This window comes from Pinus tabuliformis, chromosome 3_1 (assembly GCF_031772625.1).
Source record: "Pinus tabuliformis cultivar Carrire ecotype Pingquan chromosome 3_1, CPIR1, whole genome shotgun sequence".
Taxonomy (NCBI): Eukaryota; Viridiplantae; Streptophyta; class Pinopsida; order Pinales; family Pinaceae; genus Pinus; species Pinus tabuliformis.
Window position 1 is genome coordinate 968,722,384 of NC_142301.1, and position 72,089 is coordinate 968,794,472.

General features: G+C 38.2%; 1 protein-coding gene, 2 long non-coding RNA genes and 1 pseudogene across 3 annotated transcripts; all 4 read left to right on the forward strand.

The window, feature by feature from the left end:
* The first annotated feature begins 30,751 nt into the window (after positions 1 to 30,751).
* Positions 30,752 to 32,475, forward strand: LOC149191049 (uncharacterized). Its single transcript, XR_016256568.1, has 2 exons — positions 30,752 to 31,137; positions 31,764 to 32,475. It is a non-coding gene; the product is annotated as an uncharacterized LOC149191049 (long non-coding RNA).
* Positions 32,476 to 33,210: 735 nt separating this feature from the next.
* On the forward strand, positions 33,211 to 33,948 carry LOC149191050 (uncharacterized). Its single transcript, XR_016256570.1, has 2 exons — positions 33,211 to 33,695; positions 33,823 to 33,948. It is a non-coding gene; the product is annotated as an uncharacterized LOC149191050 (long non-coding RNA).
* Positions 33,949 to 42,560: 8,612 nt separating this feature from the next.
* Positions 42,561 to 44,656, forward strand: LOC149191051 (putative disease resistance protein At4g27220; annotated as a pseudogene).
* A 104-nt stretch (positions 44,657 to 44,760) lies between these two features.
* LOC149191052 (protein RECOGNITION OF PERONOSPORA PARASITICA 7-like) lies at positions 44,761 to 46,158 on the forward strand. The gene has a single exon (XM_089410649.1). It carries the CDS (start codon positions 44,761 to 44,763, stop codon positions 46,156 to 46,158), a length of 1,398 nt encoding a protein of 465 aa, XP_089266775.1.
* The last annotated feature ends 25,931 nt before the right edge of the window (positions 46,159 to 72,089 follow it).

A 72,089-nucleotide genomic window follows, 5' to 3' on the forward strand; every position in this document is an offset into this window, starting at 1 on the left:
TCTCCACCCATATATCTCAATGTATTTTCTCTTTCCTCCCTCTCTTTCCCCCTCAAAATCCATCTCTCTCCCCCTCCCTCTCTCCTCCTGTCTTTCCCCTCCTCTCTCTCTTCCTTCCTCTCTCTCTGTATCTCTCCCACCTCTATGTCTCTCTCCCCCACTCTATTCCCCCTCCATATCACTCTCTCTCTTAAATATGATCCCATTGTATTGTATTTAAGAAAGTATCTAAAAATAAATATAAATAAAAACATAGTTGGTTGTAAAAGATTAAACCTATATTTTGGATCAATCATGTCAAAGAAAATACAATAATAAAAAACTTAAAAGAATCATGCACTATCTTTTCTCTATCATTGTTAGTCACTTTGTTTTCTCTCCTCACTTGGATCCTTGGTTAAGATGCATCTATCCTAGTTCATTATAATAATATTTATATTATATAAATTTCACATATGGATATATAAAAGTATTCTCACTTTTAATTTATTAAAACCTTGATTTAATCTCCATGGGAAAAAATTTAGTAGTAGTGAGGATGAAGAGTTTAATTTAGTAGTTAGTTATAGAGTTAGTTATTATTGTCAATGTTAAGTTATGCCATGAGAGACTAATGCTCCTTTTTTAACATGGCATATGTATGATGATATAATGCTTATTTTGCTAATATAATGGAAGATTTTTTATCTCATGTTTATATTCCTATGGCATATTTGGATGATGTTTTCATTGGTGTATTTTCTATGCATTAAAGTTTTATTTGTTTAAATTAACGTGATTAGAGGTTAATGAATTCACCACCACAATTAAACCTTTAATAATTTGCACATCACTAACATAAAAACTATCAAACATTCCTTGGGTGAGACCACCTCCCTTGCAAAGATTGAAATAATTGACACAATAGACTACATCATGCATACAAGCTAGTATACATGTAAACGATAGCAAACGTTCAAAGAAATCAAGCAAACAACACTCACACAAGTGAATACACAAAGAGCGATGGAAGCTGAAAAAGACAAGTTGAGGCCACTTACCCATGAATAGCTAATATGGACATGTCGAAGAGTCCTGGATGTGATGTGGAATGTCAGAGCTCCAAGATCGATGTGAAAGAATGAGCTCTGATGCGTCGAATAAATAAGTTTGGGCTCATGACCCACATGCCACAAATCTAGGAAAAAACGACACTTGGAGGGAAGTTTCTAAAACAACTTCACATGTAACCCCCAACTGCTAAAAATAGCTCCCTGAATCATGGGATGCCTTTTGCATGTTGCCTTTTGCTATTCTAGGAAAAATCACTTCATGCGTGCATGCAAGTCAAGTTTCCTTGGTCCTGGGTGGAACTGGTCAACCAGTTTGCTCATGCATGCAACTGCTCAACTGCTTGAGAAAAATGCGCATTTCTGGCTCGGAGCTAGGCTGACTGCCCAGAAGGTTTACGCAATTTCTGGGCAGAGCAGTTGACTGCTGCCGAGATTTGCACAAATTCTGGGTTGAGCAGCCCTGCTGGGGAAATTTGCGCAATTCTTGCTGCGCAATTTTCTTGGGGAATCTGCTCAGCCTCCAACTGGACCAAGTCCGAGTGAACAACCTGTGAGGGGAATGCATCAAGTTGTGATCAACAGCCTGCCTTTGTGCATGAAAAACACTAAAGCTTATGTACTTGACGAAGCAAGACAAGGTGTTGTGAAAGGTTGGTAGGGAGACTCCAAAACAGGCTAAGGAAAAATTTTGGAGGGTGGTTGTAGCCACTACAATAGAAGTCTTAGGGCCTGAGTTTGTAATTAGGTTATAGTTAAATATTATAATAATATTAAAATAAGGTTGGTTGTGGAACCCACTCCACAAAAAGAGTATGGGGGCACAATTCCAGAGGAAAAGGCAATAGTTGTGTTCTTTGAGGGAAAAGTGTGCCTTGGGGCCCATGTGGCTCTAGTGAGTGCCACTTGGCTAGCTAGGGCCATGCAGTTATAAAAGGAAATGTTTTTCTTGTAAAGGGATTCATTTAGCTAAGGATGGTTGGAGGGGGATTATTCAATGAGTCTTGGGGTTATATTATGGACCAGCCCTGGTGTGTTTATTAAATTAATCATGTCGTATGGATGCATCTGGTTTATGATGAGAGCCTCAATGTTGGCTCCAATAGCTTGGTGCTCTAAGAGTTTGATGGCCCTGTTTGTGGCCTAGTGGCCTAGGAGTTCTAGTGGGAACTCAGTTTCATCTATGGCTTGGAGGATGTCTGGAGCCCTGGAGCAACAGAGTTGTTGGGTTGGCACCTTGGCCATGGATGTGTGGACACTTTTGGTTATTGTTGCCTTTGGAGTTGTTGCCTCAGCTCGGGGGTGACCCTGTTGTTGAGCTTATGAACCACTAGTTGTATGGCTGGGTGGAACGTGGAGAACCTACAAAAAGACATTGTTTTATTCAAATAAGTATTCTTGCTCTATATTGTGTCATATATGTTATTATTATGTGTAGTGTTAAGCTTCAAACCCTAGTTTTGGGTTCTATGCATTTAATTATATGTTTGTATGTATACATTTATTTAGCTATGAATTCATGTGTTTATTTGTCATGGATTTACTATAAACCCTAGCCTTAGGTATTATGTGTTTAAGTATTGGTAATGGTTGGTATCATGTGTATTATTCAATTATAATTATATAGTGTCTTGCATTGTATTATAACTACGTGTTATGTTTATAGTTGTGTGTTGCTTGGCTCAAGGCTCTAGTTGGGGTTAGAAATAATGTAATTATTGCGCTATTAATTATGTTATGCATTTTTACTTGCGAGTTGAGAATCGGGTCTACAATTAATTGTAATTGTACATTTAATGAAAGCGAGTTAGGGTTAACTCCCAGGATTCAAGGGCTTTGGCTCTGGGATGGGTTTAATGTTGAAAAATATGGATTATCTATGCTTCTGCAAGAATATCAATAGATTAAATAATGAAAGTTGGCTTATGGATACGTAATGAGTAGAACCCAGATTATATGCTTCCATGAAAAAATGGGGAATATTGTTGATAATTTCGGTTGAGGTTACATAGTGTTGTTCGACTAGAGGTTGGGGACATCACAGACATAGTTGGTAGCAAGGTGGAAGAGATATTCATTGGTCTTGTTATCCAACTACACATTCTTTCCTTCAATTGGTCATCATTTATGCCCATGAACATGTTTGTAGTATGCCTCCCTCTATGCATCCATGAAAAAGATTATCAAGATAGAGGTAATCCCCATCACAAAATACCAAAATGCACATTTAAGAATAACACCAAAATTCCAATAATTGATGGTTGGCTTTTTTACAAGACTTAGTCACTTGTGACCTTTCCCCAAAAACCAAACCAATACTTAATAATGACATTTTACAGACACATACATATGCAAAATTACCTTTAATTTATCTATGCTTTGTAATGAATTGGGACAACTAAATTGTATTCCATCAACTAGATGCAATTTTAAATATCATTTTAATGATTAAGAAGTATTTTGAAAAATTTTCAAATGTGGCAAAACTTATCATCTTAGTTTTCAACGAACAATGATGAAAATCGTCATTGGTTGTTATCTGTAATGTGTCTTGACCCATCATTGTTATTTAAGGAAAATCATGTCACCCAAAATAATCCATTGGCAGTTTGTAAGGGTATAGACTTTAAATCTTTCCAAATACTTGTTGGCTTTGGGTAGCTAACATGTTTCCTTATGTCCAAGCAAGATGAGTTTTTAGCTAATTAAAAATAACATTAGCTCTTTCACCATGACCAAAAGGTAATTTTAATTTAAATAGTATATTTGGGAAAATTAGTGTCCCTGGCTCTTATCATTAAAGCTATCTACAACGTAGTCATGTGCTTTTCAGTATCATTTATCATCCCATGTATGGAAAGATACTGCCTTTTTTATGATTAAACCTCATCTAAAAGATTAAAAAATATTTTAATTTTATGTTTATAGAGATAACATATCTTAATTAAGGTAAAAAATATTTTAATTTTTTGTTTATGGAGATAACCTATTTTGATGAGGGAAAAATATTCTTTTATTTAGTTTTTATTTGTTTTTAAGTGTGGTTTAGGTGTTTAAAATTTTAGGATATAGTTTTTGGTCAATTTTATTGGAATGTAACATGTATTTGTTAAATGTAAATTTAAGTTATGTAATTTATAATTTCAATGTCTATAACTTTATTAGGACAAAAACCAAACCATTCAAAAACTCAATTTAAAATTTCAAATGATTTTAAATTTAATCACTTTAAATAAATATCAATTGTGATGATAACATTTAGGAGCCAAGTAAGGTTATAATATTATTAATTTGGAGTTATAGTTTAAATGTTTTCTATTTTGAAGGGTTTTTTTGACGTATTTTCTAATGAAATCAGAAATTTGTTGGAATCTCAAATTTGATTTATAAATTCTGTACAATCTAGGACTTGAAAGACTTTTTAAGATGCTAAATTCGTTTTTGCAATATTAAAAAAATATATATATCCAATAAAAAAATTGTTTCACCAAATTTGTGCTAAGCACTTTAAAGGATTCTTGCATTTAGCAAGGGCTGCTCTTAGATATGGTGGAGGTACCAAAGTGGTCTCACAAAACCACACTATGCTCAAATTTTGGTTCAATCTATTGAGTGGGCATAATTGTTAAAAGTATGTGTTTTCTAAATGGTAGAGTATGTATGTTTTTGTCGACTTAAAAGAAATCGCTGGACAGAGATAGATGACTTATCCCCACAAAAAAGAGTCTTATACACCAATTTTACAGGCGCATGCCTCACTTTTATGTTATTTGATATGTATACTCCATTAAGCTCTGCTCCCGCGTCCTTGTTTAAGAGTTCACTATTCCTCGAGCCAAAAGATTGTTCTCCGACTGTTGCTTTCCAGTTCTGTCGAGTTCCATGTGAAATCTTCCGTTATGGCTTTCTTATGAGAATTCCAATTCTGCCAGAAATATCGGGAAAGGTGACTTCAGAGTCTGCTTCAGGGTTTTGTTATGTAAAATTTATCCATGTTCTGTCAGGGCATTATTAATTGAAGCATCTCCTGTTATATTTTTCTTTCCTGCAATCCTACACGTTGCAGCGTTTGGACACTAATTTTGGAATTTTGTATGGTGCAGAGTTTGGACTCTCTGTTTCGGAAGAAATTTATAGTTATTCAGGGTGGAAATATACAAATAATTTTCCTTAAAATAAAGTTAAAATTTCTGATGGTGAGAATATAACTAATTTTCAAACAAATAAAGTTAAATTTTCAAGGACAGCCATTTATAATTAAAGTTTTACCCGACTGGTAAATTAGTTGATTTATATAAATTATAGTTTTAAGGTAAAATTTTAGATGTTAAAGGTATGAGCCAGTTATAAGGGTTAACTTTGTGAAGAGGGACATGTTTTTTATTATAAATGAGTTAATTAGTTGATAATTTTTATGGTAAAGGTATATTATTATTTTTTTAAATGTGTTTATTTTAATTATATATAGAGTTAGTTATATAGTAAAAAATGGAAAATTTAAAAATTATTTGTTCATATTTGTATATGTTTTTTTAATAAATTTATTAATGTAAATTAGTGTATTTCATTTAAGGGAATTCAAAATTTAGGTATTTGTTAACATGCAACTTACTATATATTTAATAACAATAATAAGAATTAGTTGAGTTAATTTTATTTTTTTGAAGTTAGGTATTTTGTATTAAATTAAAAGAGGATTATAGAGACTAATGTTGTTGGTGTGCCCAAAGGGAAACGAGACGAGTAGCATAAGTTCATAATTTTGAGGTCATTGAGACCTTGTCCAACTAGAGAATCTTATAAACAAAAACTTATATAAATAGATTGGTCGTACCAAAACATTACATGTTGCAACATGGCAAAACAAAAAATATTGCTAGAGATGTAAACAAAAAACTAGTAAATCATAACATCTAGTGGTTAGAACATCTAGGCATCTGTAGTAGCTGGTCACCATCCTCAGTCAAGGAAAAGGAGATGTTAGCTGATCTCCTAGATAGAATAGTCAATTTGTGATTTATATAGTAAATTTTGTCCTCCAACTCTGCTAATCTGATTGAATTCGCTTGTTGAGTGTTGACACGATCAGTGAGTACTCGCCCCATAAGTATTTGTGTGCTAGTAAACATTAACCGCTTGCATATACCAAGAAAATTGTGACGAGGTAGACGTCCCTATATTAGGGATTCTATGATGAGCAACAACATCAACATGGGGGTTTGGAATGAAATGACAGTGATGGTGCACTTCAGCTTCCACTTGTTCAATTTCTTCCCTAACCAACTCTAGAATAATTTCTTGATATCGAACCATGGAGTCATGAGTTTGGGCTTGAGCACGAAGTTGGAAGGTGGAGGCAACATGGTGATCCATTTGGGTAGATACAAAGGAGCACCCCGCCTACCCCCTTTGCATCTAGTTGTTGGTCTAACGCGAGGCATAACTGCATGAAAGAGTAAGGTAGAGATAGGGGGATAGGGGAACATAACACATAAGTCAAAGGTGACATGGGCGAATGACAAAGTGGGAGAGGAGTTGAGGTGAGATAGGTACATCTTGGAAGAAGTAGCTGAAGACACTGAAGGAGAGTGATGCGGAGATCCTAAAAGGGGAGAATAGTTGGTGGCTTGTCCAAAGTGGCAAGGGAAGGCCCCAATGAAGTTCTAGGTAAGCTCAAGAAAGAGGAAATTCGAGATGGAAAGGGAGAGACATACAATGAAAAATAAATAACAGAGGACATGAGAGGAGAATATGCACTGAGAGGGTGTGAATCAATATAAGAATATAGGGCACCAAAGATGGAGCCTTGCCATAAAACCTAGGAAAGAGATATGAACCCAAAAACTAATGAGCCCACCATTGAACTGACCTCTTCAAAAAAAAAATAAAGAAGAAACAAAGTTGAATAGAGATAATGGTTACCAAATGTGGAGAGATGCCCATAGAGAGGTCGAGTTTGAGTGCTCTATTGGAGGCTAACAAGGAGAAGTTTATGTATATAAGCACAACTCTAGCAATAATTGGCATGATTAGCTTTGAGAGCACTACATACTTTGGATTGCAAGTATGCCAAGAAACTGAGCACTGATAAGGTGATAATTCAAAGGCCAAAAACAACAATTACACTCATTTGGGAGACACCGAAATGGGAATTGCAACCTAGAATGCCAGAAGGGTTGAATTATGTGTAAACCCCAAGAACAATTTAACTGTTTGGTGGAATTCCAATGGTGGGCTTCCTGCATGCACAATAATAACATGAGTTTGGAGCAAATATAATTCCAATTATCGTTTGAGCATAGACAGAAGCAACTGTGAATGTCAATTGAGACTTCATGTACTCTCTTGTGCCTCCCATGGGGCTCGAATGATGTCTCCCTTAATACAATTTGTGCCATTAGCAGTGATATGACTATAGCACATGCATTGTGCCAGGGAAGGTGAGAAATTTTGCCCCCTTTCAATTGCATTGTTAACATTTCAAGGCAATGAGTAAACACTTACTTATGGCGTGCTTCTAGCATAGTCAACTCTTTAAATTAGATTTTATACTTTATGTATATTTTCCTTTTGGTTATATTTTCTAAGTTAGTTAATTAGTAGACAAACTCAACCTTTTTTTAAGTTCCACCTTGAATTACTTATTTTTTTCAAATTTGACACTAGTCATCCTAAAATGCATTTTTTTATTATCAAAATTTCCATAAATTATATGGAATTATAACTTATAATTTTTTTAAATAAAATTTGAAAAAAGAAGAATAAGAGAGATTAAGTTTTCCAGTTATATTTGTTTTTTTTGGAAGAATGATATGTACACTTGTGGAGTGTTGTCATCAAAAGCATACAAACCTGGTCAAGTTTGAATGCCCAATAGAATCATTTTCATCCCCTACAAGTGCCTCTCAACCTCAATCCCTCCTCATGAGATTTGAATTAGTAACTTAATGAAAACTAAACCCACGCAAATCTACTAATTTACACCTAATAAATTTTCCATTTTAATAAACGTTAATTTTTTCACTTCAAAATTTATTTTTTAACTTTACTCCAATTCCTTGCATTTTAGATTGAGGAAATAAATTTTGAAGACTAGATTATGAATTTCTAAGGAAAGAGGCCATGAAAACTCTCCAGGGGATTTTTGTTATCATGTATATAATAGAAATCAATCTTGATTCATTTATCTTTCTATGTCATGGATGTTTTATGTCTATTTTAACATGTCAAGGATGCTTTATGTCTATTTTAACATATTGATATCAGTGTTTTTTTCGCAAAGTAGTTCTTATTTTAAATTTAAAACAACATTTTTGAACCAAAAAAGAGAAAAGACAAGGGCTACATAGTAGCTAGTCCCTATCGCTTAGTTTAAATATAGCTAAATTAAAGTAGGAAACAATAAAAATACAAGATTAAAAATTTTAAATGTTATAATTAGATTAATTTTAAATTGTAATTAAATGCATTATTAAATTTTGTAAATTAACATTATTATCCCTGTCTCGGGGAGGTATTACGCATTCGGTGAGTCGTTGTCTAATGAATTAGTGAGCTATTGACAAAAAATTAAAAATCATTGTCTAATGTGAACATTATAAAAACAAAAATATTTATTTTTTAAAATATTTTGTTTCGTTTTTCTTACACTCGATTGGTTATGGTCTTATTTGGCAATGATTTCACTATACTAATAGTAGTGAATGCAAATCAAATTCTCTTGTGAAATGGACAGAGTTCGTACTGACAACATTGAATACTCTTGCTACAAATCAGATCCTCTGGCGATCTTCACAGTTGAAATGTACATGGTACAAATCAGATCCTCTGGGGATCTTCATAGTTGAAATGTACATAGTACAGGGCCGGTGGAATTGCTCCTCTAAAGAGACTAGAAACATCTACCGGAATAAATCTTCGAAGCTGATTTTTGTTAGAGCTTGGGCACCCAAGTTCAGATTCCCAATTTTCGTTGCCTTTAAATAGAATGTGTCAATTGAAAATGCCGGAAGGCATGCACGAACGTGCAGGAATTTGCTAAAATTATAAAATTATAGTTGGTCTAGGAATTTGAGACCAAATTCTCAGCCTTCATATCCTATTTGTTGAAGCTATGCAACATGGACTCCAAGGGATCTGTGCACATAGAATCTGATGCTTTCTCCATTAAACATTTTTTGAATGGATGTGAGAGAACAATTGACTTCTAAGCAAGACAACCATCATTAATACTCCCATGAATATTTAATTTACTTTTGTAATAAAAAATTAAATGTACAAAAATGATCTCAACTTCTTGATAAGAAGATTTAAGACGAAGCCTTGCTTTTAATTGTTCGATTTTGGTTGTATTCTGCGAGTCTTGCTATTGTACATGATGTGGCAACGTTAACGTATAGATCATTCTTTAATGCATTTAGGGTTAATTAGTTCTATATTGATGATAAATTTATATTATTTTATATAAAATACTATATTTATTATTAATTTTTAACATTCAAATTATTTAGGTAATTTTTATTCAATTATGGATCGAGAAACTTATTGCAAGGCCCATAGTAGGTGTATTAATGCCCACGGTTTTCAACCATTCATTTATTTTAAATTCAAAATTAAATGAATCGGAGTATGATTATACATGTTTTTCTTATTATACCTACTACAACAAGGTATAAGTGCAGGGATAATAATAACATACTCTCACATCATACAACCACCCAATAAGGTTGAAAAATTATTCACAATTACATCAAAATAATTCATAACCTTACGAGTAAGTAATATCATCTTCAATATAATAAATTTACTAATTGAACCAATTGTTGTAGCGGCTACAACCACCCTCCAAAATTTTGGCTCGCATGCATATTTCGGAGCATACCTTGGATCATGCGATTGATCATCCTTGGTCGCTTGTTGGTAAGATGATGATTTCAAGCTCCCCTCCTTGATCTTAATATTTGTCTGTGTTCTCATCTTTATGTAGCATGTGTCATCTTTGGGCATAGGGGTTGTTGTTTGTCATGCAAAGGGGATGTTGTTTTGCTTCAAGGGAAAGCATGCACACTTGATTTGTTATCATCACATAGACATGTTTCACACTCACTACACGCACTCTTGTCACGAAGGTTGTTGCATCAAGCAAAGTATGTTTATACATTCTAGATGGTCTACGTTGTATCACTAAGTGTTGGTGTGTGATCACAGTCAAGTCTTGTCAATGTTTACTCATGTTTCATTGATCTCACACTTAGCTAATTTCCCAAGCAGCTTAACCTCATCCAGCCTCCTGGAATTGTGCACTTTTCTTCTGCAACCATCAAGCTTCCTCCCTTGCCTACTAAAACCATACAGTGCGCAAAGGCCCCAACCAACACTTCTCTCCAGAAATGTGCAGAGTAGTCAGGCAGCAAGCACTTCTCTCCAAAAATGCGCAGAGCAGTCTGGCTGCCCTGCACTCAGAAACTGCACAAAGGTGTCCTCCCAGGACCCCCATCTCACATAAGTGTCTTGTGCCTCAAAACTGCGCAGTGTTTTCTAACTTTTCATGTCGGTCTTGCATGCAAAAACTGCACAGATGGGCCTCCCATGGCCTCATCCCGGCAGCAGTCACTTTAGGCTAAAACCATGCTGATCCATCGCCCAGTGACTACAGGAAAAGGTGACATGCTGAGATCACTCCCAAGGAATCGGGGAGAAGAACCAAGAGACCAAGTAATGGAAAATATCAGGATCACATGCAAACTCCATCGGATGCATGATCATCTCGAGGGTAAGTATGGTAAGTAATTAACACCTTTCGAAGTACACCTCTTAGTTGAGTTTGCAGGATTGCTTGTCATTGTCATATCATCCTGTCCTTAGTAACATGCATGTGTGAAAACACAAAAATCATTTCATGTGTTTCCTCTACATGTCTTGCTTCCTTTTCACCTGTTTGACCAACTATCGTCTTCGACGTGTTGATTTCTATGTCATGCTTGTGACCTTGTTCTGGTGATGTTGAAGGTTTGTGTATGAGTTGTGTTTGCTATGTAAACATCTATCGCACTCACACACGATGTTGTAAGCACGGTCGCGCAAGTTTCATCACGTTCACCTGAAGGTCTATCTGAAGTGTCGCACTTGTTGTTTTCATCATTAGACAGTCCCACAGTTAGTCACACTGAGCATATGTTGTCTTGTTGGTTCGATATGTCTTATCATCAAGTTAGGTTGAGTGTGGGTTTGCAAGGTCAGGTATACACAAGCTCACTCGCTCACACACACAACCATTTTTCCGAAGATCTATCAACGGACCACCCTCCATCGATTGGACTTCCACTGAGCTACACTACACAATCTCAGTCCTCAGTGACCAAGCATTATTGCCCAGAATTGCATAGAGCTTGAGGCTTCCTTCTAGGTAGTCTGCACTGCGCAATTCTGGAATCATCCTAGCTAATTGTCACCCAAAACAGTGCAAAAGTTGCCCAAGAATCCATATCAATATGTGTTTCCTGCAAGCCAATCCATCAAGCCTCTCGTTGTTCAACTGAATATTTTGACTAGGCAGTGACCCCGTGCTTCACTCCTCCCAAAAATTGTGCAGAAGTTGTCAGCATGCCTGCCTCTGCTAACTGAAGAAATTGCGCAGACAAGAGGGACATGAACCTGCTGCCTGTCATTGTACTGTCTCTAAAAATTGTGCAGTTCTGTCAGTCAGCCCCCTGCCAATCAACTTATTGCTCCTCTTGAAAAATGCGCAGTTTTCCTGGACTATCTACCAGCTACCAGACACCCCGCTCAGCTTGGAAACTGCGTAGACATGTTCAACACGACTGCCTCCCAATTATGTGCATCTTTGGCCATCAAGCTCCCACAGCTAACTCCCAACCTCCCCTGAAAATCTGCGCAATTTTCACTGCTAATGTCCTCTGTTGCCTTCCCCGGAAAAATTTCGCAGTTCTGCATCTTAACTGAGCCAAATCCCACAGAATGTCACTGTTGTTCCAGGACATCTCATCCCAACCTCCTAGTGAACTCTGCGCAATTTTTCTTGACAGTGCCTCGAGGCCTTGCATCCTGACCTGACATGTGCTCTGCGTTGTTTCAGAGCCTTGTCCTCTCTCCTGGTCACCTACACTCGGAAAAGAAGGACAATGCATTATGGTAGACTAGGGGATTTATGGATTTGATGTTGTCTCTTCATGAGTGATTGCAAAAACAAGTACATGGATGAGACATGGCGTGACGACGAACGGGATGAACAAGGAGCGCATGCTAGAAGACTTGCTCATGTTGGATGAACACACGAAGCATACCAAGTAGCAAGTGAAGGAGACACATGCGCATGCATGAACTATCAAGCGAAAACCAAGACCATTGAAGACTCCGCACACTTTGCTATGTGAAGGTGAAACTATGGTGCACCACGAGTACACTCATCACTCAGCGACACAGTGGCTCGACACGAACAACACAATTAGCATGTGCATACCTGCAGCGTCATGTCGAGTTGTGTCATGAGTCGCCTTGACCACATCACTACTTTGGGACATAATTGTGTAATCAATGTAATGTAACGTGGAATTCCAAGAGACCCATGCATGAAATCAAAGAGTCATGTAAGTCAAACAGTCATGAGGGAAATCGAACAGTCACAAGGGTTAGTTTCACCCTTGGCTATATATATCCCTCATTTGTACATGCAAAGGAATTTTCACCTTGGCTCCTCCCACATAGCCTTGAGTGTCTGTAGTCTTTTCTTTAAGGAGAGAGCATCGGCTCCAATGCCTCGCTATTGGGGTTAGTGATGTAATGGTGTAAAAATGTGTCTTGGAAATTTTGCTCAATTCAGAAGCATGTTAATAGGCCAGCACGTTTTCACACATGTATTGTATTTGTTTGTAAGACTATTCTTTGGATGCTTCTAATGCATGTTGCCTTAACCTGTATTATGACAGTTGAACTATCTCAATTGTTTTAGTACATATGCTATTGGAAATGTGTTGTATCAGTTGCTAACGATGTCCCGCCCGTGTGGAATATTCCGTCGGACACTCGACAGATTCATTCTCGTAAACTTGGTATAACAACCATCGCACTCGTGTAGACTATTTCGACGGGTGTTGTACGTGTTTTCTGTTCACATTGTGTTTGTGACTACTGCATCTGTGTGGACTACTCCCCCGAAAGCTGCACATGTCCTGCTGTGTTGTGTGTCTCTAATAGAGTTGGGACTATTCCCTTTCGACTTGGGACTCACTCTCACCCTCTCCCTCTGCAGTGAAAGAACCTTGACACAAGCGACACTAAGCACTTACTAGGCATGCAAACCTCGTTGTTTGAAGACTAAGTAAATCACTTTCATCTGCTGACAAGCAAGAGCTAAGGCATATCTTTAAGATAATGGCAATTGGGCCATCATACCAAATCAAGACCCCTCCAGACCACATCAAGACATCCCAAGGGTGCAGAAACCGGTTCCAACACCCTCCCCTACTACCTCAGGTGAGACTTCAGTCCGCGCTCCGCGGACTATTGCCGAAAGGGCCGGTAGTGCGGGATTTGTTTGGCTAAAACACGTCTGAACCTGGGTCAAGCCCCAACAAGCCAACAAATGGTTCCATTGCCAGGACCAGGATCTGCCTAAGGGATGTCTGATGTCGAAACACTGGAACCCTATGAAGAAAGAACTTGAAGATCGATTGGATCAGAAGCTTCACAAGTTCGTGGTTTAGGAAAACAAAAACCCACAGATATCTGAGGAGAGGTGGCTAGATCGCTACAAATACATGGAAATCCATGAGATCTTCTTCACGTCCTTCTCAACAGAACTGTATGAGTGGATCACGAGGCTAGCTAACAGTTAGGGGAGGTGCAAACTGGAACCACCTATTGTGTGGACTCGAGAGTTGGTTCGCAGACTAGATACATCTGAAGATAAAATCACACGGGCAATAGATCACTGGTTGGATCGGATAATAGGAGGGTTTATCACTGAGTTCACGATAAACACAACGATGAGCTACAACGAAGCAGAGTGGCGATTTCTCAAGGGATCGCGCGGTAAGTACATCAAATCGTTGAATACCTGGATTAAAATGTTGTTATGTGAAAAACGGGTTATGCGAATCCATTGATGTCTGGGGTAACGCAAAGCGGAAGAGGCTACCGAGGAACCGAAGGATTAGAGAACAGTCCCCTAATTTCACTTTCGCCTGAAAGCGAGGAGGAACTCACAGGGTTCTCTCCAAGAAGCGCAGTCTGATTGATAAAGCATCGCATCCCACTAATACCACCGCCATCCACGCCATCCCCCACTTCACCTACATCAAACTTATCTTCACCTACCCCTCTCCTTATCAGTCGAACCCCGTTGCCGGTCCTCTCCCGAGGGTCGAGCAACTAAAGTTCCTTGATGCTTATTGGGTGGTGGGCTTATGGTCGAGCCTGCTTGCGCATCATGAATGGTTGCATTTTCGGCATTCGAAGGGTGCGTTAGCACGCTCGACTAAAAGGCCGCCATCGATTTTGGGTGCGTTAGCACGCTCGACTAAAAGGCTGCCTCTGCCACCACCGAGGGTTGGAATGGGGAGTGCGATCAAGTTACCTGTCTTTAGAGGCATAGGAAATGAGGAACCAGATCAGTTCTGGTTCGTAGTAAAGGTTGTATGGGAAGCCCAAGGCGTAACGGATGATAACATCAAAAAGGATACTCTGGTAAGCACACTACAGGATCGCGCATTGACGTGGTATATAAAGCACTCTAGCAATTATTTGAATGTGGGAATAACAGAGATCCAGGATGCGTTGAATAAAGAATTTAGCCAGCTGAAATCGGAGACACAGTTGATTATTAGGTTCAAAGAAATCGTGATGCTGCCAGGTGAAACTCCGTGGGATTTGGATCAAAGATTGAAGAGTAAAATCCATGAGGCTAACATGACATTGATAGATGCGTAGCACCGCACGTGGTTTGTGGTGTCTTTGACACCACATTTGAGGACAACACTATCACAGCAAAAGATCTCAACCCAAGCTGAAGCATTAGAGATAGCGATGAGGTTGCATGAAACTCCAATACAGGATCCGGGGTTGGGAGTTCAACAAATCCACGTGCAACTACAAAACCTATGCTTAGAGATGCAAAGTTTGAAACAAGATAAGGCGCCCCGGTCAGAGGCACGCAAAGAGGTGTGGTGCATAAAATGTAAAGGTCAGGGCCACGATAAGGATCATTGTCCGATATTGGAAAACTATGTGGCAGGGGGGGTACCAATGCCATTGCGACCAGAGGCACAAGTGGGGCCAAGCGCGGTGCCCACACTCTGGTGCACGATCTATCAGGTGGGGAGAAAGCACACAATGGACAACTGTCAAATATTGCAGAAATTTATATAGCCCCCCCAGCAATTATTTTGAAATTTTTGTAGATTGATGGGCCATGACGAACGAAATTTCTGAAGTTATGAGTTACTGATGGATCGGACTTCTACTTACAGGATGTAGACTGAGGCGCAAGGTCAGGATCTAGCTGCAGCAATAGCGCGTGGTGGATTCCAGGGACGCAAACGGGGACGAGGAGGAATGGGACCCGGACGAGGGCGCGGACAATTAATCTGCTACAATTGTGGAGGACCTGGGCACTACGCGCGTGATTGCACGAACCCGACCAGAACATGTTGCCCGTACTGTTACCAGTTTGATCATGAAGCGGTAGATTGCCCCACGCTAATTGCACAGATGCATGAGAAAGGGGTGCTTCAGACTACGCCCACTCAGAATGTCCAAATGATGAAGGTTGAACCGCGCGAAGAGGACCCTAACATGAACATGGTGCTCAGAAGTGGTGCAACTACGAGAGAGGATAAGGGGAAGCAACCTAAGGAGGATACCTGGGTTCGCAAGACCCCTACAAAGCAACTTGAGTTTGATTTGGAACGCGCGAAGGAAACATTTATGGAAGCTAAGAAGAGCTTCGCGGAGGCTTCTACTTCAGGTAGCAAGGATCAAACTGAGCCAGAAATGGATCCTTCTCTACTAACTACCTTTTTAGAGACATGCATGAAGCTACTACGAGACAATAAGGCAGTTAAGGGATTGCAAGAGTTGATAACTAGGTGCGCAGGGATGGGTGAACCGCGCATGGTCCAGAAACTAGGCAAGCATGCTTTGCGCACTGGGCGGGAAATGCGGTTGACTGCCCAGATTGGTGACTATGAGATGGATCAGGTCGTTCTGGACTTGGGATTAGATGCGAATGTGCTACCTAAACAGACCTGGGAGCGCATGGGCAGGCCCGCACTACAATGGTCTCCTATTCAATTACGGATGGCGAACCAACATAAAATCTTGCCCATGGGGAGATTACAAGGAGTTACAGTAGACATCGAGGGCGTGAGCACACAAATAGATTTTGAGGTAATAGAAATTATGGATGACAGTAACCCGTACCCTGCATTGTTAGGGATAGACTGGGCCACGGATATGAATGGAGTCATCAACCTAAAGAGATGAAAAATGATATTCGAGAAAAAGTCTCTATGCGTAGTGGTTCCATTGGACCTAGCCGAAGGAGCGCGCTACACTGAGCCTGTGCGCGATGAGGATAGTGACGATGAACTGGACTGCATCTACCAGATCACAGCGCAAGATCAAGATCGAGTGAATCCGATAGTGGATGAGAGAATCTCATGGGAACGTGACAGTTCTTGCATGTCAAACTCAGACGAAGAGATTGAGCAATGGCAGAACCGATTGCATGAGGTAACAACGCTAAATTGTAATATGATGGTTAGGTCACTACGCCGCATAACGATAGAAGCAAGGGAACTACCAACAAATGCGGGTGCAACAAACATGGAGCAACAGGTAGATCGCTGCGAAAAGACAATTCTGGAACGAAATCGGCCGGGTGCGCAAACAGGGGCGCTATGCGCAACAACTGCACAAGGAGGGAGTGTTCGTGACAAAACCATCAAGAGAACAGGTGGGAGCATGAGCAACATTCGCCTGATAAGACAACCCAATATGAATCTGCGGGTAGCAGGGGTTCGATGGGCCTATAAGACCATCAACAAAGGGAGGAGGACGAAGGTGATCTTATCAATGGTGAGACAAGGTAAAACCAAGAAGACGGCAAACTCCGCAGCTCGGACCACACGCGAACTCCTGGGCAAAGAAAGTCGACGGTTGAAGAAAGCTATTTGGCACAGTAGCAAAAGGCTTCGTGAAATCGATGAAGAATGGGCACGGCTGAGGAAGAAAAGCACAATGTTGGATGAAGAAATCAACAAAATGAAAATCGACGTCGCACAAGCGAGCTGCGCGAATCTACAAATAAGGGAACCAGGCCTGGCCAGGTCTACCTCGGTACTAAAATGAGCTGCAACCCTGCTATCATGGCTGCGACCACACCAACGGAGGAGTGCACCATATGCAGCAGCACACGGTGGGATAACGAATACGAAGGCACTTGAAAGGTGCCCGCAGCCCGGGCTAGCAAGGAAGCTGAAATCTTGCACCTGGGGTGCGACCACCTAACTAGCTGTGGAAAGCACAGTCTCAGTGCTCCAAGCAGTTGAAAAATGGAGCGGGACTATAAACAAGTCTGCGGGAGGCCTGTGCGGAAAGAAGGTTTTGTACAAGGCCAGTCGGTCAGCAAGATCGCGGCTGCGCCGAAGGGGCTGCGCTGCCGCATGGGAGGGTTGGCAGGTGACCGTTGACGTCACTATTCATGACAAGAAGTTTGAGTTACGGCAAAGAGGAGCGGGCGGCGAGCCATTAAGATAGGAGTTCCGAGCTAGATACGAAAAGATCTGTCGCTAAGAAGATATTAATGAATTGGAAGTGGAGGGAAGGGTTACATTCAAATTCACACATTCCTACAAAAACCCTTGGACAACACTGGGATATTGGAGATTTGAGCCAGTACAGAACAACAAGCACCCAGCTACCAAGCCTCCCATGAGTACCATAGCTAGAACCCGAGCACAGTTCGTGGAAGAGCTGTATCCGACCCAAGAGGAGCCAGAAGAAGTGGTTGCTGCCCCCGAAGTTCCAAAGTCCCCATGTACATTGCGACCTCGGAAAGACAAGCAGAATATGGGGCCAGTCTGGGTATCACCAAGATTCAGTAAATTGTCAGTGGCAGAAAAGGGCAAAGCAATCACCACTGAAATTGATGAGGACAAGGAAGATTTGCAAGCCATGATCGCTCAGATTGAAGCACAGGATGAGGAAGCAGAGGATGTTGTCCAAATACCTTCACTACCACCATATATCTCTCCGTGGAAAGGGGCGACCAAGATACCAAAGGACCTGGAGGCCATGAAGAGTACGCTCTAGACCCCGCTTCTTCAAAATGAGATAAGGTTTGACGGTCTGCCGCTAGGCCGAATACCAAGTATCAAGTTCGAAGATTAGGATCTTGTGGACAGCGAGAAGTTCCCCCAATTGGCCAAAGAGAAATTACTATGGTGGAAGTGGTTACAGGGTGTGGAGAAGGCGAGATTACTCAATCTGAGGTGGATACCCCACTATCACCGCGTGCCCATCACCATTTTTGTTATTCGACGGTTACTATGTCGGTACATGATGGGTATCTGTAGTTGGAGGAACCGATTCCCATCACAGCCGATTTAGTACACCAGATTTCCCAGCTGCCTTGTAAAGGGAATGATCCCGCCGACATAGCCGGAACAAGTAGTGACATGGGTCTCGCAGAAGCCATGAAGATTAAATATAAGCTGGAAAAACAGAAGCGAGGGTATGCAATAGCAAGCATCAAATACCGAGGGGCGTGCGTTTCCACCCAGCTATTGGCCAGTAAGCTCATGAGAAAATGCCGCATAGACAAAGTTCCAGCCACTGTCATTGCGCTCGCGGAGCAGTGTGCAGAAGGGGTTCAGTTCAACTGGGCGCAATTTCTCTGTGATGAATTTTTGACGAATTGTCGGGAAGCTCAGGAGCAAGGTAAGACTTTCCATTACGCATGGTTTCTCCTAACAATCCTATTGGTTGTAGGAGAACTGCCGCAAGGCAGCCAATTTCCCGACATTGAGGGCAGCCTCCCTGAAGTAGTGTGGTATAACTTGCTCCGGGCTACGAAAGATACCATGAGGATTCATGAGATCAAGGTGTTTTGGATATTCATGGAGGTGAGTATTAGGACATGGATCACTCGCAGACCGTGGTTATCCCTGACAGTATACAATAGTTTGCAAAGCGCGGCCGAGTTCAAAGCGGACATGCATAACCTATATATCCGGGCATAGAAGGATCCAAAAAAAACATGGGTAACGCTTCCGTTCATTGCAACGGATGATGCAATTTACGAGGTAATGGCAGCATGGCCTCCGGAGTGGCGCGCCCCAGACTTGGCCACACTAGAAAGGATGGCAGCATAGCAGCGAAAGAAGGAAATCCAGCTACGACTCACTAAGATGGCGGAAAGGACGCGTCAGGGACAGAAGGCAGCTTTGCAGCAGGAGGCAACCGAGGAAGCAATCGCCGAAGAAATCAGGGAAGATCAGGAAATGTCCTTGGAGCAGGACATGCAGAAGGAAATGGAGGTACAGGAACGCATGGACCTTACCACAAAATTGACCCAAGTCAAGAGGTCATGCATCAAGGAGCCGCCACATACACGCAAAAAGACAAAGACAACAAAGACTTTGGAGAAAGAGTTTCTTGACAGCAGCAAACTGGTGTGTAATGTCACTAAAGATGCTTTGGAGGAGCTGATGACAGAGCAGACAACTGTGTTGGGGGAGCTCAGAGCGCAGCTGCAGGCATTATGGGTGCGACCCTCGGGAGGGATAATACCAAACCTAGCCAACGACACATCTACAGTCGAAAAAATGGTGTGCACCTCCACAAGGAACGCTTTAGTATTACCGGCAAGCGCCGTTGTAGCAGAAGTTGAAGGTGACATAAGGGGTTGGCTGCCCTTCCTGGAGAGACCCTATATAAACTGCAAGATGGGGTAACCGCTGAGCTCCGTGCCTAGGAAGGTTGCGCCCTCCAAATCTTAATGGAGCACAAAGCAAATCTGGAGCAGGTCAGTCTACAGCACGATGACTTGGTCGCACACAATAAGGAATTAGAACAGGCCATAGCGATGGTCTGTAGCAAGGTACCAGAGTTGGTTGTGCCAATGGAACTTCCAATAACTGACAAGATTCATCACATGGGCGCAGGATTCCGTATGGCCCAAGAGGAGTCTGTGAAAGCTCAGCGGGAATTAAATTTAAAAATTGCAGAGCTAAGGCTGAAGGCACAGTCGCCTACACCCCCGGAAGTTCGAGAGCAGCACCGCGACGAAATTCAAGCAGGATTGGAAGTGATAGAGCACATTGTCCAAGATTGCTCGAGATTGTTGGATGAGTCCCTCCTTACGCTCACATCCCTCCAAGAAGACCCAACGCTACAACAGGTAGAGACAGAAGCACAGGAGTTACAGCAGGCTTAAAAAAGTCCGGGGGACTGCGCAAATGGTTTCCATCACGCAGCGATTGGCCAAAATGAGGGAGGCCCATGCTCTCAAGACACAAGTTGATGTCGCTCGGCAAAAGGAAGCAGTGATTAAAGAACCCATCCAGCCTTGGCTTGATGAGGTGTTTGCAGTTTCCACCAACATCGAGGGCAAGTTAGCACACATGCAGGCAGTATATGAACCCGGACAAGCAACTAAAACTGATATTGATGCATCGGTGGCTCACGTGCAACCGGTACAGCGGATGGCGGAAGATTTTGCTACAAGTGTAGGCGAAGCGCAGAAGTTGCTGAATGACCTCCGCGCGAAGATTGTTGCACCATTTGAGTGACTCGGGACGAGTCACGATGATTATGTTGGGGGTCTGTTGGGTAGCGGAGGCCCCGCGTAACGGGTTTGGGGCTTAAAGCTCGCAATTTTGGGTAAAAGTGTGGTAAAAGCTCCGCGAAGTGTGTGGAGCGCGAATTGTAATGAGTCAGGTCAAAGGGTTGTCCGTCCAAAAATAATGTAAGAAAGTAGAAAGTGAGTCGGCCTGCCCATGGTCCGCGAACCATGGGAATGTATAAATAGAGCAAGGCTCTAAGGGTAGAAGTCAGTCTTGGTTTTGGATCTTCAATGTTATGGTTTTGGATCTTCAATGTTATGGGTTTATGAAGGCAATATTCTCTCTACGTCTGTAAGTTTGAGTCGAGGGTGTTAGTAGATAGATAGAGGCTCTGTAGCTGTGTGCACAGAGGCCTGGTAGAGTCTGCGGCTGTGTGCGCGTACCCCTGCAACTGAGTGCGTAGGATGGATCTGGTTGTACTGAACATGAGGAAAATAAAGATAAGAGTTCTGAATCATGGTGTGTTTTATCGGGGATCTATTTGTTTGCTAATGTTCTGAATTTATGCCTATTTATGTTGCGCACACTGGTTATTACTATTAAATGTTTGCTTAAAGACGTTAAGAATAGATCAGATTTATAGTAATCGCACTAATAGTAAGAAATCTAGGAAGCGCTGCCTCACTGAGCTTCGCGAAGGACAGATAGCTGTGCAAAGTGGAGCGAGGCCGCAGAACGGTTCGCGACCCCTCCAGACCACATCAAGACATCTCAAGGGTGAGGGAAACCTGGTTCCAGCACCCTCTCTTACTACCTCGGGTGAGACTTCAGTCCGTGCTCTGCAGACTGTTGCCGAAAGGGCCGGTAGTGAGGGATTTGTTTGGCTAAAACACATTTGAACCTGGGTCAGGCCCCAACAAGCCAACAAGAGGCTATTGAAGTTATCAATCGCATAACGGATCCTGATTCTGCTAGGCTTGTAGAGATTTTCCTTACCTCAACCTTCTTTAGTTTTGAAGGTGAATTCTATGAGAAATGTGCATAGTAGCAATTGTTTCTCCCCTCTCTCATGTGGTTGCCAACCTTTTTATGGAAGATTTTGAATCTAGGGCTTTAGCTTCTACTCAGTTTAAACCAAGATTGTGGAAGAGATTCGTTGATGATACCTTCAACTTATGGCCCCATGGTCGAGAAAAGTTAGCTTCTTTTTTTGAGCATCTTAATAATCATTCTGATTCCATTAAATTCACCATGGAATGTGAGGTTAATGGAACCTTACCCTTTCTTGATGTTCTTATCTCAAGGAAAGATGATGGTTCTTTCTCCCACCAGGTTTTTCGTAAGAAAACCCATAGTGAGCAATATCTTCATGCTAAATCTCATCACTTTCCAGCCCAAAAGCTAGGTGTTCTCAATACTCTCGCTACTAGGGCTATTCGGGTTTCTAATGAAGACCATCTGATGGATGAGAAAAACCATCTATTTAATGTCTTCAAGAAGAATGGTTATAGTAAGTTGCAAGGTCTCAGAGCCTTTTTAAAAGCTAGTAAGGGACCTAGAACTAAAAAAGAGGTTGAGGTGGCCTCTAGTGTCCAGCTTCCCTTTATCAAGGGGACGACTGACAAGATTGCTAGAATTCTTAAGAAGCAGAAGATTAGCTCCACCTTTAGACCTTTTAAAACTATTTGTAGCTCTTTAAGATCTGTCAAAGACCCTATTGATCCCAAATGCATGAAAGGTGTCTATTTAATTCCATGTTCTTGTGGAACCCCCTACATCAGTGAGACTGGTCGTTCCATTTCACAAAGGATTCAGGAGCACGCAACGGACCTTAGGCACTGTAGAACCTACTAAATTAACGAAGCACCATATTTTCTTAGAGGATTCTAAGGTCCTCGTGAGGGTTGATCTTTTCCATCATCAAAAATTAAGAGAAGCCATTGAAATTGAAAAGAGGAAAAAAAAAAATCTTAATAGGGACGATGGATGGAAGTTAAGCAACTCATGGGTCCCTTCTCTTTTTTCGTACCCCCCTTAGTTTCCTTCTTCTTTCTTGGTTGTTTTAAGTTTTGATTTAGGGATTTTTTTATTTATTTGTTATTATTTTTACTTTTATTTTTTTTTAATTTTAAAACTATTTTTTTCCCCGAGGAAAAATCACAATTTTCTATTAAAATGGAAAATTATATGTTGTAAATACCAGTGGCATATGCTGTATGTGTGGCCATAACCATCAAAATATGAGTTCTGTATATAATTACCCACTAAGGGTATACCTTTAGGTTCTGTAAATATTTATACAAAACTTTAAATTGCAAAGTTTACTGATATAATTCTACACAAAAAATTGTAAATTTAGGGCCTATCGGCCCTTTGTTGTATCTAGTCGATGTAGGGCCTATGATAATATTGAAAAAACTCTGCCTTCTTTTGTTCTTATATCAACCATTGACCTCTAGGTTGGTTTTTTGCTTCCTTGGAAAGCTGATCTACAATTTGGTTGCGCTCCCTATAAATATGGAGACAAGAAATTTGTTCAACATGAGATTTTAATTGCAGGGCATCATCCAAAATGTTTATTAGAGAATGCACATGACATGCAGATGTGAAATTAAGCCAACTAATGATGATTTTAGAGTCCCTGAAGATCTGAATTTGTTTATGGTCTTGTGCCAAGGCAAAATATAATAAGTGTCTGAGCAAAATGAGTTCTATGAAGTTGTTTGTGCCAACACCCAGCCCCATGCGAATTCAGAAAGAATGGTTGTCTGATAGGTGAGGTAATATACCCCCCCACATCCCCGGTCTTGGGCAGATCCATCAAAGTAATTCTAGGGATGGTTATGGTTGATAGCTTCAGGAGTCATAGAGTGAACAGGTGGGGGTTGATCATCATCAGGCAACTCATTATAATTATTGACGATCTAAGCAATAACTGATGGCCAATGAATTTGCAAGTTATTGAAGATGATGTTGTTCTGACTTAACCAAGTGTGCCAGCAGATAATCAGTGGGAGATAAGGATTTTCATGTTAGAGGAAGTTGCCCACCAATTGCTCCATGCCTCCTTGATATTGTGCACATCCCATTGTTGTGTGATAGCTAGGGAAGAGAGGACTTGCTCCCAAATGTGTCGTAATGTTGTGCAGAATAGGAAGAGATAATCATTCAATTCCTCGTCATGTCAACAGATGACACACCTGGTCAGAACAAAGTAAGATCTCTTCATCAAGTTGATGCATATAGGAGTTTTATTCATGATGACATTCCACATAAAGAGATGGGTTTGTGGGCCTTAAGTTTCCAAAGAGTTTTGCACCACCCATCTAGAACAGGTGGCTTGTGCGCAACATGAATGATGGGGTATCCTACCTTGGGAGAATATACACCATGTGTTGTAGGTGCCCATATGAGATCATCTTCGTCATTAAATATGTGGATGTGTGATTCAAATAAAGAATTTATGTAACCCTCCCAATCTTGAATCCATTGTTTAGGAATACCAAGTGTGTTTGTTGATTTCCAAGCCTGCATGAAAATAGTAATGCTTTCCTGATCTGTTATTTGTGCAATCGAGGTTATGCCCCTGTCATTTAGGAATTCAATAAGGTCTGATGGAAGTCGATATAAATTTCCACAGCCTATCCATGGGTCTGAACCAATGCGGACTGATGTTCCAACTTTAATTCCCCAGGTGAGGCCATTCTTAATCGTGGGGATGGTTTGTAGTACAGCCCTCCAGATAACTGAAATACCCTGTATGTTCCAAGCTGGGAGGTGGATCCAATCCTTTAGGTTAAGCGGCCAAATGTATTTATTGATTATCACTTCAGTCCACAGACTTCAGGGTTTTAGTAGAAGCCAACCTAATTTAGCAACCAAATCATGTGCGAAGGCTGGAAGATATTTGAAGCCCCATCCTCCCCATTTCTTGGGCAATGCAATATGACTCCATCTCACCCATGTGAATGGCTTCGCCTCCGTGTGACCATTCCATAGGAATTTGCAGCATATCTTATGGATTGTCGAAAGTATACCTTATGGAATCCATGCTAAGGACATCCAGCAAACCGAAGTGGCTTCCAATATCGATTTGATAAGCACCAACGTTCCTTCTCTGGATAAGAAATTTTGATTCTAATTTAGCAGCCTTTTTTCCACCTTAGTCACCAGCCAGATCCAGTCAGCTATTTTGTACCCATGGTATTTTATGTGTAACCCTAGGTATTTAAGTCCATCATCCAATTGGTGACTTTGAAAGGGGAACTTCTTATAAGCATATCTGGTTTCCTGAGGAGTGCATGCTGAGAAAATGATGGTAGACTTTGGCCCGTTGATTTCCATCCCATTGACAACACTGAATAGTATCATGATGTCATAGAAAGTAGTGAAGTCTCGGATGCCACCGCTGAGGAAGATAAGCACATCATCGACGAATAGAAGATGGGATATAGTACACTGATCAATGATCTTAAACCCCTGTAGGCGCCCTTCTCTTCTTTCAAGTAGGATCAACTTGCTCAGGCCTTCCATGACAACTAGAAAAAGTAAAGGGGAGAGAGGGCAGCCTTGTTTGAGGCCCCTCTCAGCATGGAAGAAGTTGGAGGCAGATCCATTTATAAGTACACTGAAAGAGATAGATGAAATGCATCACATGATCCATTGAATGAATGAGATAGGGAATACAAGATGAGTAAGAAGCATTCTTAGATAGAGACAACTCACTCGATCAAAGGCCTTTGAAAGGTCAATTTTGAGAATAGCTCCTTTAAGGTGCTTCAATTTGATGGAGTGGAGTGCTTCCTGAGCAGTACCAATGGCCTCATGGATCTGTCAATTGTGAAGGGATGCAAATTGTTTAGATGAGATGTTGGTCGAGAGAATAGGCTTGATACTGTTCGTAATGATTTTGGCTATAATATTATATAAACAATTGCAAAGGGATATGGGCCAGAAATCATTGAAGGATTGGGGAGAATCCACCTTAGGGATGAGGGCAATGAAGGTGGAGTTGATAGCCTCATACATGCGCCCCGTAAGTATGCATTCTTCATCAAACTTAAGAAGGTCCATGCCTAAAGTATCAAAAAAGGTGAGATAGAATTCTACAATCCATCCATAAGGACCAGGATTTTTATCCTTCTTAAACCATTTAAGTGTACATTCCAATTCCCCCATAGATATAGGTTTGGTAAGGTCTTCAGATATGTCAGGATCTACAAACCGTGGGAACAATCTAGCAATATGAATGATTTTTGCAAGCAAAGTCCCAGGTGGTGCCTTGAAGAGCTGTTGAAAATGTGAACTTCCCAAATGACCCAATTAGTGGAATGTATGAGCATATTGTCCATGTTTAGTAGGCATCTTCCAAATAGTATTACTAGCCTATCTCCCTTTGGCATAATTGTGGAAGAATTTAGTATTTCCGTCCCCTATCTTCACCCAGATGGCTCTGCTTCTAAGTCTCCATGTCTCCTCTCGTTCCTGTAGAATCTTGGACCTCTGGGCCTCTAGCTCGGTGAGGGTAGCTTTATCTTCTACTGAGATGAACCCTCGGCCCTGTTCATCCAGAAGGTCAGCAAGTTGGTTCTCAATATAACAAAGTGTCAGATCATCTCTGGTATGTTTAGATTTGGCCCATTACATGGAGAGACTTTTAATTTCAATGAGTTTCCACAAAAAGCTTCTGCCAAAATCTGCCCCTGGGAAGGAGGGTGATCTCTCCAAAATTCAGTGACCAATTTGTTATATTTAGGGTCCTGCAACCAGGTAGAGTTGAATTTGAATGGTGCTCTGGGATTTTGGAAAGGGCCAGCTAATTCCATAGATACCCCCAGATCCTACCCATTGGCAATAATTAGATAGGGTACCAAGCAAGTCCTCCTTGATGAGAAAGCGATCCAACCTCTGACCCATGGTAGCTTCACCAGTTCTTCTATTATGCCATGTTGATTGCTTTTTGTTCATGGGAATATCAATCAAATGATGTTGTTCCAGAAGACGTTCCATATAATCAAATAGGGGATCCCGTTGGGCATTATGTCCCCAAGATTCCTCGTGGCCAATTGAGAAATTGAGGTCTCCTCCCATGTTAATACTATTGGAGTTCATCAGAGATAGATGCAAGAAGTGGTTCCAGAAAACTACCCTCTTATGATATGGTGCATGGACATTGATGATTCAGAAGTTCTTTCCCAACCCAAAGGAGTATATATCCATACCCAGGAATCCAAGACCCCCCAGAATGAGATAGGTTTGATGGATCAAGAATTAATGCCCAGAGCGATATCCCAAGATCGTCCATTGACATCTAGGGCATGAAAGCACCAGCCAAGCTTTAATGGGTGTAGAATTTGGGCAACCTCTGCCTTTCTGAGGGTCTCTTGTAAAAAAATAATGTCGGACGACTCTTAATCTAGGAGCCAACCCTTTGCAGTTGAAGGACAACTACTTCATAAATGATTTCGGGAAATGGTGTTCTTTGCTCTAAGAACCCTATCAATGGTGGCTTGTCTACCCAGGGCCATATCTGCCCCAGCGAGAAGAATAACTCTTAAAATCATAGATGGGCGCCCCCGAGGGGTTTTGGTCACTTTTGGTGGGGGAAAGAGGCAAATACCAAAAGGCTCAAGAGGGATAGATACTCGGGAGCGGAGGTTAAATGGATGAGAAAGTCGAGATGCAATGGAGGGCTTCGGGGATGAGATGGAGGCTACACCAGTAAATGAGGGAGGGGTAGTGGAGAAAATAGAGTTAGGAAGGTCCAGAGGATATGTAAGAGGGGTAGTGGTCATGAAAACAATGGATGCATATGCAACATGAAATTTTTGTGCAGTGCATGATAAAGTAACAGAGGAGCAAAGAGGAGGAAGAGTACCCGTGGAGAGAGCAGCCGTCGCAGCAATCCGAGATCTTGTCATGGGCGAGACGGAGGCCGCAAAGAGGCAGTACTAGTTGGCAGAGTAGTGCCCCTATCCTTAGCCATTGGACTGGTAGCGCGAGAAGGTTGTTCACCCACTGGGGATGCCTCATGATGTGGATGCTCTGTGCCTTTAGCAAATGATGAAGTCACTGAATAAACTAAGGGGCATTCCTTATACAGATGTCCGACCTTGTGACACCTTCTGCATCTAAAGGGAACCCCTTCGTAATCTAAGATTTTTTTGCGGGTGAAATGCTTCCAACACAGAGTGATCTTCTCTTCCAGACCTTTCCTGGTATCAAGGTGAACCAATATGTGGGCCAGTGATTTGTTTCCAGATGATGAGTATGACTTATCATGGTCCAAATAGGAGCCCAGTGCATTGCCAATGTGAATAAATATGTCCTCTGACCAAAAATGCAGAGACAACCTAGGTAGGCGGAACCAAATCGGTCCAGCACCCAATTGCTCTCATTCTGGATCGAAGAGGGGGCTCCAATGCTTGAGAAACACAGGGGCCATTTTGATATGCCAATAGCAGGAGAGTATCCATTTTGTGTATTATTTCTGGTGAAAACTGAGGGCAAACCAACCTCGTTCCAATATGATGATCGTTGGTAGTTCCTTGAGTAAATTGCCCCATATCTCTAAGGCCCAAAGGCGAAGCCGCTCTGCCGAATAGGTTTTGCCCCTCACACAACCCACCAATACCCGGTTCGTTGTGTCCACCACTTCACCCATAATGACACCTTCCCCAAAACTGAGAGAGAGGTCTTTGCTCGTAGCCTTGACACACTTGTTCTTCTTGGCCTTACTTATCCGGGGTGTCGTCGGATGATCCTGGAAGGGGTCCCAATTGCCTTGTGAATCCGCCTGTGGAGAAAGAGAGCAGTTCCGAGGGTTGACGACCGGAATGTTAAAGTTGCCTGAGGGAATAGGAAACCTCCCCTGAAAGCAGGTAGGGTTAGGGTTGTTGTCTGGAATAGTGTGATGGAGAGAAGAGTTCCCAGATTGAGAAAACCTTAATGAGGAGGGAAGGTCGAATGATGAGGGATGCAAGTTTGCCTCAAGTGATATGGAATTGAAAGATGGGGAGGGTGCGATACAGGAAACCAGGATATTGAGCATAGTAGGAGAGAGTGGGGGGCAGTCGAGCCCCGGAGATGCAACGGAAAGAGTAGAAACCAACAGGTAGGGCACGGACGGTCCGGGAGTCGCACTGACAGATGGTGGACCTATCCATGGAGGAGAAGGCATGCATGGCGGCCCAAAACCTGACACTTCCTACACAGCATGAGGGAGCATCCAAATCGGTTCGTAGCGATTCGGGTCGGCAGAATAATTGACAACATCAATCTCCATTTCAACCAGCTGCAGACGAAATCGGGGACGAGGGTAACGACCGGTGATAGGGTAAGGTAGCAGACCACAAGTCGTCACGGTGAGAGCTCCACACTGTAGATAGATGGCGAGAGCAGTGACAATGACAACAAAGCAAAGGACTGTCTGCTAACCTAAACCCTGAGGTGCTTCAGAGCAAAGCGCCATCTCTCCCTCACCAACCACCAACTTTTAATTCTAATTGATAATATAGTTATATTTATTAATAATATCATATTATTATTATTTATTTATTTATTTATTTATTAATATAAAAATTGTTAATAACAAATTATTATTAAAATAAAATTCAAAATTAACTAATTTGACTTTTGTCCTTTAATGTTCTTGTTTATAATACTTTTAATTTTTATTCTTTGATCGTTGGGAATTTACCGTTGTATTTCTTAGATTTATATATTATTGGTTTGTTGATCTTGCTCATCATCCTGGTCTTGATGATGAAACTAGATCTAGGTTCGGAACGCGTCGACCCTTTGTTCTCTATGTGATTTCTCCGGAAAATCTGAGCATTAGATATGGATATTGATTCATCCTGGTCTCCTGATGATGAACCTAGATCTAGATTCGAAATGCATCAATCCTTTGTTCTCTATGTGATTTCTTTAAAAAATCTAAGCATTAGATATGGATATTGATTACCTATTGATCATTTGAATAAAATCAATCGATTAATGTATCTCCACTTTACCAAGATTAATCTCCTCCTTAATCACATATTCACATTTGGGAAACTAAAATTTGTGGTTTCATTATAATGATAACAACACTGTTCATATATGCATTTTAATATATCTTTATCGCAGATACATATATATGCAGTGACATTGATTAAGTTCCAAAGTTTTACACTGAAAATAATTAATAACACTTAAAGTCTTCAATGTGATATTTGAAATATGTGTTATTTTCACTGACCATATCCATATGGTCAAAGCAATTAGAATGAAAATCTTTATATGAGCCTCATCCCCCAGTTATATGCATGAAAATCTTTATATGAGCCTCATCCCTCAGTTATATGCTTTAGACACGTGTACACATAGTTTGTACCACACAACATAATATACATGAAAATCTTTATATGAGTCTCATCCCTCAGTTATATGCTTTAGACACGTGTACATATAGTTTGTACCACACAACATAATATACAGTTTTGCTTTCTCTTTTGGAAATTGGATTATGGATTAACTCTAATTATTGTTAAAATAATTTTTTGATTTTTAAATATGATTAATATTAATTTTAGTAAGTGAACAAAATTAACAACTCCAAATCAGAAAATATTTAATAAAAGTAAGAATCTACCTTTTAGAATTTTAAATAACTTAATTTTATATATAATAATTACGCCGTAAGGCGTTTCCCTCTGAAATAAACTCCCCAAACTGATGTCGTGTCAAAATATGTGCCATTCGATTTTGTTGTTAGACGATTGGATAATCGTTAGCCATTGATTTGAATTTAGCAATGCGAAGCGCAACGATCCATACGAAAAGACCCTTCCCAATGGTTAATCATATATTCTGCTCTGACAGATAGATGTCATGTCATTTAAAGATTTCGAATCCCACAACGTCCCGACGCATGCGATTCCAGGGTTTCGAATCGATTCCAGGGTTTCGAATTTTTATTTAGGTTGGGTATTTTGCACAAGGATTTTGTATGTCTTTGTTTGAGTTGTTGTGAAGACATGGCTTTTTTTGCAATGGCCAGAGCAAATCCTCTCACTCACGTGATAGCAGCAGCAGCGACTTCGATTCACAGGAGCAGAGATTCTACGCAAAAGTAAACCGTGCCGGACACCAGCGCTCTTCCTCTCCTTCTGCCTCCCCGTTCGACTCCGAGCAGGAGGAGGTGAGCACCCGCCCAGCACCGGAGAAGCCCGCAACTCCGTCTTCGCTGAACAAGAATCCAAACTCTTAGTACAGGTCTGCAGTTCGAAACAGGTCTGCAGGTAAATTGATTGCTTTCAAAGCTGCTTTCATTGTTAAGATCTATTGCAGACTTTTGGTTTTATCTATCTCGTGTAATTATTTCAGGAAGTTGGTTGGATTAGAAACAAATATGAATCAAATGTAATGAGTATAAATGGTTAGCTAATCTTCCTTCTTTTATGAATGGGAAATAGGTGTTTAAAGCCAATATTTGAGAAAATTATGAATGCTATATTATGATAGAGATTATTGATGTTTTACTCAAAATTTTTGTTAATATTATGATTAATTTCTATACGTCTAGATATTTTTTTGTGAGGATTTATCAAAAGTAACTATTTATAAAGAATATCTTCAAATTAAGCAAAGTCTTTTGGTAGAAATCACATAAGAATTTCTCTTATGTGATTTCTACCCAAAGACTTTGCTTAATTCATTGAATTAATGGATCACAGAAGCTTGAATACAGAAATATCTCCAAATTTTTTCCTGAAACCAAACTAAACTATAAGGTCTGGTGTATGTATTTTGTTGCAGGGACTTTTTGGATTTATGCTCTTGTTGCTGCTTTTACATTTGTATTTGTTTCCTGAAACCAAACTAAACAAACTAAACTAGAAGATCGGGTGTATGTATTTTGTTGCAGGGACTTTTTGGATTTATGCTCTTGTTGCTGCTTTTACATTCGTATTTGTTGCGGTATGGGTTCCTGAAACTAAAGGGCGAACTCTCGAGGAAATCCAGTTCTCATTTCAACGAAGTTGACCTGGTTATAGTTGTCATATTTTAGTGATGACTGAGCAGATTACTACAATGAAGCAATTTTGAAAGCTTCTTAACAGAAAGACGGGGGATGTTATTAGTTTCTGTAATGCTCTATCACGCCATTTTTTCCATGAACTTGCACATAAACAAGTGCCAAGACACAAATATTGTTATTGGGGAGGAAATTATTTATTCTCTGCTCGCTGGCATGTTATTTGTTCCAAAATGGTCAGCGGGCAAAATCTATGCGCGCTGTGGATCGTTGCGATATAGGAATTACATGTATCAATATAGTAAGTGCAGAGATTCATTTTGTATTCTTTTTCTCAGTAAGTAAGAGAAAATGAGCTCCACGTTATTGTAATTCATGAGCTCCTTTACATATAAAAATGAGTTTCAACTCATTGTAATTCATGAATTGGTTGTTAATTGCGTTGTAACAGTATGATGCCATAATTGTTTGGTGTCCACCCACCCTTTTAATTTGGCTTCACGCACTGGTTCATGATATTCTAATCAACTTAAGAATTTCAATTTTGGAATAATTTTATCTGACTATTGATGATGTTATTCAATGAAAGAATTTGAGAAAAGGTTGTTATCCAATGACATAATGTGAAAAAAGCTTGTGAAATCAACTTCTTAAGAATTTCAAATTTGGAATAATTTTAAGTGATGATTGATGATGTTATTCAATGACATAATTTGAGAAAATGCAATGACTGTTATGGAACATTCATAAGAACATAATTTGAGATGAAAATGACATAATGAGTGTTATCCACTTACTATGTTGGAACAAGGGATTTTAAATTTGAAATTTATTCATCACTTTGGCATCACTTGGTTTTATTTGCTTTTACATATATTTACGCAGTAAGGCGTTTCCCTCCCTTATATGCCACCACCGTGTCTTATTTTCGACCATTGATCTGATGTGTTACACGATTAAAAGAGAGATTGTGCTGTTGGATCAGATCATTATAGTTGGCATTTTAATCAGTGCTGGTTGAACTCCCTGTTTATCTCATGCTGGAGAGATTACCCGCTCGAAACCCTTCACAGACAGTAGTGATGGCTTCGCTGGAGTTTCGATTTCCTTGGCATCTTCTGAATTTTCTATAGTTATCTGTAGACAAATTTCCTAGCTGCCTGCTCAGTTTGAAAATCCCAATTCAATGCGGATAGACCGCTTCAAATTTCTGTCCAAGTGCAAAGATCTGCGGCCCCTGAGCGGAATTTTGGATTCCCTCAAATCTGAGGGTTTTGTTTTGCCATTCAGTATCCGAAAACAACTTTGCTCTCAGCTGCTCCGCCGAGCCCTTAACGCCAATTTCGTTGTCGAGGCCCAGAGTTTGGTGGATTACGCCAAATGCATTGTAGATTTCAGTTTTCATGCCCTCCCTGATTAAACTAACTGCTCCCACCAAAAACATTGTCGTCTCACAGCTTGGCAACTCTGATCTAGACCTGCTACTAATACACATCAACACTGTCATGCATACATACATAGCATCCAGTGATCATTCATGAAATCAATAGTGGAGCACGTGCAGTCAACGCGACAGAGCTCTAATCTGCTCACCTGAATACACAGAAATATATACCATATCTAACATATACACACAAAAATGTACTATGCCTTTGTATAATGGACAATTGATGTCCACACAGAGCATAAGACGGCTTTACTTTTTCCTATAACAGTCTGCTACCTGCTTTGGTTTTCTCTAAACTGCCCCCCTCTTACGTACGGCCAACGTTGTTCAACAGTTGCCAACTAGTCAGCAACTTTGCAGATCATTTTGTGTAGGTGTGGCTTGCCTACCTGGACACGTTGTTATTCGTGGGAGCTATCTGCATTCTTGATATTTGAATTCTCATATGCAGAATTCATCCATTATTTCTGTGTTGATCTTGGATTTCTGTCATTTCTCTAGATTCAGTAGAGGCGATGAAGGATGGGGAGAATTTAAGGGATGGCCTGGATGGTGCCAAGCAGCCATTTCTGCCGACATCAATGTCTGAGAGAGGTAACAGCAGCAGTGGAAGTCGTGCTTTCTTTAGGGGAAGTGATGCGACTGCTGTTTTCTGTACACTGATTGTAGCCATGGGACCTCTGCAATTTGGATTCACAGTAAGTTGTTTAATTGAGCCTGCTTTCATGGTATGATGTAGTGAATGATATTGCGTTGTTTAACAAGTTATCTTAGAATGTGGTTGCTTCGGTATGGTTTAGTGATGTTGGGCTCTTTTCATTCTCCAGAGTTTCTATACCCAAATGGACTAATCACTGCATTAAATATGATTCAAGGATATTGGGGCCTTTTCATTCTCCAGAGTTTCAATACCCAAATGGGCTAATCACTGCATTCAATATGGTTTAAGGATGTTTGGGTTTTCTCAGGATGAAGACTTGAAGAGTTTCTATTTCCAAATGGACTGATAACAACATTATATATTAGTTCAATGATGTTGGAGTCTTCTCATTTTTAAGAGTTTCTAGGTCCAAATGGGTTCATTAGTGCGTTAAATACGGTTAAATGATGTCGGGTCTTTTCATTTTTAGTTATAATTTTGATGAAATTGATAGTGTTCATAATATTTCCAGGGCGCCTTCTCCTGTATGATTGCTTCCCAGACGAAACAGAGTGCTTATTGAGTATAATGCTTCAGCGCCATGTTTATAGGCTCTCGTATTACTGTTCCCTGTGAGTATCTCCACTCTTAATTGAGAGCCACGAGAAATTTTTTGTCAACTTTGGATTCCTATCTGAGTGAAATCTGTTATGCATCAGCACCAGTGCTAAGAATGAAGAGTAGACTGACAAAATAGTCAGCCTGCAAGCATGGAACAATTTCAACCAGTAGGTTTTTACTATTTCATTCATTTGATAGCTTGAGAATGGGCACCATACTGTAATCGGTAATAGGGCCTTGGAAGGGTATGAAAGGTGACAGATGCCACAACCAAGTATACTGATAAAATCCTTGATGTATCTCGGGGCACTGTGTACATTATCTGTATCTTCATATAGGTACAAAGGATTGCATTTGCACCATTTTCAAATTGTTTTATATTTTAGACCTCGTGCCATCTGAGAAATGGACCAAGCTAAGTATCATGATGTATATTTTGTATAAATACGACACATTTGGTGTGGGACTGGCTCTCTTTCCCAAGGGTAATAATCAAATTGTAAATCTCTCCTTGCAGAAAGTTTAAAGCCCTGGTTGCCCTTGTGTTGCACACAGATAGGGCACTCCTCAGATAATTTAATTACCTGCACCAACAGAATTCACAGAAATGGCAGCCTGAATCAATTATATATGTTATTTCAAAAATATATGGATTTAATAATGCAAATGAGTGCTTGGTTTATCTCACCTTTGGCACACATTTGAAACAAAATAAGTGGCTACATGCTAATTGCTTCGGCTCCAAAACGGCATCTGCACGTAGATTTATGGGTAGAAGTTTCAGATTTTGTTGTCTGTTGTTAGAATACAGATAAATCATTGAAATAACAATGTAAAAAAATGAATATTCTAAGTACCCAGGCATATAGAACAAGTAAGTTCCTTATCGATAGCAGATTTTGATGATGCTTGTGTTAAAACTTTGGAAATAGTGCGCATGTTCGCCATTGTTTTCTCTGTAGTATATAATACTGTTTTCATACCATTGGATCCATTAAGATTTGAAAATGGACTCTCTGGAAGGTTATGTCCATAGTTGTTGCAAGGAAAGAAGCTCACTGATCATTACCTTTTTATAATAATCACCAAAACAAAACAAAGTAGCTTCTATTCAACTACTTCCAGGAACCCATTATTGACAGCTTGTTTTCTAAGTAAATCTTTGTCATGTTCTTTATTTTACAGAACTGCAGACTGTGGATGATGGTCTCTACTTTTCTTGATCATCATTGTCCCGCTTAGGCTCATCTTCGTTATTCTCCACTACCTCAAGCAGGTACCCAAGATGATCGGTTGAAGGAAACTTGTTGAGATCTGCATAAGAGGATGAATGAAATTACTTAAATGCAAAGTGACAGTCTCTAGAGAACATGTCTTGAATAAGTGGGTATCCTAGGTTTACCTTTTGATGCCTTGGATTCTATTTTAGACTGTGGGAATCCATTAGTGAATCTATTCTCGAGGGGGTGAGAAACAACAATAGGTAGTGATGTTGTAGGTACATTTGGGTAAATATCCATTTCTTTCTTTACACCAGCCCTTTCTTTAGGAAAATAAATGTCATTTATAATCAAGCCTTCATAAAACTAGCTGCTATCATATTTTAGGTATCTAGCTCCAGAATATTTCATGTATGGCAAGGTTAATGAGAAGATGGACGTGTATTCCTTTGGAGTAGTTCTTCTAGAGCTAATAACTGGAAGAAAACCAATCAATGACAAGAATCCTAAAGGCCAAGAAAGCTTGGTTATGTGGGTAGGGCTCTAGTGTCCTTGCTTGTTTTGTATTTGATAATTTTGGATTCTTTTGGTTTCTTTGTCTTGGTTCAGAATCTTAATCTCTTGTAAATTTCAAAATTTAGGCAAGGCCATTACTGGCAGCTGGCTCTGTAAAAGAACTTGCAGATCCACTTTTGGAAGATGCTTATGACATGAGGAAGATGAAGAGAATGGTCATTTGTGCAGCATGTTGTCTAAGACAGGCAGCTTAGTTTCGACCTCGAATGAACAGAGTAATCACTCTTATTCTCATTAGTTGCATATATATGTTTCAGTTTCTGATGTCAAATTTAGTTGCTTGAAGACATTTCCTTTCCTGTGAGGAGTTAGTGCTAGAATTGTTTTTTCCCATAACAAAGAATGGCACATGAAATATCGAGTTGATATCCTTCTGACATAGAGTAAAGGGTGTTTAGACCTAGTGTTTAGGGTTGTAATCTAAACATTTGTTTAGTAGTTCAATTTGTGAAATCATCACCCTTAAACAGGTTAGCCCTAAATGCTGATGGTGGATTATGGCAAAATATTCAAAGCCTCAATTGCTAATAATCTCTTTTTCCATTAATGAAATATAATATTCTTTGAATATTAGCAAAAGAGATTACATCGTATCTCAAACCAAAGCTTCAGTATGCAAATTAACCCTCCCTGAATAGGCAAGAAGAGCCAGCTGCGGTATCATCAAGGTAGGAATGCTTTGTGGAAGGTGGGTCAGATGGTACGCAGAAGAGATGTTGAGATTCATTCTGTCCCTTCAGTGGCTGCAAAAGGTGGATGACAGTTAATTTACCAATCGTTTTAACCATGTAACAAAGGTGCTCAATGTGCTTTAGTCATGGGGTGTTTTGTGACAGCCAGGGGGAGGCCTAAAGTCTCAACTCAACTATGCATTTTCCACCACACACTCACTTGTTGATACATATCATGACAATACTTGTAACTACTAATGCATTCAGTTTCTGCAGCAAACCCAACGACAGAAAGCTTCAAAAGAGAACCGTGCAGAACAATATCTTTTTCCTGCACTACAAATTGTGGTGCCTGAGTGCAGGTCAGCCTAGCATGTGATAACTGTATGTGTGTTAATTGGTCTGTGAATTGAAGAATCTAATTTCTATCTATATATATGTGTCCCACAAAGTCCATTCAAACAAATAATATATCACCAAATATGATTCATCCACATAAAAATCACCATCAGCACCAAATGTATGAAAGTTGTATACACATCATGTGAAAAATCTTTTCGTCATTCATTGTACTATTCAAAGACTTTTTATAACAAATGATACTTTGAGCTACAATGAAAGGGAGCTTTTCCATAATTCTTCTATGCTTTTTTGTTTTCTATACTGAAGAATTACAACTTGATCACGGCTATAGTTGTTTTCTAAAACTGCAAGTCATAGCAATAGTAGCAGCAGTAGTTCACTAGACTAGGTAATAATTATTCCCTAGGTTAAAATACCCAACACTTTTCCTGTAAACTATACTTTTTTCTGGCATCTTCTGAATTTTCTATATTTATCTGTAGACAAATTTCCTGGCTGCCTACTCAGTTTGAAAATCCCAATTCAGTGGGGATGCAAATCTCAGTCGGAAAAAACAAAATATAAATCAGGCCCTAGGGCAGAACCTTGATGTATCCCGGGGCACAGTGTACATTATCTGTATCTTCATATAGGTACAAAGGATTGCATTTGCACCATTTTCAAATTGTTTTATATTTTAGACCCGGTGCCATCTGAGAAATGGACCAAGCTGAGTATCATGATGTATATTTTGTATAGCTACGACACATTTGGTGTGGGACTGGCTCTCTTTCCCAAGGGTAATAATCAAATTGTAAATCTCTCCTTGCAGAAAGTTTAAAGACCTGGTTGCCCTTGTGTTGCACACAGATAGGGCACTCCTCAGATAATTTAATTGCCTGCACCAACAGAATTCACAGAAATGGCAGCCTGAATCAGTTATATATGTTCTTTCAAAAATATATTAATTTAATAATGCAAATGAGTGCTTGGTTTATCTCACCTTTGGCACACATTTGAAACAAAATAAGTGGCTACACGCTAATTGCTTCGGCTCCACAACGGCATCTGCACATAGATTTATGGGTAGAAGTTTCAGATTTTGTTGTCTGTTGTTAGAATACACATAAATCATTGAAATAACAATGTAAAAAAAATGAATATTCTAAGTACCCAGGCATATAGAACAAGTAAGTTCCTTATCGATAGCAGATGTTGATGATGCTTGTGTTAAAACTTTGGAAATAGTGGGCATGTTCCCCATTTTTTCTTTGTAGTATATAATATTGTTTTAATACCATTGCATCCATTAAGATTTGAAAATGGACTCTCTGGAAGGTTATGTCCATAGCTGTTGCAAGGAAAGAAATTCACTGATCATTACCTTTTTATAATAATCACCAAAACAAAACAAAGTAGCTTCTATTCAACTACTTCCAGGAACCCATTATTGACAGCTTGTTTTCTAAGTAAAATCTTTGTCATGTTCTTTATTTTACAGAACTGCAGACTGTGGATGAGGGTCTCTACCTTTCTTGATCATCATTGTCCCGCTTAGGCTCATCTTCGTTATTCTCCAGTACCTCAAGCAGGTACCCAAGATGATCGGTTGAAGGAAACTTGTTGAGATCTGCATAAGAGGATGAATGAAATTACTTAAATGCAAAGTGACAGTCTCTAGAGAACATGTCTTGAATAAGTCTTGAATAAGAATGAAGAGTAGACTGACAAAATAGTCAGCCTGCAAGCATGGAACAATTTCAACCAGTAGGTTTTTACTATTTCATTCATTTGACAGCTTGAGAATGGGCACCATACTGTAATTGGTAATAGGGCCTTGGAAGGGTATTAAAGGTGACAGATGCCACAACCAAGTATACTGATAAAATCCTTGATGTATCTCGGGGCACTCCTCAGACAATTTAATTACCTGCACCAACAGAATTCACAGAAATGGCAGCCTGAATCAGTTATATATGTTCTTTCAAAAATATATTGATTTAATAATGCAAATGAGTGCTTGGTTTATCTCACCTTTGGCACACATTTGAAACAAAATAAGTGGCTACACGCTAATTGCTTCGGCTCCACAGCGGCATCTGCACATAGATTTATGGGTAGAAGTTTCAGATTTTGTTGTCTGTTGTTAGAATTCAGATAAGTCATTGAAATAAAAATGTAAAAAAAACGAATATTCTAAGTACCCAGGCATATAGAACAAGTAAGTTCCTTATCGATAGCAGATGTTGATGATGCTTGTGTTAAAACTTTGGAAATAGTGGGCAAAGTTGACTGCCTCTATTTGTTTTCCACTATTGACCAGGGTTTCTACAACATTTGCATGAAATTGTCACAAAATTTTCAGTTAATCTGAATATGTCACAAACATTTGAAATACCAAAAGACAGTTTACTGTGAAAGAAAAAACAATACAGACAACTTCAACGGATTTGTCAATAAAGATAACAACTATGCCAGCTTGAGACCGTTTTCGTAAGTAAACAGTTCCCCACTCATGAAAGGCCTTATGACACTTTACCATAGCTGATCATCTTCAGGTGCCTTTATTAATATCAAAAAAATAACTTACATACAACTTTCTACCTCATAAAAAGATGTCTACCTAGTAGAGGCCACTCAGTATCTGCCTTGCATATGAAATGTTGAGATCTAAAGAAAAGACTACCAACCCCGTCAACTTAGAAACCCGTTCACTGGACTAAACAAAAAACGTTGGTAAGGTTTACTACAGCCAGGATTACCAAAATTTATCTTCAACTCAATCAGCCACAACCAAGTATACTGATAAAATCCACGAGTCCCTAAAAAAAACCAAGCTAGCCATGACTGCCAGAAAAACAACAAAAAGCCTATCTACCAAAATGGATGGAAATTTTGCCAGCCTAGCCACTGAGGCTAACATTACAGAACACCAGCCAACCAAGCTGGCATTTTTGATTAAAGTCCAAGGGAACGACAGTGTTCAGGTGTCTGCCTGCACCGTGCAAATGCAAGAACAAGCTTGCATAAGTCATCTTTATCAAACTCTAACGCAATTCCAAAAGTAGCTAGAAGTTGCAAGAAGGCCTGGGCCTCCAACGAATTGCCATTGGCAACATCTCCTTCAAGGTTTATCTTCGACTTCCATTCATGTGCAATACTTTTGGCTTGCTCCTTTATATTTGAGGGCAGAACTAGATGTTCAACACCCAAAATAGGATCTGCCAAAACAGGTACAAGAGATTCTAGTAATAATGTACAGGCCCGACGTAGAGCCGGGAGCCCAGACTCTTTCTTGTCACTTGACTTTTGTTCAAGAGAATAAAACCCCTCCAAGGACTCCAACACTAACCGTGGTGGGTCAGTTGCAGAGTTTAATGCAGAGGGAACCTAATTGCAAAGCCCTATTTCCAATTGCAAAAGTCATTAAGAATGGGAAGAAAGAATTTAGGGATTATAATATCTGAAAATTTCTATTTTTAAAGTATTATAAAATGAGTTTAGATATTTATATAACAATAATAAGTGGAAATCAGAAAAAGAAAAAGAAAAGAAAAGAAATTGATTGGAGATAAACTTTTTATAATTTTGTAAATGTTATTGAGTTCCAATGCTCAAACAAAATATTTATAAAAGGTAATTCACTGGTCTATGGATGAAGCAAGCATTTGGAGGCTAATTCGTGAAGTCTGACAATAAAAGAGGTGAAATTAGAATGAGTAATGATAAGACAGACATCCTTGTATAGAAATTGCAATGAGGTTCTTCTTAAAGGTGACTTAATTGTATCACATTGATTTTGACATGACAACATCAGCAAAATGATATAGAAGTCGTTGCAACTAGTACATCTGTGTTTGGTGCATTAATCACTATATGAGATTGAAGGAATCTGGCGCATTCTCGAGCAGAACTATTGCTTGATTGACAACAACATGAGTCTTGTGTTGTACAACAATTGTATAATTGGTGCATTAATCACTGTATGAGATTGAAGGAATCTGGTCGCATTCTCAATCAGAACTATTGACAACAGCATGGGCCTTGTGTTGTACAACAATTGTATAATTTGATTGTGAAGGATTTAAGGAGAAGTAATGTTGTTTTTTCTGATCCTAACAAGGATTAGCAAATATACTATTTATTGGTCCCTGTGGTATACATTGTTTGGACCTTGTTTTCTCCCTTAATTGTAAGTGCATAAAAATATTAGATTCATAGGACAGGGTACCATTAATCATGTGATCCAATGATCTTGGACGTTTTTTATTGAATTCTTCAAAACTTATTTCCATTTGATCTTCCAAAATGTGAAGATAGTTTTATTGGTTGGAACAATGCTACAACTTACAAGTTATAATAACAGAGATTCTGTTCTGCATAATGCTTTCCACCTTGCAATCTTTTTGTGGATATGGTTAAGCAATATTCTCTTCGAGTAAAGAATAAATTATTGTGTGTAGAGTCATTGGGTTTACTATAGTAATGATCGTAACATTTTGTAGTCTTTTGTTTGTTGTTATGTGGTTTAGTGGTTGAGACAGTGCAATACCATGTTAATGACCCAAAGTCAAACTTAGAGATCAGAGCCCTCAATTATAAGTTGGTTGAATTTTATGAGATTTATATGCAATATTAATTCAATAATTAAAAAAAATATAGACTTAAGCACCCTAAATAAACTTCAATTTATACATCTTTAGAATCTCATTTATGCTACATATCTGCATCTTATGTACATTTTCCCATTCCCATGTCGGAATTGTTCCTCAATTTATGCCTTACGGCGTTTCCTTTGCAACATTTGGTGCAAATGCTAGTATTAGTACATATTAAAAAAACTCAACTTATAAAAAAACAAATTATTTTTATTTAATTATATTTAAATTAAGCTACACCGAACCCAGCTATACGACATTGTTTTATAGGTGTTCCAACTTTTTCACCTTAACCTTTAAGTTATTCCTGGAAGAAAAGAGGGAAAAAAAATGACGCGAAGACAATGTGATGGTAATGGAATAAACTTTTACAAAGTGAGTTTCGTACCATGATTATGGCTTCAGGGTAGGGTTTAGTGCGCACAAACCTTTTTCTTTTTCGAAAGGAGGGTTTGGCACACACCACTCTTCTTTCTTTTCAACCCATGCCAAGTTATTCCTTTCGTATGAGCCAACGATCTGACTATCCTTTAAAAACAGACCTGGATTGTGGATCTCACTCATTCAACCCACTGCAACTCTTACCGCTCTTTGCTCACTCCTTACCTCATTTCGTCCCCTTTCTGTATCGCCGTTTGGTTTCTTTCCAATCTCCACATATTTTCCATTTCCTCTGCCATTTGCTAACATGGCCACGGATTTTGGCACTGGACTGGCGTCCGGACTGGCGACAAACGTCACTAACGCCATTATCGGTGTTCTCTGCGAACAATTGAATGATGTTAGGGAGTTGGGGAAGAACCTTCAACTTCTCAACAATGAACTCGCCCGTATGGACGAGTCGTTACGTCATATTCAAACCCAATTCGAAGATCAACAAAAGAAGCTGCAGGAGTTAGTGGAAGGTTCTTTGGGAAGGATTAGCAATGCCCTTGAAGAAGTCAAATCCCTCATCCTTTGCGCCAACAAACAGCGAGGACGGTGTCGGGGTTGCTGTCTGTTTTTCAACCCCAAGATCCCCGCAGATATTAGAGAATGGAAGACCAGATTTAGTGAGCTCTTCCAGCACCTTGATTCTGCTCTTTCAACAGCTGCCCATACTGCACAGATTGTGGTGTCTGCACAGCCTCAAACAGAGGTGCTTCTTCAACCTCTACCAGATTCCGGCTTCGTGGGGTCTGGCCTTCAAGCTGCCCAGCAGCAACTGCTCACATGGCTTAACGAACCTCATCCCCAGGCTCGTGTGATCGGTGTGTGGGGCATGGCGGATATTGGGAAAACTGCATTACTCCAACTCATCTACAATAACTTCAAGAAGAAGGTGAGTACAAGCTTGGATTTCGTCATTTGGTATACCATTTCTCAAAGCTATAAGATTGGAAGTCTCCAGGATACCATTGCCGAGTCTCTGAATTTAAGATTTGAGCCAAGTTCTAGTATTGACATGAGAAAGATGACATTGTATGCATCTCTTGAAAATAAGAGGTTTCTTCTTTTCTTGGACGATCTTTGGAGTCCAATTGATTTGAATCAAGTTGGGGTCAATTTTGGCCATGATAACGGCAGCAAAATCTTGATATCCAACCGCTACAGAGATGTAGTTGAAATAATGGCAGAAAAAGAGTACTGCATGATGTTACAACCCCTGTCCACAGAGGAAGGGTGGGAGCTGTTCCGAAGAAGAGCTTTTAGAAGTGGGGTTGCTCCAGACAATAGTCTAGAGGTCATTGCTAGAAAAGTTGCTTCGGAGTGTAAAGGGTTACCCTTAGCAATAAATACAGTCGCTGCAGCTATGGCTCGGAAAAGGACTGCTGATGAGTGGAGTCGCTCTTTAGTTTTGATGAAGATGCAGATCCATCATTTCCCTCCACTCACAGGACCATTAATGCAGAGCTCTATCAGAGGATAAGATGGAGCTACAATGATTTGCCCAATAATCTGAAAATGTGTTTTCTATATTGTGCTGCCTTTCCCGAAGATGCAGAAATTGATGTGGAGACGCTGGTGGAGATGTGGTCAGTAGAAAGGTTGGTTCCCCAAAAGGGAACAACTTACTTCATGGATGTTGGGCGGGAATACGTAGAAGCACTCGTAGATAGGTGTTTGATTGAGTATCATGGTTCAGTGAAAAAAGAAATAAAAGTTCATGATGTACTGCATGATATGGCAATTTATGTAGGCCAAGGAGAAGAGAACTGGTTATTTGAAGCTGGTCAACATCTTCAACATTTTCCAAGTGTAGAAGAGACCAAGGATCGCAAAAGAATCTCCGTTTCCCGCAATGAAATTAGTGATCTGCCAACAGATTTGAAGGGTTCAACACTCGTCAGTTTAGTGTTGGCCGAAAATACACCGGTGAAGGACATTCCAGAGGGGTTTTTGGTAAACTTCATGTCTCTCAAGATTCTGGATCTGTCGGATACCTCAATACAAACATTACCAACAGCAGTGGGTCAGCTTGGACAGCTTGAGTTTCTTAAATTGAAAATGTGTGTCCGGTTGAAGGATTTGCCTGATAGCATTTGCAAGCTTTCACATCTGCAGTTTTTGAATCTCGAAGACTGTGGAAGTCTATTTTCTTTACCCTATAGGATAGGAAAAATCTAAAGCACCTCAAATTTACGGCTTACAAAGGCTTCAGGGTGATTCCACATCAAATCTCTCAACTTATTTCATTTAACGAACTGGTCTTGCCTCGAGAGTCAACTCCAATGAGTGTGGAGGATCTCACAAATCTCTCAAATCTGATCGAGTTGAATGTCAGAGTAAATCCAGAAATTAAAGAAGGTTCAATGAGTACGTGGTCAAAGATGAGAAATTTGAGGTTATGGTTCCCATGGGGTAAAGTTGAAAATAGAGATGATGCGGCGCTAGATATTCTTCCACAGAACATGCAGAGCATGGATGAGTTGCAGAGTCTTGAGTTATTCGATTATGAAGGGGTAAGTCTCCCGAATTGTATATGTCAGTTTCAAAATTTGAAGAATTTGCGCTTGAGCCACTGCATTAAATTAGAGGAGCTTCCAGCCTTGGAGATTGGGTGCGAGGCTGCAAGTGACAGTTTTCCGAAGTTGGAGGAATTAAGAGTAGATGGGCTAAACAGCTTAGAGAGTATAGTGTGGAATGCAAATACAATGTTGCAACTGCAAATCTTGAGGATATCATATTGCCACGTGTTGAAGACATTCAAAACGGAGGAGCTACCCAATTTAAGGGAATTACATATATCAGGTTGTGCTCAATTGAAGAAGCTGTTCATGGACAACGGTGGCGGTTTTCCGAAGTTGAAGACATTATATCTAGAGTCCCTAGACAGCTTAGAGAGTGTAGTGTGCAATGCAAAAACAATGTTGCATGTCCAAAGATTGACCATATGGGGTTGCCGCGTGTTGAAGGCATTGAGAATGGAGGAGCTTCCCAATTTAAGGGAATTGAATATATGGGGTTGTGCTGAGTTGAAGGAGCTGTTCATGGAGAGCGGTGGCCGTTTTCCAGATTTGCAGACATTAGATCTATCCTACCTAGACAGCTTAGAAAGTATAGTGTGCAATGCTGAAACAATGTTGCAACTCCAAAGCTTGACGATATCAGGTTGCGGCGTGTTGGAGGCATTGAGAATAGAGGAGCTGCCTAATTTAAAAGATATATGCATTGAGTGCCCTCAGTTGGAAGTTGAGATTGGCAGTCTTCCAGTGTTACAGAAATTGAGTCTTACAGGATTAGAGAAGGCAGAAAGTATTGCAATACCATCAAGTGCATGGAATCAAGAAACCATGCCTAGTCTGGAAGTTATAGAAATCACAGGTTGTCCATTGTTGAGGAGAATGCCCAGAGAAATGGAGAAGCTACCTAAGTTGAAGGAAATTGTGGGAAAATTAGATTGGTGGGATGGAATAAGTTGGGAAAATGATAATGTAAAATCTAAACTCTCTCACCTTTTTAAGGGATATGATGGTGAAGAATGTGATGAAGGCAGCGCACTTGAAGAAGATGGTGATGAAGGTAGTGAACTTAAAGAAGATGGCGAAGTTGATGAAGACACTGAATTGGGAAAAGATGGTGAAGTTCAAGAATGTGAAGGAAATGGTGAAGACGATCATCCTAAATGAAGGAGAGGAGATGATCAGGAGATTTGAATGTAAAATTAATACTTTTGAAGTCTTGTAAGTTAATGTCACTAGTTAAATATTTTAATGTACATGAACTAAATTTTTAAGATGAATTTTACGAAATGTATTTGAAAAAATTAGTATTAATATTTTTTTAATTATAAATTTATTTTCTCACTTATTTCCATAGAACGTTAATTATATATATGAATATGAAAAAATATTTAAAATTTTAACCTCAAGAGAGACATGAGTTTGAATCATTTTTAAGGTTGATATTACTTTTTCAATATATAAATATATATTTATATAATTACACATTATTTTAAATATTTATATTATTTTTAAATTTAAAAGATATATACCTATATATATAATTATAATTATAATTTAATATTATAACCATGTATTAATTTTGTTTAATTTTATATATTTATATTTTTTTAATATTTATATTTTTAGAATTATATTTTGGTTTTTTTTACTACTAAAATAATAATTAATAATTAAGGTTATAATATTTAATATTAATAAAATTTAGTTTACACATAAAAAAATATCATTATATGCTTTATGGGAATTTTATGTGTATTTTTATCTATGTATTAGGTTTATTAGAATTTTATTAAGTTTAAAGTGAAATTATGAAATTTATGTTTATGTGTATTTTCATGTATGTATTAAGTTTATTAGAATTTTATTAAGTTTAAAAGTTAAAGTAGTGAAATTGTGAAATTTATCTTTATATTATTAAGAGGAAGATAGGTTAAACTGGATTACAGATTGGTGGCGCACCAAGACGGACTACAACATATCCGATATTCCCAGAAGGAAAAATCGAAGAGCAGACTTATTTTCCAAACAAGGACTCACATCTCCGCCGGGCATATGGAGACTGCAGATAAATGTGGACAATTGCGCCTACCAGATTCAAGATTTCTCTATATCGGGTACACATCTCCAAATTTTGTGATGTCCACAGATAAGTTCTCTATACTCCTATTTATGAATCTCGCATATGCTGTACATTTTTGCTAATATTTTGGACCTACGTCTCCTACAGATAGGTCTGTTTTTTCTGGCCTGCTCTCTCTATGTTCAGTTTTTTGGTATAGTTTCATATGCCCGTCAGTATGCTGAACTGTTGACATATCAAAAAATTTGTATACTTTTTATTTTGTATATTTTTGACAATACAATCAATATACCGCTTTTTTTCACGCTGAAAAAAAAGGTTAAAAGGAAAGAAATGGAGTTCATTGCAAGGTATTTTTGGGTTAGTTTACTAACTAATTTTACTATGAAAATTATGAAATTTAATTTTGAATCTGATGATATTCAAAACGCTAAATAAACTATCTTAAATTTATATTAATCTTAGATTTATCAAGCGCTAAGAGGGATCAAATCTCTCGAGGTGCAAACCTCTTTTTTTAGTGCAAAATTTGAGGAAAGGTTTGCGCCTCGAGAAATTTGATCCCTCTTGGAGCTTGATAGATTTGGGGTTAAGATGGATCTAGGTTGGTTTCAGTTGTGTGCGGTCATACAAAAATTGTTAAACATCTAATTCTTTTGATCATTTTAAATATGCTAAAGATGCCTAAGATTAATTTGGTCATTTTTATTTTAAATTTTATTAGTTACCTTAGTAGATGAGACAGATTGTCAGTAACTTGAATGATGAAAAACGATGAAATAAAAATTTTGAGGGCAAAGTGGAAATGCAACAATGTTGAATGATTGAAAATGTGAATAATAAGAATATAGTCATTTGCAAACAATCTTCATTTCGATCAATCTGAAACTATATTTTCTTCTATTGTTCTTATTGTCACACCAATTAGTTTTGCCATTTTCTGATATCAATCATATGAAAATGGCAATCGAAATAATAGACCATTCAAATATTTAACACATGCTACTCTAGTAAACATCATACCTTGTCTCTATTGCTCTACAATATTAATTGTAGTTTTCTCCAAAGTCAATCATTGTGACTTATGGAGTGTAAAACCCCAAATAATTTTCAATGGTAGTTATTGTATATTACCACATTTGAATGCAAAGTGATTAACAATGTTGAATGATGAAAATGGGAATAATAAGAATGTATCCAATTACAAATATGGAAATAATAAGGATGTATCCAATTATAAATAGTTTACAGTTTCACGAAGCAAAGGTTTCGGGTAAGTGAACATTTTATTTATGATGAAAATTCAAGTACTGTATTTATGGTTGCATTATTATAACACAGAAGTCAATTCACGACATGAATAATTTTTATGGGCTTACACTTGGAGAGAATGTGTATGTTTTGTGGGTGACAAGGAGAGACAAGGGGAGATAGAGATATAAATGGAGGGGGGAGAGAGAGAAGAAGAGAGAGGAAAAAACATGGAGGGAGGAAGATATGTGTGTTTATGTGTGTGTGGAGAGAGAAGTGTTAGAGAGAGAGAGAGGGAAGGGGAAGAGAGAGAGAGATGGAGGGGAAAAGGGAGGGAGAGAGATATATAGATAGATTTGGAGAGAGTGTGTGCATGTCTGGGGGGTGAGATATAGAGATAAAGGAGAGACAATGGGAGATAGAGATATAGATGGAGGGGGCAAAGATATTCTTACACTGAAATAAATGCACAATATTAATTTAATTACTTTGAAATTATTGTACATCATACATCTAGTTGTATCAAATCAGAAATCAATGCATCTAGTGAAAACAATCAAATAGGATTAGAAATCAACATCTTCACTAAAATCAATGCATCTAATGCAAGTAATTGAATAGGATTTGAAATCAATATCTACACTAAAATCAACGCATCTAGTGCAAGAAATCAATATCTACATTGAAACTAATGCATCCAGTGCAAGCAATAAAATAGGAGTAGAAATCAATGCATCTAGTGTAAGGTATTAAATAGGATTAGAAATTGACATCTACACTGAAATCAATGCATCTGGTGTAAGGTATTAAATAGGATTAGAAATCGACGTCTACAATGAAATCAATGGATCTAGTACAAGTGATCAAATAGGCTTAGAAACCAATATCGCCGTTGAAACCAATGGATTAGGTATTAAATAGGATTAGAAATCGACGTCTACAATGAAATCAATGGATCTAGTACAAGTGATCAAATAGGCTTAGAAACCAATATCGCCGTTGAAACCAATGGATTCAGTGCAAGCAATCAAATAGGAGTAGAAATCAACATCTACACTGAAATCAATGCATCTAGTGTAAGGTATTAAATATGATTAGAAACTGACATCTACACTGAAATCAATGCATCTAGTGCAAGCAATCAATTATTATTAGAAATTAACAACTATACTGAAATAAATACATATATTTTAGTGAAAACCCAAAATATTCGTGAATTTCTAGGTCTAACTTATATTTTTGTATTTGTCTCTGTGTCTCTTTATTCTTCCCTTTCTCTCTACCTTCTTTTATGTGTCCCTTTATTCTTCCCTTTCTCTCTGCCTTCTATTATGTGTCTATCACCCTCCCTCTCTCCTCCCTCTTTATATCTTTGCCTCTCCCTCCCTTTTTCTATCGTTATCTTCTTCCCTCTCTCCCCCTGTCATTTATATCTATACCTCCCTCCATTTCTCCTTATTTGTATCTCTATCTCAACCCCCTAAACACTTGTCACTCTCACTCTCTCTCTCTCTCTCTCCTCCCTTTCTCTCTATATATCTTCCCCTTGCCTCCCTCTCTCTCTTTCTCTTTCTCCTTCTCTCTCTCTCTCTCTTCCCTCTTTCTCTCCTCTCTCCCTCACCGTCTGTCCATCTCTCCCTTCTCAATCCCTCTCCCTCTCCACCTTTCTCTCTCTATGTATTTCTTCCCCTTAGATCTCCATCGCTCCCTCCTCTCTCTCCCTTTCTCTCCCACCTCCCTCTGTCTCCCCCGCCCCCCCATCACACTCTCCCTCTCTGTCTACTCTCCAACTTTATCATTATCGCCCTCCCTCTCTCCTTCTCACTCTCCCCCTCTCTCCCCCCTCTATATCTATGTCTCCATGTCTCTCTCTTCCCTTCTTTCCCTATCTCTACCCTCTCCTTTTCTCTCTCTTCCCTTGTATCCTTTCTCCCTCATTCCATCTTCATCTCTCCCTTGTCACTCCCTTTCTCTATCCACCTATATCTCTCAATGACTTTGTTCTTTCCTCCCTCTCTTTCCCCCTCAAAATCCATCTCTCTCCCCCTCCCTCTCTCCTCCCTCCTCTCACTCTTACTTCCTCTATCTCCTTATCTCTCCCACCTCTATGTCTCTCTCCCCCACTCTATTCCCCCTCCATATCACTCTCTCTCTTAAATATGATCCCATTGTAGTGTATTTAAGGAAGTATCTTAAAAAAAACATAATTGGTTGTAAAATATTAAACCTATATTTTGGAGCAATCATGTCAAAGAAAATACAATAATAAAAAAACTTAAAAGAATTATGTTGTATCTTTTCTCTATCAGTGTTAGTCACTTTGCTTTCTCTCTTCACTTGGATCCTTGGTTAATATGCATCTATCCTAGTTCATTATAATAATATTTATATTACATAAATTTCACATATGGATATATAAAAATATTCTCGCTTTTAATTTATTTAAACCTTGATTTAATCTCTATGGGAAATTTTTTAGTAGTAGTGAGGATGAAGAGTTTAATTTTAGTAGTTAGTTATAGAGTTAGTTATTATTGTCAATGTTAAGTTACGCCATGAGATACTGATGCTCCTTTTTTAACATGGCATATGCATGATGATATAATGCTTATTTTTCTAATATAATGGACGATTGTTTATCTCATGTTTATCTTCATATGGCATATTTGGATGATGTTTTCATTGGTGTCTTTTCTATGCATACAAGTTCTATTTGTTTAAATTAATGTGATTAAAGGTTAATGAATTCACCACCACAATTAAAACTTTAATACTTTGCACATCACTAACATAAAAACTATCAAACATTCCTTGGGTGAGACCACCTCCCTTGCAAAGGTTGAAATAGTTGACACAATAGACTACATCATGCCTATTTTGGATGCTTTTTATAGACCTTGAGTTTACCATAGAGCCTGTTATCCCCCACAATGTCCCAAGCTGATGAGGAAATCAACGGAGGTAACCACAAACCAAGATTTTGGTTTCGTAGCTAGCCCTACCAAACCAAAGAGGGCTCTCTCAATGGAATCACAGTCAAGAGATGATACTTGCATCCCTCATCATCTGACCTTCCCTCCTCTTAACTAGGGAGGTATTTATAATGATACTTGGTCATTCTCAATCTGAAGAATTTCTCATAAGAAGAATCGGATTAGTAACCCATTTGTATAGCATCATAGTAACCAACATTGTTTATAGCAAGGCCTTGACTAACAGATTTATCTCTCATAATATCAAAGCACAATGTTGGCGATACCAATGATTTATAGACACCTTTATCATTGTCTCTCAAGGTTCATACCCACCCGGGTGTTCACTGAGTATGACCTTCTAGGGCTATTCTTATCTTGGATTCCCAACCCTCAAAGAATATCGGTCCTCTTTCCTACTCTTATCTTGGATGCCTACACATCCTCAAAGAGCATCAGATGCCAGATGATTACCCAACCCTCCATTCTTTCTTCCAAAGTGAAGACAAGAATCTTGTGTCTATCATGTGTCTACATTTCTATACATGGACTTCACCTAGACTTACAGTTGTTAGTTTTGGTCTAGTGCATGACACGTGAAATAGAAAAACACAATTGTCACTCATTTTTAATTAGGGGTGATCAAATCCAAGCTACCTCTTGGCTAGGGACTTGTCAGAGATCCCTCTTAGCTAGGGACTCTTCTATACACTAGCAACTTCTTCTTCCTGGGTCCTTCAGCTGCTTGATCAACTTTTCTCCTTGATGTCATGAAAGTTAGTTGGCCTTCTTTCTTGTAGGGCAACAATCATCAATCACATTCCTCCTTAGTTCGTCATGTCATTCCTTTCTTCGTAGAAAGTGACCTTCTTCATATCTAGAACCTTCGCCATATGGCTACTTCTTTCTCATCATGCCTCTTCCATTCATCACATGAATGCTAGTTGTACCTGTAAGTAGCCCTGCATGAACTTATCCAACTATTATTCAAGAAACCAAATATACCATTAAATCAAATCATAACTTACTAGGTGGATCTTCATCATGACATCTTTTTGTAGGTATCAACATCCTGCATTCATGTTGACACATCTTGCAAAGATATCCAAGGTCAAGCGTATACATCTTTTCCATCAAAGTCTTCATATCTTTCTGAGAGATTTTCTAGTCAAGTCTTCTTGATCGTTTGGATGTTGATTGCATTCATCAGGGTTGCATATCTCACAATCTATCCTTATTTATAAATTCCATTCCTAGGTGCCTTTTAATCATAGTTCTTAGTTGTAATCAGCCACCTCATACTTCATATGAGGACATATTATGTTGATTTCATCTAGTGTGTCTTATGTCTTCTTGCATCCTTTCAGAGGAGGAGATCCTTTTTCTCTTGATCATGCTTCTCGAGATAGAAGTAATGATCTATGTTACCTGCAACCATATGATATGTCATTATAATATTAAAAACAAGCATACATACCTTATTTTTAGCTTCATATCATCAAGGCTTCTTCCAGCAACTTCCTTGATTGAAAAGATCTTAAATCCCTTGATCTGCTTCATATCATCACATCATCATCTCATGGATTCCATAAGTTGGAGTTCTTGTTGAAACACTTGCTTCCTCTCAAGATTAGTGAACCCCCCGAGGAGGATTCCATCAGATAATTTTGAGGATCTGGTATATCCCCAACTGGCAGATGTTCTCAAGGTCTATATACTACATGTTTGTCTGTCGTGGATTTTATCCTTCATGATTCCCATGGTGATGTCGCGAGCTCTTGTTTCTAATGCTTCCATGATGCGATGATGCATCGTATTATCTTGGTCATATCTCTAACACAATATCTAGGAGCTTATGATAGATCCCTTTTGTGAGGGATACCATCTTACTCATAGGAGAGATTCGTTACTCCCTCTTTCCTTGGTCCCTTTATTTAGCTTCCTCCATCTTTCCAATGATATGAGCTTCTTTCTATAAACTTTCTATATCATTTAATCTTAGCTATACTTATTTCAAACTTTCCTTTCCATTTTGCACATGTTTGAGTCCTTTTAACCTTCAATACTTTTTTCATCGACTTGTCTTTCTCTATTTAGCATAAATACCATAAGTTGTTGAATGAGGTAACTCATGGATATTTTTTAACTTGATATCTGTTAGTGCATTATAGATCAGTGATGGTTATCTTCCTTCGTCGATCTTGTAGATGGGACCTTATGAAGACATCCTACATCCTTTGATACCTTTGCTTCCATGTAGATCATATTTCATGTGACCTTCTTCATTACACATTCAGAGAATGAGTATATCTTATACATTGTATTTGATGTCTCCAATATTTTTATATGAGCGGATCTTATAAGTATCCCTTTCCATAAGTTCAAAGGAGACCTTTTAGTGACTTCAACTTCTTAGAGGAATATGACTATCCTTCTTCTCCATGCAAGGGATCTTGATGACCCATCAACTTATAGATGTCCTTGCAATTCATGAAGTCATTTAACCAAATTTATAAATTGAAAAGATACTTACTTGTCATGTGAAGATGGAATCTTCACCTTGATCATGTTAATGAAGGTTGAAGAAGTTGTATGACGGCTTCTTCTTGGATGATCTTCTTTCAAGTGAGAAAGCCTTTCCTTAAATAGAAAAGGTTGTTCCCTTTTGATGAGGATGATTTGTTGCTTCCTCAGATGGTCTTCTTATAGGGCAAGGAGATGATCCTTGCTTGATTTCATAACCTTGGAGATGACAGTTCCTTCAATATGCTTTGCCTTCTTTTATAGATCAGGATTGCTGCTAGGGTTTCAACTTTATCCAAGATGATGTGATCTTCATTTTGAAATCATTTGAGATGTCTTGTTCTGTAGACATCTTGATGAGGTTCTTGGTGGCCTTTCGATGAGGACTGTGGAGACACGATTTCTTGTTGTTGTAGATTGTCCCCTGAATTGTATAGACAAACTTGCTAATGTAGATTGTTGTTGTAGATTGCTAGGGTTTGATCAAGATCAAGGTTTTTTTATTTAATGTAGATCTTGATGTCCTTCAGCTTGCTTTGATGCCCTTCTAGAAGCTTTATCTTTGAAATGTATATTTTTTTCCCTTCCTTTGACTGTAACCATAGCTCTGATACCATGTTGAAGAATCTAGGGCATAACAATTAATAAGATTCTTCTTGGCATGATAACTATTTGTGAGGTATTTTATCTTTAGCTTATTAGCACAATATTTTACGTGATATCATTAGTGTGAGTATTTCTTACTTCATCAAATAGCTACCAAAACAAAGAGAAAAGAACATAAGATGTTGGCATTCTGCCAAGGCCAAAACCTCTCCCTCTTGGAGAGGAAAACCTGCACAACATTCTTCTTATAGAGATTATAATTCATGAATACCAAGACCATGACCCTTGACCTATAATGTCGCCCCAAGATCAAGACACCAATCCCCTTCTTTGTCATTATTAAGTTCATCATCACTGCACCACTAAGATATTCCTTGCTACTATCATCACTGAGAACATTATTGTGCCTCTACTGAGATACTCATTCTGACAATGAGATCATTAATTCTACACCATTACTCCATCTTCACATAGATCATTGTTCCATCATCTCAATTGCACCATTATTTATTGTCATCTTGTTGCACTACTACAGAGATGTTCCTGAGACCATGGTTGTGACTATGCTTAGATCATGATTGTGTCTTGATGATATGTTGAGACTGTATGATCCTCTCCATCGTAGATATACCAAAACTGCAAGATGAAGACTGTGACTGTGTATGTATATAATCCAAGACAGAGTATCACTGAGGTTCTTCGTATGCATGTCGAGACTGTAACTTCTGAGACAGTAGTCCCTGAAATCGAGAGAGACCATGGCCATGAGACTGTTATATTTCACTGTGATCATCACCGAAGATAGCAGAGGTATATTTAGTCATTTTTCCCACAAAAAATCACAAAGACACCCAAGATTGTGTCATTGTGGTTGCCCGAGATTTCAGAGATCTTATGTTAAGATTTCATTGTACTTATCACCAATATCTTGTACCTTAATGTGCCATCAAAGTTTTCAGAGTGATCTGAATTTATTTCCTCCTATGATTACTCCAGTTGTGTATTTAGAGGTGTTAGTCCATGTATGCAAGTTGACGTGAACTTAGTGAACCATTGCATCCTTTTATTGAGCTGACGTGTCATCTATATATACTTTGAAGCCGACTTGACTATATTTCACATCGTTTTGTTGGTAGTCTTCTTCTTTGGAGGATGATGCTTGTCTTGGAGGGCTACTTGACACTAGGTTGACCCATATTCATGCTAAAGAAGAGCTTTTTAGCATGAATTTGATTCTTTGACTTTCCTCTGCCTATGGAATGAGCAAGAATCTTATTCTTATAATTTACAAAAATAATATTTATTTTTCTTGACAAGTACAAAGATCAAAATTACATTTCTAGATACCAAACCTAGTTACACTTTCTTCAACAAATTCTCTTGCTCCACATGTTTCATTTCCTTTGTTGTCACACACCTCCACCACGTCACCACTTGTTCACTTCAAATTGTTCATAAATACCCTGTATCATAATTAATGTAGATTTCATGATATTCCTAGGGTTCGTTCGATGGTTGAGCTCGGAGCTTGGATTCATGTCTACAATCATTGTTTATGTTTCAAGTGCACCTTATTGAATATATTGTGTTTTCAAAGATGACAATTAAAACTTCCCCACATCTTGCAAAAGACATCTATCTATCGACGGACATAAATTAGAAAATGGTTTGTCTATGATTTTATGCCAAGTACAGGTATATGTATAATTCCCATTCAAGTAGAATATTATAAGCGTAATTCCATTTCAAGTAGCATTCTCTTGCATCTACTTCATTGAAATTCCCATTTTTAGTGAAAATAATCTTACTTGAGATAGAAGACTAAACACTAGCATCACATACTGCATAGCTCTAACCTTCCCCACTCTCTTGAGTAAGCCTTGCTAGACATGTTCTATACTCCCGATCAAATATCTAACTTTCCCATCTCTAAATTTCCCATATGGTTCCTGAAGAAAAAAAAAACACAGTAAGTGATAGAAAAAATGGGAGTAGTTGTGCATTAGATGCAATGTAATCATTTTTTCATATCTTATGAATAATTGAATTGGGCTAAGCTAAACCTTAAGGTACTCTAGTTCTAAATCAATGTGTTCAATATAACAGGAAAAAAATCAATACCAACAATGGCCAATATAAATGGAAACTCATCAAAGGAGAGACGACTAGGCATTAACTTTCCAATAATAGTTATAGGTTGGAACGTCTACAATTCAAAACCATGAGCTAACAAGAATATAATGGACTCCATTTAAAACCATGAGTGAACTGAAAGATAAGGGATTCCATTTCAAAACGACCATCTATTGTTAAACCCCAAGATGTGAAACAGGGATGATATATACACAATCTATAGAAAAACAAATACATAACTTTTGCAGAAAGCAAGTTTAGGTCTACATAATCTAAAAAGAAGCAAAGAAGCATTTTCAAATTTTAGGCTTGTATCTTCCTACACAATCCATGCCACTTTTGGCTCTTCCTACAACACAGGAGCTGTGTTAAAAAAAAAAAAAAAAAAAAAAAAATGCAAAATAAAATAATATCAATAGTGAAAATCGTGCTCTTTTAAATGCAACAAGATGCTACAAAAACAACATGATGGCTTACCTAGACAACATACCTATCCATAAGTTAAAATGCACAATTTTCATCTTATTTAAGGTTGTTGTTGCTTAAGAAATTTTAACCTTCTTTAAACTACACAATGTTGTCCTCTAATGATAGCTAAACGCTTGTCTTCCAACCTTTTTGGTACATTAGTTCGTCAAAATCGTTTAGAAAAATTAATGTTGGAGGAGGTTCTAAATCATATTATAGAAACATCATGATGGGTGGCTTAGACAATATATTTATCCATAAGTTAAAATGCATAATTTTCATATAAATTAAGTTGTTAATACATGAGAATTTTTATGTATGTAATCCCGTAGGATGTTGTCCTCTAATGGTCGCTAAATGCCACTCTTCTAGCCATTGGGTTTGTCAGCTCATCAGAATCCTTTATACAATTTTACGTTGAAGGAGATTTGGAATTGGTTAGGGACATCAAATTTCACTAAGAAGTACGAACATGGATGAGCTCTTGAAAAACATTTGGATGGTAGAGAAGAGACAATCCATTTCCATGGCATAGAAAAAAATCACTAGAGGGGCTAGCGACCAACTAATGGGAGAAGTGCATGAATGCATGCAACACCACTTGGTTATACCGAAGCGCGGGTGGAATCGATAGTTCATCAAATCTAGACACTCTGACTTAATGGATTATCTTTATATGATTTATTAAATTGTTTATTATATACTAGATTTAGAAGATTTGATATAAAATATATTTATATGTATATTTAATACTTAAGTTTTCCACCGATTTCAGAGTTTTCCACCGATTTCACTCTAGTATTTTCAGATATTCAATTTTGTGTGTTGTTTTCTCCAAGCGAGCATAATGGAAAGACCGAATTGGTAAGATTTTGGGGTTCTTTATTATTTCAAAATTACGCAGATTTTGGGCATCTTCTACTTTAAAGATGATTGTTCTTAGTCTCTCCAATCTTAAATTTTGAAAGTAAGTGGAAAGCATACAATGTTTCCATGATAAATGATGCGCCCAACATTCATCATTTTGATGAACTAGGAAATCTAATAGCAGAGATCTGGAAGCAGAAAATAATTTTCGGAACTAACATTTTATCTTTGGCACTGTTCAATCAGCCTCTATAACCTCTTAATGCCTGAATCATTAATATTGGGAGGACAAAAATGAACAATATGTTCCATTTGATTCAATATTTCATTTTTTCATTTAGTTCTTGAAATATTTATTTGTGGCTTTGGAACTGAAAACTTTATTGAAGGTTAGTGTTGGTAAGAGTTGTATATGAATGATATTTTCTTGAACTAAAAATTGAGATAATATACATCGCAGAAAGTGATTGATTATTTTCAACATGTACTGTCAACTTTATTTTCCAAGTTGTAGGGAATGCAAAGGGAGCTGCCGTAATGGTTGTTTCCTTTGTCTCTGTTACAGGGATGCTAAGCAAAAATATGCTTTAGTAATCTTTAACACTCTTTATATATTTGTATGATTTATTTAATCAAAAGAACATATTTTGGTACTTGCATTTAACTTCTCATTATGGTGCAAACTGTTGAAGAAAGTGTAACTAGGTTCTATCTTCATGACACTATAATTATGAATTTTGTAAACAAGAAAATGAATTTATTATTATTCCTTGTTGCATGTGTTTCATGAGAAAGAGGTTTATATTATACATGGCTCCCATTTAGAGCCTTGGGATTTATTATTAAAGAGTCAAAGTCATGAAGAGATCTTCTTGAGAAAATATAAAATGTATATGAGTCAACCTAGAGTCTAGATCAGCCCTCCAAGACAAACACAATCCTCCTAAAGACATCAACCAGAAAAATGATGAGCATAACAGTCAAGTTGGCCTCAAAATATATATAATTTTCAAGTCAACTCATAAAAGGTGACACATCGGTTCAATGGAAATGTCGGCTTATTATAGAGACGTAACAACTATATATACTCCTCTAGGGTCACCACAGAAGGACAGAATCTCGGACAAGCCTCTGCAACTTCAGATGAGGACAAAACTTCGACATATCTCTGAAATATCGGTGACAATTATAGTAATCTCCTTGCATACTTCTCTGCACTCTCAACCTAGTTAAAGGGTCACTATAATACAATCTCGACATAGTTGCAAAATACCTCGATGCAAGGAGAACAAAGTTGCAATCTCAGAGAAGATCACAGTGCAAAATAATATATAGTCATAATATCGACATTCATGTTAGAGGAAGAATCTCGATGTAGTATATATCCTAGACACATTCATGTCCTTGGCTTCACTATGATCATGATAAAAATCATGATCCTAATAAAGATGAAGACCTTGGTGCAACAATCACATGTACATACATACATATCTCATTATGGAAACCTCATCAACATGATGATGATATCAATGAGAAGTAATGAACTAAGTAAAGATGGGCATATGGTGCAGCAGTCATGTTCTCATGAATATCTCAGTGAAGGTGCATGAATGATGACCTTGGTGAAGCAGTAGTGTTGATGATGATATCAACAGTGACAAAGAAGAGGATTGGTATCTTCGTCTTTGAGTGGCCTAGTAGGTCAAGGGTCATGGTCTTGGTATTCGTCAATTGGAATCTCTATAAGAAGAATTTTGTACAGGTTTTCCTTTCTAAGAGGGAGAGGTTTTGGCCCTTGTAGAAAGCCAAACATATTGTGTTCTTGTATATTTGTTTTGGTAGCTATTTGATGAAATAAAGAAGACACAATCTAATAATAAGGAAAGATTGTAATAATAAGAAAACCTCTCAAATAGTTATCATGCTAATAAGAATCACATTAGCTCTAATTGCCCTAGATTCTTCAACATGGTATAAGAGCTAAGGTGTTGAAGTCAAAGGAAGGGAAGAAAAGAAACATTCAAGGATCAAGATTCAAGAAGGATATCAAAGAAGGTTGAAGGATATCAAAGAAAAGGGATAAAGATCTACATTTAAGGATCAAGCCCTAGATCAAAGAAGCAATCTACAACAACAAGATATTTTGTCTCCACGATCAACATCAAAATGCCACCAAGACTCTCATGAAGATGTCTACAAAGAAATATATCCCAAAGGACCTCAAAAACAAAGATCACATCATCTTGGAAAAGGATGAAACCCTAGAAGAAGTCCTGATCTACACTACAAAAGAAGGCAAAAGCATATTGAAGACAATAAGGGATTGTCATCTTCAAGGTTATAAAAACAAGCAAGGAGCATCTCCTTTCCCTAGAAGAAGAACATCCAAAGAAGAAACAAATCATCATCATTAAAGGGAGCAACCTTTTTCTATTGAAGATCGACTTTTCCATCGGAGAGAAGATCATCCAAGAGGAAACTCTAATACATCTTGTTCAACCATCATCAAAGTGATCAATTAGAAGATTTCATCTTCACTTGTCAAGTAATTACTTTTCATTCTTTAATCAATTTGGTAAAATGACTTCGTAGTTGCAAGGAGATCTATAAGTTGGATGGGTCATCAAAGGTCCTTGCATGGAATAAGGAGGATTGTCATAATCCTCGTAGATAAGAGAAGTCGATAAACATATCAAGGTCTCCTTGGAATTCATGGGAGGGAACTCTTAAGGTCCTCTCCTTCCTATGTAGCAGAAAAGGTGACATAAAATATATATATGAAATGCTAGAAGATATACTCTCTGAAATACAACGAAGAATGTCATATCACATAGAACTGATTGAAGGTATCAAAGAATGAAAGAATATCTTCATCAGATCTCAATTGGGAGATCTGAGAGAGCTGATAAGAATATAATCATCATTAACTAATAAACAAGGTAACAAATGTCCATGAACAAGAAGGTTACCTCATTCGACAACTTGTGGTCTCTCTGCTAAATAGAAAAATACATGTTCTAGGAAAAATGTGTTGAAGGTTAAAAGACTCAAACATTTGCAGAAAGGAAAGGAAATTTTGGTTCTCAAACAAGACAAAATAGTATAGCTAAGATTATGGAAATATTATGATAGTTCATATCACCATATAGATGGAGGAAGCTTAATAAAAGGGCCAAGGAAAGAGTGAGTAATAGATATCTACTATAATTAAATTGGTATCCCTCACAAAAGGATCCTACCATAAGCTTTTGTTATAGATATTACCATGATAATTATATGCATCGTGGCATCATGGAAGCATGAAAAACAAGAGCTTGTGACATCTCCATGGGAATCATGAAGGACAAAATCCATGGCAGTCAAATATGAAGGATATAGCTCTTGGGAACCTCATTGGACATTGCAGGAAAGGAAGAATTCATCTAGGACAAGGCTCACCATACATCAAGTTAAAAAGGAAACATTTGCATGAGGATATGCAAGATCCTCGATATTCTCTAAAGGAATCCTCATCGAAGGGTTCACTAATATAAAGAGGAATTAAGTGTTTCATTAGGAAATCCAACTTATGGAATTCATAAGATGATGGTATGATGACATGATAAATGAAGCAAATCAAGGGATTTAATATCTTTTCAATCAAGGAAGTTGTTGGAAGAAGCCTACATGACCTAAAGGTAAAATGAGGTATGTGTGTTTGTATTTAATATTGTAATGTCATGTCGTATGGTTGCAGGTGACATAGATCATTACTTCTATCTTAAGAAGCATGATCAAGAGAAAAATTTCTGCCTCCTCTGAAAGGATGCAAGAAGGCATAAAAATCACACTAGAGGAAATCAACATAATATGTCCTCATATGAAGTATGAGGTCGTTGACTACAATCAAGAAACTCTGATTGAAAGCTCCTGGGAATGGAATGTGTGAGGAAGTAGGAGATCGTGAGATATGCAACCATGATGAAGGAAATCAACATCCAAAAGACCAAGAAGATTTGACTTGGAAATCTCCCAGAAAGATAAGAAGACTCTTATGGAAGTCTGAAAAGATGAAGACCATTGACAATGGATATCTTTGGGAGATGTGTCAACATGTATCTAGGATGTTGATACCTACAGGAAGATGTCATAATGAAGAGCCATCTCGTAAGGTACTATTTTATTTAATGTTATGTTTTGATTTCTTGACTAATATCTGGATGAGTTCATGCAATGCTATTGGAACAAGAGTTGTAAGTAGAAGTACAACTAGCATTCATGTGGTGGATGGAAATCCTTGAAAGAAACATGATGAGGAAGAAATAGCCATATAACGAAGGTTCCTGATATGTATCAAGAAGGCCACTTTCCATGAAGAAAGGAATGACATGACGAACCAAGAAGGAAAGTGATGGATGGCTAATGCTCTACAAGGAATAAGCTCGATTGAATTTCATGACATCAAGGAAAGAAATTGATCAAGCAACTGAAGGACCCACGAAGAAGAAGTTTTTGATGAAAAGGAGAGTCCCTAGTTAAGAGGGAGGTTTGACAAGTCCCTAATTGAGAGGGAGGTCTGACACGTCCCTAATTGAGAGGGAGCTTCGACAAGTTCCTAGTTAGAGGGAAATTGGGTACATTCCTTTACAGGAATGGGCATATCTTCCCTAGTTGAAGGGGAGAGATAGACACAACATTCTGGTCCTCATTTAGGAAGAAATAATTGAGTATTGGGTAATCATCTACCATCCAATGCTCCTTGAGGATTTGTAGGGAATCCAAGATAAGAGTAGGTAAGAGGACCGATATTATTTGAGGGCTGGGAACCTATTGAAGCCCTAAAAATCGGGTCTACAACATGGGGGATACCCACCCGGTCCGGACCTTGGTTAGCAGCTCCTTTTCTGTTTGGTATAGTGGGTCGTACTGGGGATATGGGACTAGTTTCCCAATTTATGTGTGTGTGTGTGAAGATTGATATTTCCTTTCTAAAAGTTCCTAAATGAGATGCTCTAATTCTAACTCTAATCTAGTAACATGCAATCCTATTCTAATAAACAGAAACATCTAATTCTACACTAACCCGGGGTGTAATCCTTCCGTTATGCGATCTAAAATGATTTCAAATAACAATTGGTAATAAAGATTATTCAACTGTTATGAGAAAAGAATTCAATAGAGATGAATCACTTCGTATAAAAAGTTAGACGAAACAGTTGTGAAAAACATATCGCATAATAAGCTATGCATATATTAAGCATAAATAAATAGCTATCACCGTATAGAAGTGCCAAATGATAACTCAAGCATTCACGCATCAATATATAAACAACTAAACATAAATATCACTTTAACACAAAAGCGAAAATAGTTAAGAGATAAAAGTACCATTTACAACTAGTTATACTCATGAGCTTCAAGCGATAATGATTTATCTCTTCTTAATCCAACATCCACTAAGAGTATAGAAGTGCAACATCAGTAGCAAATATTAAATACAAATATCAACAAATCTTGTTCCATTCATTCATCAAAACCTCCTTAGAGGGTACAAAAGTGCATGTTCTAGGGATAAGTTTTTGACAAATTTCAGGACCCTTCTCTAAATGCATGAGAAGGGTTTAAATACTACTAACTAAATCTAAAAATAACTTATTACAAAAATGTAGGATACGGTTTAAATGACCGTCCTCATTTTAGAAAAAATAAAGCAAAATTAATACTAATATTGAATCTAAAATTAAAAATACTAACTAACTATTTCTGTATCTGCTCCTTGAAATCGCACGCATTCAGCATTTGTTTGAGAAGAGTCGGCTGGCCGACTTCCGATTTTAGCTGTGCTGCGAAAAAAGAATCGGCAAGATCTAGCGCCATCTTCTCGGCAGAATTGACGATACACTTGAGAGTCATACACTGGCTGTGTGGTTTTACCAAGTATGCCCAGTAAGAATCCCAATTAAACTTAGTTAATCTTTTGATTGATTCTGCCTTTTCTTGAGCCTTCTGTCTCCAATCTGTTTGCAGTTGTTGTGCATATATACATACCATTTTGAAGATATTTCTGACAAATACCACTGGTTTTAGGGTTCAAGTTTTACTTTTTACCTCTAGCGTTGCTTTCTTACAAATTTCTGGGCTTACAGGTGACTGAGCAATTAGAAGTTTTCCTTTTAATCGCGCATTGGAAACTGCCTCCGTTTCTTGGTCCGGGCTTCCCTGGTGCGATTTTTTGCCTTTTGCGCTTTTTCTTTTAGCGGATATAAAGCTCAAATTTTGTGAAAACGATGATTCTGTAAGTTCTTGACCCTCAGTTTTAAACTGTCTATTTCTGATATCAGCGCTGTCCAGTATCCATTTAAGCATGTCCATGTATGGAAGAATTTTGGGCCTCGCTGCCATTCGGTGTAAGAATGAACAAGCTAGCTCTGTAATGGATGCCTCAGAAGAACCAGGTGAGCCTGCAGTAGCCACAACTTCCATAACTCTAGGATTCTCTTCTTCAAGTAGACTATACATGCCTTCCCAAGTAGCAATACTAGCATCTCTATTATAGGCGGTGTCTGTATACAAGGGCGCCATTTCTTTTTCTTTAGAGCTCGGGGCTTTGCCTTTCTTTCCCATAATATCCTGCGTACTGCTTTGTATATTTCTTCATTCTCCGTTCCTACAATTTACAAGTGAAGTGAGAATAATGATAAGGAAAGGTGACGAGAAAGTTTTTAAATGCCGAAGACATATAAAATATACCACCTTACGTGAACTGTCTTTTTGATAAGCACAAAACCATTTTCCATTAATGACTGGCAACTAACTCATTAATTAGCATTAAAGCGCATAACCAGGTCTCAGTTTATGGAAAATACTTTTTCGAACCACGAGCCCGAAAGATCTGCGATGAAGCGATTTTGTGATTTGCTTCACAATATCGCGGATCGCAACATCACAAGATCGCTATATTGCAATATCGCAAATTCACGATATCGCAAAATCGCTATATCGCAAATCACTGGAGCAAAATATATGTCAATTATTCATTAATCTGTTTTCTGTGAAATGCGATTTGCGATATGTGCCATCGCATATTGGCAATTTAAAGTTTTTCAGTGTAAGTGATTTTTTAGACATGCGATGCGATAAATGTTTTCTTAATGTGTAGTTTTGCATCGTGATCTCACAATCTTAGACTTCTGCTTGTAAGGAGGTATCCATTATCTTTTTGCGATGCGATATTTCCTAAGGAATAATTTTACTTTATCATAAAACTTAGGCTTTTTTATTTTTTTAAGGGTATTTTCCTAAGTTTATGATGGTAAGTTTTATTAAAAAGGAAATACAAGCACTACTTAATTTTTAAATTTTTTACTACGGGTCCCCACTTATTTAGTATTAGTAATAACACCAAATAAGAAGGGGGGTTGTTGCTTGCCACAACAATTGGCAATTCACTTGGAAGAACCAGTTATCTCTGCCTTTATTTTGGATTTTATAAACTTCCAAAACAAAAAAATTTCCAGAAAATTAAACTTTATTATAGAAAGACAAAGTACATTATGCTTTTACCTATCAATGATATTTTGTTTCTTCTATTTTCAACTTTGATTATTTACTCCCTCAAGCTAGTCCTTGTATCTACATCAATCATTACTTGGTTTATAAAGATAAAAACAAAGCCTTTTCTGCAAATCAGTTTTGAATATGCTCATTTGTCGTAGGTAGAGCCTCCGCTACCAGCAGGCGTTTATAGCCTCGACAGGGTTACCTGTTACCCAACAATGATCATGTATCCTACTTTAGAGAAATTTACAACTTTCAAAGAGAAATCCATATCCCCACTTATTGCTTTCATTTTCTTTTTTACCCTTAAAGAACAATGTCTTGGTTTGATAGCCAATTTATGACAGTGTCATTCACTTGATTTATAACTTTGTTGAACAAGCTAGCTTGTGATGAGACCCCTTATCTTTTGATTGCAACAATATTGAGTCATTGCCCTGTTGTGGTATGCAGTATTGGCAAAGTCAGCAAGATATAATATCTATGATCATGATAAGTCGGCTCGTGATGAGACCTCTTACTCTTTAATTTAAAGTGTATCATTGGATTATTCTCTGAACGTTGAAGTTTCCTAGGTGGGGAGGAAGTCATTGTTTCCTTAAGACAACTCTGGACGACAATAGTAGAGTTTTTGGAAAGAGCTTTTCTACAGAGAATCTTCATTTTTGTTATTGATACCTTTCATTGGACTGATATAAAACAATTTCTTACTAAAGGTCGTTTTTTGTCAAAATTTACAAAGTTGAAACTAGTATCATTTCTAGGCCTAGAGTCTTTAACTGTATCTTTCAATAATAATGATCAATTTTCTAAAAGAATTCTATTTATACAAGTGAAAAAACAAAATCTAAAAGAGAATTTGTGTCTTTTCCATGAATTCCTAATGTAACCGTTTACAACTAGTTTTATTATAAACTAAAACAACTAATCTACAAAATAGAAGAATAATCTCCTATGGAAAATATTTTTTTAGGATCTATCCGTTAACAGGTAAAGACTCTCTTTTTCCTGTTAAATCTTGTGACATAAAAGTAGACGGACCTATGACTTCTATGATTTGAAAATGGCCAAGCCACATTCTTTGAAATTTTGTATGTTTCCCTTTTTCCTCATGAGCCTTGTCCCATTTTAAAACTAGATCTCCCATCTGAAAGTCTTTTCTGGATCCATGTTTGAATCAAAAGAGGCTTTTACTAATGCTTGATGATGAGCATGAGTTATTTTAGCCTGTTCGCATTGTTCTTCTAACTTAATTATTTCCAGTTGCCTTAGTTGTAAGGAGGAAGTTGGTGCTTCATCAATATATTGAACGAGGGCTAAAGAGGGAATTTCCAAATGAGTTGGAAGAAACACTTCTTTCCCATAAACTAAATTGAAGGGGGGAGTGCCGATGGAGGCTTTCTGCGTTATTCGATCTGCCCATAAAGCATATATTAAAGATTTGTGCCAATTTTTATGATTTTGGTCAATGGTTCGCTTAATAATTCTGATTAAGTTTTTATTTGTAGATTCAGCTAATCCATTCCCCTGTGGATAGTAATTGGCGAAGTATTTAAGCTTGAAACCCCTTTTGAGTGCAAATTCAGTCATTGCATTACCAGTAAAATATGATGCATTATCAAACATTAAAGCAAAAGGCAACCCAAACCTGGTGATTATGAACTGATTTATAAACTCGATGATATGTTCAACATTAGCCGTCTTGAGTGGAACTACTTCTACCCATTTAGTAAAGTAATCTTTTGTTGTAAGGATATATCTATGCTGTTTGGAAGAGTGAGGAACGATCTCACCTATTATGTCCAATCCCCATCGATCGAAAGGTTGCTCAATGTTAACTGGTTATAGTGGCAAGGATGGTTTCTTTTGTCTCCCAGCGGCGGTTTGGCAGACTTGACATTTCCTCACGTAGTTATGTGAGTCTTTGAATAATGTGGGCCAATAATAGCCTGCACATAAGATTTTATGAGCAATAGCATCTCCAGCATAGTGTCCGCCTGCTGGCCCAATGTGGAGTTCCTACAAGACTCTTTTAGCTTCAGATTTCTCAAGATATCTAAGGAGAACAGAATCATAATTTATTCTAAAAAGAACATCGTTCACGAGCTGATATTGTTTGGCTTTCAACCTTAGAGCTCTTTTCTTGGTATGATTGAGGTTCGAAGGAGCATATCCATTCTTTAGATAATAAATGATATCAGTGTATAATGACTCAACATCGTTTAGGCTTACCTCATACATTTGAATCTCGGAAGATGGTATTTCGGAAATGAGTGATGCTCCAGCCAGCATTTTGCAAAAGCCTTGACCTTTTACAATACTTGCTGGTTTGAATTCTATATCATATTCCTGTAAGGCGGTAACCCAATTGGCTCTTTTCTCACCCACATCCTTCTGTACTAGAAGATTTCTTATTGCTGGAAACGATACTATGATTTTTGTATGTGTTTTGAGTAAAAAGGGCCTAAAATATTTAATTGCTTTGAAAACAGCATAAGCTTGTTTCTCTACATCTGAATAATTCAACTCATCTCCCTGTAGATTTGAACTGAAAAAAGTAATTGGGGCTTCTACCTTGTCTTGATTTGCTTGAGTGAGTATCGCAGCATATGATCTATCAGAGGAAAATGTATATAAAATAAAGGGATCAGAAAAATTTGGAGTTGCTAAAGATGGAGCGTTAACAATTTATTTTTTATCAGATTGAATGCCTCATATTCGTCTTGGCCCCATTTGAAGTTTGAGTTCTTTTAATCGTTGCTTGTAAAGGAGACACGATTCTAGAAAAATCTGGAACAAATCTCTTTAAAAAACTAATCTAGCCAAGGAAAGATTGCATAGCTTTCTTGTTGTGAGGTAGAGGAACTTCAGAAATCTCCTTGATTCTGTCAAGATCAATATGAATTCCAGATTTTGACACTATGAATCCAAGAAGCTTTCCTTCACTTAATGCGAAAAGTGATTTTTTCGGGTTAAGTGAAATTCCATACCTTTGACAACATTGGAATATTTGTTTTAAATCTCTAATATGATTGTTTCATTTCTTGGAATATACATTTATATCATCCAAATAGATTACCACTGATTTATTGACTAACCCCTTGAATGCGATATCCATAGCTCGCTGAAATGTGGCACCAGAGTTGATCAGACCAAAATGCATCCTTTGGTATGCATAAGTGCCCCATTTGGTTCTGAATGTGGTTTTTAATTGATCATCGAGATGAACCAACACTTGGTTATATCCTAAGAAACCATCCAAAAAGGACATCAATTCTGATCCTGCGACTGCCTGCAGTATTTGTTCCATGGGAGGCAAAGGAAAATTATCCTTTTGGCAGGCTTTGTTAAGATTTCTAAAGTCAATGCAGACTCCAATGTCTACGGTTTTCTTTCTAACAGGGACCATATTGGAAACCCATTTGGAATGTCGAACAGGAAAAATTATTTTGGCTTTTAATAACTTATTGAGTTCATATTTGATTTGGCTTTCTAGATTGGGATGGATCTTTCTCAACTTTTGTTGGACAGTTTTTTCATCGTCTATTATTGGAATAGTATGTTAGATGATAGAAGTGTCATACATTTTGAGTTCATCGTAATTCCAAGCAAAGACACTTTTGTATTGTCTCAAGAGACGAATATATGCTAATTTTTCTTTAGGAACTAGACCAAGGCCTAGATTGATATTCTGTGGTTTAGTATCAGTTCCTAGATTTACTAATTCATAGTTTAAAGTTGAACTTTGCAGTTTTGAATTGGTAGATCTTTTGAATCGATCTTTCAAATCATAAAGGTCTTCTAACTTGACCACTGACTTAGGTATGGCATTGTTAGTGCTATCTTGTTGCAATTGTCGGTCATGTTGGTCCTAGTCTATTATTTGATTGGTATAAGATCCCTCAGATGTGAGAAAACTCACAATATCGGGATCGTCGTTGAAAATCCTCCAATTGGTAATGTTATCAAGAATTGAGGGTCTAAAGATTAATTCAATTGAAAATCGACCAGGGCTAAAATCTTCTGAAGGAATGAGCTTTAAAGCTACGTTAGCTAAGAGGTCTGCACTAGTATTCTGGATTCTGGGAATTGATGAAATATTAAATGCTATAAAGTGTTCAGTCAAACCTTGAACTAAAGATTGGTAATGTTTTAAATGACCTGATAAACAATGTATAGTATTATGTACCTGTCTAATTACAATTTCAGAATCTCCGAAAACTTGAAGGTATTTGACGTCTACTCTGATTGCTTTGTATAATCCTTGGACTAAAGCCTCGTATTATGCGGTATTGTTGGTGCAATCAAATTCGAGTCTACAAGTTAGCATAGTTTTATCTCCCTCTGCACTTATTAACACGCAAAAGATTTATTTACAGGACTATCTATAAACTTAATACATTTAGAACTATCTGTTTGAGAGAAATTTTCTACTTGAGATAAAACATAATGTTCTAAGTAAGGTGAAGTATGAGCATTAAAATTTCCTAGGAAAGAATCTACTGAGTAGTTGTCGATAATGTTATTGCTATATGCTACTGGTTCATTTTCTCCCTCCAGTTCTGTTACTATGTATTTCTGATGTCTTTTCGGCTCAACTTTTATTTGATATGGTTTACCATTGGAAAGGAGCCACATGTGCGACTAGCCAGTTGCAAAGTATCCATGAAGTTTTTCTGACCAATCTCTGCTAAGAATTAAGCCATAAAATTCTGAAATATCAGCAACTAAAATGTCGATAACTTGACATACCTTTGGGTTGGATGACAGCCTTATGGTAACCTGATTTAATTCACCGATCACTTCGACTTGCAATCGATCTAGCTAAACTATGCGCACAATGGATTTTTGTGGTTGAACATTCAGTTTTGCACATATTGACTTTGGTAAAATATTCAGTGAAGCTCCAGAATCCACTGAGCAATTATGCAAATTTTTATTGAAAATCTCATAAGTAAGAAAAAATGGGGGAGTATGAGATCTCGATCTTCCTCCAATTAAGGCGATATCGTTTGGGTCAACTTTATTAATCGCATTAGCTGGAGGTCTTCCCATGTCATGGGAAGCTTGAGAGATTACAACGGTGAGCAAAGGTGCAACTGGTACAACATGTAATTCTTTCAAAAGTATCTTTTGTTGGTGTTTTAACTTGCTCAATTCGTAAAAAGTGATATTGGCCCTAGTATTTTTCATGTATTCTATGATATTATACTCCATTTCGTCCAAAACGATTAGCGTTTTAGATGGAGTTGATGAGTCTGTTTGGCCTGGGCTGGTTTGAGTCGCTTTAGGTGTCGTTTTCTTAGCTGCGACTTTATCCTTAGTCATCGAGCTTGCGCTCTTTGGCTTAGGTGTAGGTTGAGGAGGATCAAGTTGATTTCTACTACAAGTACTAACCGGGGATGCCTCTTGATCCTCTTCATCTGGGAGGATGAAATCCCACATGCCTTGTACCTCCACGACTTCTTCTTCTTCGGTAGGTTCTTCAGTAGAGATATCCTCTTCTTCTTCTTCTGATTTAGCACTTGTAATAGCATTTGGTGGCTTTGAATCGGTTGAAGGGTTTCTTTCAAAAGGTCTGTATGGCTTTTTAGAAGAAGTGTCTACTACTTGTTTCTTAATGTCGACCATCTCGTTAGACATGGTCTTCAAAACTTTTTGTAATCCTTCTAAATCGAATGGATCTTTCAATTGTTTTTTCTTGGGATCTTCCTTGAAAGAAACCTTCTTGGATTTTCGTTCTTCTATCACATTTTTCTTTTCTAGGGCTATAATACGTTTCTCTACTGCTATTGCGTCTTTCATATTTTTGTCTAAAGTTGTTTTGTTAGCCCTATCAACAAAGATTGCTATGTTTGATGGTAAAGCGGTGAGGTACCATTGACTTCGCACTTCTTTGCTAGGTTTGGAAGCAGTAGGAATTTTGTTTAACATTTTATTGAAATGTGAATTGAAATATTTGATAGGTTCTTTTGACTCGGCCCTAAGGTTAGACAAGTCGTTGATCAGTGTCACTGTAGACCTGTCATCACCGAACTTAGTCAAGAATTGTTCTTGGAAGATATCCCCACTAGTGATAGATCCAGATGGTTATGAGAAATACCATGATCCAGCCGCTCCTTGCAGAGTATAAGGGAAAAGTCGGATGACATCATCTTCGTTGGTAACTCCATTGAGATTTATGGATAACATAAAGTTATTTATATGCTCTTCTGCTAGCATGCCTGCTTGAGGATTAAACTTAGGCAGCCATTTTTTAGGATGGGCCGGTAACTGACTCAAAGGTGCAGGCATTAAGACTGCCCCTGGGTTATTCCATGGAGATTGGGCCATCGTTGAACTACTAACGGAGGAAAGTGCAGAAGATGATCCATGCAGTTGAGAAGATGAGGATATTACGACTCCATATGATTGAAAAGGAGATGTGGGAGTACCGGTGTACTGATGGACAATGATCTAAAGTGGAGGAGTGGATGGTTGACTTCGCGGTGGAGAGGTTGAGACGAATGATGATGATGAAAGATCCTTTCTATCGAACTCTTTAGGAGATTTCCTTGCTCTCTTCCTTGTGGGTAGAGGTAACTCAGTTGGCTGAACGCCAAATTTTTCACTCTTTAATCTAGTAAGAGGATGAGCAGGGTTATATTGCAAAGTCACGC

Excerpts from the sequence above, each read along its gene's own strand:
- LOC149191052 (XM_089410649.1), top strand. The coding sequence starts at position 44,761 with ATGAGTGTGGAGGATCTCACAAATCTCTCAAATCTGATCGAGTTGAAT.